This window comes from Melitaea cinxia, chromosome 9, assembly GCF_905220565.1.
Source record: "Melitaea cinxia chromosome 9, ilMelCinx1.1, whole genome shotgun sequence".
Lineage (NCBI taxonomy): Eukaryota > Metazoa > Arthropoda > Insecta > Lepidoptera > Nymphalidae > Melitaea > Melitaea cinxia.
In genome coordinates, this window is record NC_059402.1 from 4732260 (window position 1) to 4804348 (window position 72089).

At 34.3% G+C, this 72089-nt stretch overlaps 2 protein-coding genes across 2 annotated transcripts in view; one reads left to right on the top strand and one right to left on the bottom strand.

Moving 5' to 3' along the window:
• The first annotated feature begins 9970 nt into the window (after window positions 1-9970).
• LOC123656567 (sialidase) lies at window positions 9971-59176 on the top strand. The gene is made up of 6 exons (XM_045592238.1): window positions 9971-10203; window positions 11234-11392; window positions 17344-17506; window positions 20082-20271; window positions 20756-20874; window positions 58910-59176. Exons 1-6 carry the CDS (start codon window positions 9971-9973, stop codon window positions 59174-59176), a joined length of 1131 nt encoding a protein of 376 aa, XP_045448194.1.
• A 4415-nt stretch (window positions 59177-63591) lies between these two features.
• LOC123656253 (UNC93-like protein) overlaps window positions 63592-72089 on the bottom strand; it is a 14248-nt gene continuing 5750 nt past the window's right edge. Inside the window, exons 3-10 of the mRNA XM_045591958.1 lie at window positions 72068-72089; window positions 71496-71647; window positions 70598-70716; window positions 70084-70243; window positions 67962-68102; window positions 66917-67043; window positions 66181-66301; window positions 63592-64535 (exon numbers count right to left, since the gene is read on the bottom strand). The exon at window positions 72068-72089 is cut by the window's right edge and continues 102 nt beyond it. Of these exons, the coding sequence (XP_045447914.1) occupies window positions 64397-64535; window positions 66181-66301; window positions 66917-67043; window positions 67962-68102; window positions 70084-70243; window positions 70598-70716; window positions 71496-71647; window positions 72068-72089 (981 nt within the window). The 3' untranslated portion in view covers window positions 63592-64396. The remainder of the gene's footprint in view (window positions 64536-66180; window positions 66302-66916; window positions 67044-67961; window positions 68103-70083; window positions 70244-70597; window positions 70717-71495; window positions 71648-72067) is intronic.

Below are 72089 nucleotides of genomic sequence, written 5' to 3' on the forward strand. Positions count from 1 at the left end.
TTGTTTCATAAGACTCATTTCGCGCTCACCTGTCACTCCTTGATCGCGCGGGAGGTCAGGTCGCCTACGCAGACGCGTGGCGCTGAACAAACAACTCGATTTTGTTGATTTTTCTATTAAGCCCGAGTGACATCCCATGCACTGTGTTTACTGATAGATATGTCATGGCACGTCCTCTTGTGTACGCGCTAAACGGAAATTGAAGTGTACGATATTGTAAATAGAAAAATTGTTATGTTTATTTAAAATACACTTTTAATGTAATTATTACGAATATCATAAAATTGAGCCTGATAATAAAATTTATTTTATATATTTTTTTATATATCTGTATTCAGTTATTCAGATTTGCCAGCTAAAGTTAAGCGAGACAACATTATCTTAAAATAATGTTCATAAATTCAGTCATATTTTAATTTGAAACACATTCGTAAATTTACTCACAGTAGAATCGACCATGAAAATTATAAATGTTTACACAACAATGGCATCACGATATCAAATATTTAAGTCAACGTTACATAATAAATCAATTATTTCAATAAATACTCAAAGAGCAATAATTCACCGGCGGTCGTTTCTTTACCGCCGTCGGTCGGCTACGACCTATCAACTATCAACAAGCATTGACCGGACCTCGAAATTGTGTACACAGCGTAAAACAAATTTAACGACCCGCAAAGTACATAGATGTTACAATTATGGAGAAGGCATATTTTATAACAGAGTTTACCAACATGACAAATACATATTTAAAGGAATAATATACAAATAGGATAGTCCAATTCATTATAGTATATAAACAGGGGCTAAACGATGGAGTGACCCACAAGGACTGCACAAACACCCAGACCACGGCGACGAATATGCGGGGATCGAAACCGCAACCGCCAACGCAACAGCCACAAACCAGTGCTGCAACCGTTGCGCTGACGCGTCGTCATCATTTATCGCCGTACATTAACATAAAACCATTTATATATATATATAAAGCTTATTCGAAGTGGTCTCCATACAATGGGAAAATTGTTCACTGTCAATCGTATAGATTGTTTTAGGCACTCCAGAATTATCATGGCATTTAGAGCACGCTATACTCTCTACCGACCATGAATCATAATCCAGCGGATTAAGATCGGGACTAGATGTCGGCCAGTCTTTAGCTCTGATGAGTCCGGAACGTGGTTTCTAACCAAGATTAGGTGAATCGAGCTTTATGACCCGGCGCCGAGTCTTGCTGAAAGGACCGTTCTTGGTTATTGAACATGGTGTTTTTAAGGGGCTTAACAACTTCTCAAGAATGGTATCTTGATGATACAAGATATTTTAAATTTTTAATACCTTTTTCACAAAAATATGGCTCAGTCGTCAGTCACGTCTTCATATCTAGCACCCCACCAAACCATCACTGGAGTCGGATAATGCTCACGTTGTACTCTGTTGACTAATTGGGAAGCTTTATTAGAGCTTTGAGCATAAATATGGTCATTTTATTTGTTAAATTATTACTCAATTGTATAAAATTTCGCATCTGTGGATTTTTTTTCTGTGACCTCCCTTTGCGTACCACTTAAGCAGTTGTTTTGATTTTACCACCATATTCTCTTTTACATTATCAGTTAAGAATGACCAGGCGTCTCTTATAGGCTGCAAGTCCTAAGACATCTTTTAAAATACGCGACATAGTCCTAGGTGCTATCTTCATCTCCTGAGATAAAATCTTCTGCTTTCGAACAGGATTTCTTCGAATCTTTCCCTTTCGGCTTTGGTCGCCTTTTTCGTACTAATACTACGTGGAAGGCCAGATCTTTTTCTGTCACAATCAGAGAAGGTCTTATTGTACCTATCAATAGCCCGATGCAAACATTTGATTAATACCAAGCGTATGGAGAGTTTTAAAAATTTTATTTGGCTCCATACCTACTTTGTGTAATGCAATCACAGCTATTTTGTTCACTTTATCACCCCACTCCCTCTTAATATCACAAAATATTTGGCGAGACGAACATAGAGGACTGTGCTGCCAAACCTTTTCATAAGATAGGCATGTGTGCATGCAGTCACAATTCGAATTCAATATATTAAGTCACAATTCTTGCACTTTTTCATATCAAAATATTTGAAATAAATATTTAAAGTCTACTATGTTAGCACTCGACGTATACCGTACAATACACAGTATGTCCTGCAGTCCGTTGAATGGTAGCTGCAGGTCTCATAATAAATATCAAATAAACTGTCGTGTCCGGTGGTTCGCAAAGCTAAAGTCGCTATAGAATTCGTAATTTATATCCCTAATCGTCGGTATTGAATTGTTCAAAATATCAACACGCACATTTAGCCGGTACGATCATGTTACGGTACGTAATGAAATTTATGTGAGATTTCGAATGTTCTGTCATGACACTGAAGATTGTTTAGTTTATTTGACATGATATCAAATTGCGTTATAAATGGCTTAAAAGGTTAGGAACAAAGAACTGTATTATTTATTGATATATGAATACATTTAAAACGTGTTTTAAAATGTAAAATGTAACCAATTTCAATATTATCAGCTCAAAAAGATCAGTTATATAAATTTCATTCAGAATATAAGATTATTTACGTAGTTTGTCCATGTTAATATATATTATTCTAGTCCTTGTAAAGCCTTTTTTTGGTATCGCAGGGGAACCCATTTACGGGTGATATCCAGAACGCTGTGTGGCTACGGCACTAAAGAATTTAGCCACCCCCTCTCTTCCCGTGGGTGTCGTAAGAGGCGACTGGAGAGGATAACAAGGTTCCACAACCACATTTGAACTTAAGAAGCCGACCGATGGCGGGATAACCATCCAACTGCTGGCTTTGAAATACACAGGCCGAAGACGGGCAGCAGCGTCTTCGGTGCGACAAAGCCAGTACTGCGGTCACCAACCCGCCTGCCCAGCGTGGTGACTATGGGCAAAACACATGAGTTCACGTTATTTTTGGCGTAAACTTGTGGAGGCCTATGTCCAGCAGTGGACTGTATAGGCTGTAATGATCCAGAACGCCCGGGTAGGCATTCCTAGACCGTATATCGGCTTCAGCAAACAAGCAAACTCTTCAGCTATATAATACCAATATAAATTTAAAAACAATAGCTGCTTTTAACTACAAAACCATACATAAACATTAGCAGTTGCCATTTAGTAGAACAACGTTAAATTCATTTTAGAATAACACCGAATTGTATGATCCCGACAACATAACTTACACAGTTGACAATCTGACATCTGTATTAAGTTTATAATTTTGTATAAATGACTAGCTGTACCCTGCGCGTTGCTACGCTATTCTTATTTATTTTTTTGGTCCTACCAACTCAGAAACCTTTGTGGGCTCATGTACAACACTTTGTTGAAGATCATGACATGATTAAATGATTAAATAGTTTACGAGTCAGACAAACATTCGTTTTTATATATATAGATAAGGGTTGCGTCGGTTAAACAAATGAATTACCATATTACATGAATATTTCTACCTCATGTGTAAGTGAGCACATTATATATATACTATATACATGTCTTACTTATGTTTGTACAATGCTGATCACTTAGGCGTCGCTCGGCGCACGCCACCATCCGGGTCAGGTGCCTGCGTCTCTACGAACGGTACATTGTTTGATGATACTGACCCTATGCCGTAGGTACGGTGTTTTGTATCGGAAATGGCAATAGTTTAACATACCTATATTTACCTGTATTTAAAACAAACGGAAAACCTGCGGAATGACCTTCCCGGGGTTTTACTTGAGCGCTATAATTTGGGGGTTATCAAGCGTCAAGTGTACAGAAGTACAGATATATTTTTCCTAAGGGCCGGTGAAGTTAATGCAATTCCTCTAATATTGCAGATGTCCATGGCTAACGATAAACATTTATAATCAGATGGTACCGCCCGCTCGTTTGCCCTCGTTATAAAAATAGCTTGTTTTTAATTTATTTTAGAGCAAAAATGAAATTAAAAGTTAAAAACACATTCTATGTAGAAAAATCATTATACTAAAATCTTAAGTATTATTACATAATTGACGAGTTTTTTGGTTTATTTTAACTTAATGGTGCGATTTAAAAATTTATTGTCGCATTAGAGAGTCTTTATTGTCGTTATAGGCTAAACATCGCGTAACACGACACGTGAGGAGCTAAATAATTATGAAGGCAGGTAAAACCACGCAGAATATCTAGTTTTATGTAAAAAAGAAGAACAATATTCCAGTTCTTCCGTGACCATGGCGCATGCAACTGCGCCGAAATATCGGAGCCTCAAATATAAAAAGGTACATGGTGTAAATCCCGAAAAAACGAATTCAAATAATGTTAACAACCATGGAAATTTAAAACAATATAATATCATTTTAAAATTGTCAAGAAGGTACCATATATCTAGTTCCTCTTCAAGTATGTCGTACTGTTGTCAACTATATGCTACTTTTGTTCAGACATTTATAATTTATTGTCTGGCTGTTCAAGTTAACAATATTATAGATACACCGTATAGTTTTAACTGTTCTAAGTATATAGTAAACCATAAAGTTTTAAGACTTGCCCCGCATAAAGCTCTTTGGTGTCAAGTTAGGCGCATACGCAGCGAACAGTGTAAACAGGAGTAGGTAAGAAGCGCGAGTTAATAGGGTTCCTACGTTAGTAAAATATTTTGTAATATTGTATTTTATGTTATACGATAACCCAAGCAATATTTTAACATTAAGTTTCTTTTATCAATAAAATAAAAAGAAAACTTAAACTATTTTTTTATTAAACTATTTTGAAATGTAATTAGCTTTATTAATTAATGATCAAAGTTTTTTATTAATGTACAGGAAAAATCAACATATGGTGGAGATTTGCAAACAATTACAGAAATTAGTTTTTGTATACACAAACGGTGCTATATACAAAATTGCTTTTTCTAATAAGCAATAGACTAGGTACTAATAAACTTTGCTTAATGGATCACTGCGATTATTCAGTATTTACTAATAATAAAACGAAGAACTCGGCGAGCTATAAAATAAAATTACCAACACAATATAAACCTAGAAAGTTCAATTTAATTCCTATTAATAGTAACAATTTAAATAATAAAGGAAAGGCAATCCTACGAAGACAGACCTCAGTTACAAAACAATAAAACTTTTATAGTCAATAAATTAAATAAACAGTACGCCCTAATGGTTAATTTAACTGTGATGTTTGAACTCTCAGCTTAAGTAAATTGTTGTACTAAAGAGCTCGGGTCTGGCTTGATTGAGTTATTTTATAGTTAGTTAAATTGTTGGGTATACAATGCAGAATTAAGACGTCTCATATGTTTGAATAGCGTTTGATCGACAGCCGTCTATTGTCTAAAGTTTATTGTTTAACATCAAGAGGTAAATGGCTTAAGTAAGATATATCATGTATCAACTTGACAGTACAACTATGTCTTTGTTATACTAAAATCTGTAAATACTTACGTTATCATAGGATTAATTTTGGTTTACCATTGAAATCCGGTTTCTGGTTCTTATATTCAAATAACGATTAGTTTTGTTAACAGATCGTTAAATTTTTAGTATGTTGGCAATTATTATTATACCCAATATGTACAGTGGTGGGTAGAGAAAGTATAAGTATTACATTTTATTACTGTGTGTCCGAACATCATTAAATCCAATACGATTCAGCACTTCCCACTGCTCTAAATAGGTCTCTTCTCCGTATAAGACAAAGGTCGAAGCTTAAATCCAAAGATAAATATTGTTATTTATTGATTTATCCAATGCCCTTAACTACAAACGCCGTTTGCTACAAAATAGTTACAGACTGTAAGTTCAATGGGCGAACTTACGTCTAATTAGTAATTTCCCCCAGACAACGCAAACGAAACCATAACAGATGTAACCTAAAAATAATAATAAAAATAGTTTAAACGTCACGTTGTTCCAGTTCACCTCTAACATGTCACGTTACTGTTAAAGTCGAGGTAACTCGTTTTCATTGCAACATAACGGTGACCATTTCCTTGGCTATAATGTCAATTGACAGGTCATCTGACAGGTTGGGCGCCGGAAACATCGTTCATAGAACGTCGCGTCGTGACAGTTTTCAATCATTTCCTGAGTAACTCTCACAAGCGGAGGAAACGATGAGGAAACTACGATTCGTTTGTACGAAATATTTTTTATGAATAATTTAAAATCTTGTTTTGTTCGAAAATAAATGTAGGTATATGTTATAATATCTACATGTGTATATACAAAAATTATAACATAACTTCCGACAGCATTGCATTAAATAATTCTTTTTTTTTTTTGCTATTGTCAGGACAGAGTTTGTATAAAAGTAAATTAAAAATTCAATATATTCACAAAAATATACATACGAAGTTAATCGGGTCAGCAAGTAGGTATAAATGATGTTACTCGTAGTCGCGCGGGGTGTCAGGCACTTTTCATTCATTTGTAATTTGGCCGCCTCTTTACAACATTCTTCGTATATAATTATGCATAGCAAGGCTTTTTTTTTGTTGTACTGTGGTCTGTACCGTCGTGAAGTTTTGTTTCTTATAGTTAAAAGTACGTGACAACATATTACTTTTGTAGATATATTTCTAATATTTCATTACAAAAATAAATAAAAAAGTAAACTCTATAGATGATGTCACTTATTTATTGCATCCATTTTCTTTATTTTAATACTAGAAAATTATCATTTTGTATTCACATACCTAATAGTCACATAAATTAATAACAAAAAAAAAATATGGATTTTATTAAGAACTACCAGAACGAGGTGTCAAAAATATGCGAAACCATATTTTATACCTAATGTAAATTCGACGTCTGTGGCCCTCATTTTTTAACAATATACAAAGCTTTATGTTAAAATGACCCAACAAAGATATTATAATGTCCCTATGAGAAAAGATAAACTCATCTTAACGCCAACGTGAGATACTGGCACAATATACGCTCGTAACATTACCATTGTAATAAGATACATAAGATCTCCATAGATCGCGTCAATTTGAAATAATTTTCCCATAACATGGTAGATTATGGTATTGGCTCAGTGGACTCCATTGTGGGCCATATCGGTCGATATGAATAGGAATATTAATAAATGGACTCGTCCGGCGAATAAATGATACGAGTGCGCTTTGATAGCTCAAGTAGGTTTGTTTATAGACAGCTATAGGGAGCTTGTTTATTGTTTCGTTGAACAATACTCGGGTCAAGTTAGATTCATAACACATTGATACGTTCAATATTTCAATAAAAAAATAAAGATCACGTGATATCAATGACATCAAATCTTATTTTTGTATCAACTAACCAAACCCACAATATTCTAAACGTTACTAGATCTACCATGTTATAGTAGGTACATATAACCAATAGTCGCGGTAATGAGATTAACTTAAATGGTAATATTTTTGATTAAGTATCTTTTTTATATCTTTAATAGCTTTTCAACTTTCGATAAATAGAAATTACTCGTACATTCAATTAAAACGAGTGGCTTCTTCGTTTGAAAATCAAGAAACATCATTAAAATTTTAAAGAAACTTTGATCGATATATTTGCTAATGAAAGCGATAATTCAAACAACTTTTCATCAAACGAGTTGTACGATTACTTAATTAAACAGCAGAAGGTTCGCAACTAATAGCAACATTAGAGTCTTAAAGGCAGATATTAATCGGCCCGGTCAGGGCGACGAGAGGATGCCAGCGTTATCATCCATCACACGTGATTAATATGAGAACCTGTCTCTATAGTGACACTTGTGTAACTAACAGCCTCGTTTAATTACATATGAAAGCTAGACGATCCATAAAAATAGGCCTAATTAAGATCTTTAATTTGTATACAGTTATATAATTAAAACAAAACATACATATAATGTATAAATCAAAAACATGATAACAACACTTATCCATATATGACATTTTCTGTGACGTTGCAGTCAACTTGTGATAGGCATTGATCGTAGCTGTGAAAGCCTAAATACCGATATGATAGTATAAGTTGCGATCATAAGTAAAATAGTAAAAATGACATGCCTACTTACTGGCTAGGTAAGTCCGAAAAATTTTGCTGACTATGGATTAAAATAATTGTGGTAGCCCATTTAATACTGCTGCGAAAAACGTTTTTGCTTAAATTTCTGATAGACAGATAAGGAAACGGCGAATAAATATTTACATTAGTTAAAAAATCTCTCGTAACGGTGTAACCGGCTGTAATTGATCGAAGGTATTCGTTTCTCCGTCACCGAAAGTGCGAAGAATATAAATACCGTCCGAAGTATTCTGGTCAGATGTGGTGTTACCATCCTTCTACCTGACATCGGTACTCACACCTCGTATGCTCATTATTTTTGTGAGATCGCACGTTCTGATTTGGCTAACGTATATCGTTGGTGTTAAGCTTGTAGACGAGTGAAAGCGTTGCTAGTATCGTCGCTTCTAATATGTAAGTCGGTCTTCTGAATATAATAATATTGGGTATCGTATTTGAAAGATTTGAATAGAAAATATTTAAAATAATTAAATGTAATAAGTATACAAAATGATACAATAGCAATGCGCATGTTAAATAAAAATTATCAAATTATCAACACTTTTAATTACTTATTGCAACAAAGACACTGTTATTACTTTAATTTAAAAGTCTAAGAATTTTTTTAGTTCAACACGCTAATCTTGGGGACATCTGCTTCGATTCAAAATATTATTTTATTGTTAAATAACCCATTTTTCGTGGACGGTTGTATTCTATATAATAGGTATCATTCAAAAACCAATAGGAGCGGAGTATAAACAAAAAACGTTGCTAACCGAGGCATATCCATAATATTACAAACATACAAATGAAGTTTCTCCAGGTTAATAATTCTTATTAGTAGTATTCGTTACTTTCAAGACAAGGTTTGTATAAAATAAAATAAAAAACGAGTGTTCTTTAGACCAGACGACTGAAGTAAAACTTACGAAACGCAATTCTCTCTTTTTCTATCTTCACTAACTTATATCTCCTTTTCAACTTACGTTCGCCTCACGCGATCACACTTTTCAAGTTTTATTACTTCAAAAATAGATATATTCATGAATTAAAAAAGCTCATATTTTAGTTCGCTCAAATAAAGTTGCGCCTCGCCACTGTAAGCGGTGGTCGGTCGTCCTATATTTCGTCGACCCGTAACGTAACTTCAAACACGCCGCGCGATGCGTATCTTCGTTGGACGGGTAGATTCCGCGCGGGTCACCGAATGTTGCGACGTTTTTCTTTTTACCTCCATCCCGTCATGAGCGTAACTCGGCAACCGGATTCGCTACATCATTCAGAATTGTAGGGTCATGTTTGTGAGGCTGAAAATTGAGATTTTTGTGATAAGGATTACCCAGCTATATTACAGACCTTCTGGTATATAGAATATGTGAGTTTTGTAGTTCGTAATTTTAACTCACACTTAAGGTATTACAGTTATTTTAAACTGGTACTCTTTACTATTTCGTTAGTGGTAATAGTCTGGTCTGTAATGGTCTGAAAAGCTTCACGTTTATAAATTAGATAAATTTGTTTTTTTCTTCATCATATTAATAATAATAATTGATCTTGAATTGTTAGCTTGATGATTTTATTCTATGAGCAAAAAAAAATACGCATATTAGGTACCTACTTTACATTCCATACGGGTTCGAGCTTGTTTAATTTCAATGTTTATGGAATCAGTTAACATCTGGTGGTACCGCTCCGCAAAAGTATTTGTAAAAAACTGACCTATTACTTAGATTAACGACTTCAAACTTAGATGTAACTACTAACTTTTAAATTAAAAAATGTATTGTATTTATGATTATTTCTACAATTTATTATTATAAGTATTATCTTCCAGTCCGAAGTGGTGCAGCGTGGTGGATTAAGCTTCTACCACTCTCCTATATGAAAACGATGCTCATGATTAAAGAGATGATTTTTTCGTGTATCTCAGGTGAAGGTGGTGGGCGTTCGGCACGGAGGCGCGCCCGCGATGCGGCGTCTACCGCGCACGCGACCCCCGCGTCGCCCGTGCCCTCTGCGCCCTCCGTGCCCTCTGCGCCCTCCATGCCCTCCGCGCCTCCTGTATCCAACGCACACGCTGTTAAGGCTGAGAGACTCAGTCCGCATGATTCCACAGCTTCAAGGTATCATTGAATCGTTACATGACAGACATTTTACAATTAAAAAAATAAATCAATAATTGTGTTTGCTCGCAAACGAAAAAAAAACCGACTTCAATTACATCGACAAGTAATACAACGTAGATCGACGAAAAAATAGTCAAGCAACTACGCGTTATCAAAGATTACTCAAAAAGTAGTTATCAGATCTCGATAAAATTTATATGTGACCATATGATAAACATCAGGTTTCGATTAAATTAAAAATTATCAAAATCGGTACACCCAGTAAAAAGTTATTGCGGATTTTCGAGAGTTTCCCTCGATTTCTCTGGGATCCCATCATCAGATCCTGGTTTCCTTATCATGGTACTACTAGGGATATCCCCTTTCCAACAAAAAAAGAATTATCAAAATCGGTATATCCAGTAGAAAGTTATGCGGTATAATACAACGTAGGTCGACGAAAAAAGCATCAAGTAAAAGCGCATTATTAGATATAACTCGACAAGTAGTTGTTACACACCACCTTTCGATTAAAACAAAATTTGTCGAAATCGGTCTACCCGGTCAAAAGTTCTGATGTAACATAAATAAAAAATATAAAAAAAAATAGTCGAATAGAGAACCTCCTCCTTTTTTGGAAGTCGGTTAAAAATAAAAATCACTTATTTCTATTCTGTTACAATTTCTTATCAAGTTTTACCGGTAAGTGAAATTACGTTTAAAATTGAAATAGATGTTTGTTTGTATGTACGTCAGAATAAAATTAATAAAAATACATATTTATGTTAATGTCTATCCTCTTTTTATCGCAGGCGCGTTTCTGAACCTCCCCAGACCTAGGACCTCTGGTGACCTCTCACCACAGGAACACAACACATCTTGAGAGCAGTATAATGTAGCTGTGATCTTCTTTAAGGTTAAAATACTACCTCAGTCGGGCTGCTCCAGATTTTGCGCGGGATATATCCTGCTTTCCATGAATCATTACCCTATCGAAAAACATCGTATAGTCGTGTTAATTCGCGACATATTGTTGGTCACGACTCAGGTCCCGCAGCGTGACCCCGTCAACGTCGTCATACCCGAGCACGCCGCCGGAGCGCGGCAGCCCGCACGCGCCTGCGCCTGCGCTTGCGCACCCTCCGCGCAGTTGCTCGGACATCATGCGCACTCTGGCGGCGCGCTACAATTCGCACCCGGTCAACGAGTCAGTATAAATTACTATAGATTTATAAATCAGGATGAGTGTTTTTCACAATTCCATCTGTGACAAAATTTGAAAGGAAATTAGTTGTAATAGGCTATTTTTTGAATATAGTGACATATCAATAAATATGTTTAAGGAATTTTCTTCATATCTGACTTCTTTTGTAAGCAATCGAATTGGTTCAAATTATCAATAGATAAATCTAATTAAAGTGTTTATAAATGTACTAGCTATGCCCGCGTTGAAATTAGTGTGTCACAAAGTTTTGCCGGCAAACTTCCAGTGAAACTCTCATCAAAGTCGGCTTAGCCGTTCCGTAAACCTTCCTCTTGCCAATGGTGGAGCCCTCTCTACAATGGTAAAACCGCATTAAAATCCGTTCAGTAAATTTTGAGCGAATCGATCACATACACTTTTAGGGACTTTGTTTATAATACACTAACTGTTGCCTGCGATTACGTCCTCGTGGTTATGAAGATATGTATTACTATTAAGATGTTTAACGCAAATTATTTTTTTATTTCAGTCACTTGAAATGCTTATCAAACTGAGTAACTTTTTAAAAGGCACAATTAAGTATAACTTAATAGTTATTTTTATAAAACCTCTCTATACACCACATTTTTGGTTTTATTTTCAGGCTGTATATGTTTCATACAAACTATCAACCCCAATTAAACCCCCTTAGCGATGGAATATCGTAAAATCCGTTCTTAGCGGACGTCTCCTAACTATAATCTACATCCCTGCCAAACTTTATCTTTGTCCAACCTGGATGGATAGACCATCCAGCGGTTCTTGAGTTCTCGTGATGAGTGAGTCAGTGACCTTTCTCTTTTATATATATAGATTACGATGCATTATTTGGAAACCTCCTCACCATCTATAGAGCATATATTTTAAATTTCAAGTCTCTTACTTCAAAAACATAAGACTTTCATACAAACTTCCGACCCCCGTTCTATTCCCTTAGGGGTCGATTTTCGTAAAATCAGTTCTTAGCGGATGTTTACGCCCCTTAAGGAACCTACCTGCCAAATTTCAAGTTTGTGGCTGTTATAGTTTCGGAGGTTTCGTGATGAGTGTGTCAACCTACCATCCCCCGTTTTAACTCCAAAAGAGAGTTAATTTCTAAAGATACATTATTTGGTCACCTTTCTAGTATCTATAGAGCATACATTTTAAATTTCAAGTCTCTTACTTCAAAAACATGGGACTTTCACACAAACTTTCAACCCCCGTTTTACCCTTTTAAGGGTCGAATTTTGTAAAATTCGTTGTTAGCGGATGTCTACGCTCTATAAGGAGCCTTCCTGCCAAATTTCAAGTTTGTAGCTATTATAGTTTCGGAGATTTCGCGATGAGTGAGTCAGCGTACCATCCCCCGTTTTAACCCCAAAAGGAAGTTGATTTCTAAAGGTACATTATTTGGACACCTTCTCACTATCTATAGAGCATACATTTTAAATTTCAAGTAGCTTACTTCAAAAATATAGGACTTTCATACAAAATTCCAACCCCCGTTTTACCCCCTTAGGGGTCGAGTTTCGTAAAATCCGTTCTTAGCGGATGCCTACATCTTATAAGGAACCTACCTGCCAAATTTCAAGTTTGTAGGTGTTATAGTTTCGGAGGTTTCGTGATGAGTGAGTGACCTTTCGCTTTTATATATATTACTAGCTGTGCCCGCGGCTTCGCCCGCGTAAAAATCAATGTGTCACAAAGTTTTCCCGGCAAACTACCAGTGAAACTATTATAAAAATCGGCTTAGCCGTTCCGTAAACCTTTCTCTCGAAGCCCTCTCTCCATTGGTAAAATCGCATGAAAATCCGTTCAGTAGATTTTGAAGGAATCTATCACATATACTTTTGGGGACTTTGTTTTATAATACACTAACTGTCGCCCGCGACTACGTCCGCGTGGTTATGAAGATATGCATTACTATTAAGATGTTTAACGCAAATTATTTTTTTATTTCAGTCACTTGAAATGCTTATCAAACTGAGTAACTTTTTAAAAGGCACAATTTAGTATAATTTAATAGTTATTTTTATAAAACCTCTCTATACACCACATTTTTAGTTTTATTTTCAGGCTGTATATGTTTCATACAAACTATCAACCCTAATTAAACCCTCTTAGCGGTAGAATATCGCAAAATCCGTTCTTAGCGGACGTCAACTAACTATAATCTACCTCCCTGCCTCATCTTTGTCCATCCTGGATGGATGGACCATCCAGCGGTTATTAAGTTTTCGTGATGAGTGAGTCAGTGACCTTTCTCTTTTATATATATAGATTACGATGCATTATTTGGACACCTTCTCGCTATCTATAGAGCATACATTTTAAATTTCAAGTCTTTTACTTCTAAAACATAGGACTTTCATACAAACTTCCAACCCCCCGCTTTGCCCCCTTAGGGGTCGAGTTTCGTAAAATCCGTTCTTAGCAGATCTCTACGCCCTATAAGGAGCCTTCCTGCCAAATTTCAAGCTTGTAGGTGTTATAGTTTCGGAGATTTCGTGATCAGTGGGTCAACCTACCATCCCCCGTTTTAACCCCAAAAAGGGGTTGATTTCTAAAGATACATTATTTGGATGCCTTCTCATCATCTATAGAGCATACATTTAAAATTTCAGGTCTCTTACTTCAAAAACATAGGACTTTCATACAAACTTCCAACCCCCGTTTTACCCCTTAGGGGTCGAGTTTCGTAAAATCCATTCTTAGTGGATGTCTACGCCCTATAAGGAGCCTTCCTGCCAAATTTCAAGTTTGTAGGTGTTATAGTTTCGGAGATTTCGTGATCAGTGAGTCAACCTACCGTCCCCCGTTTGAACCCCAAAAAGGGGTTGATTTCTAAAGATGCATTATTTGGACGTCTTTTCATCATCTATAGAGCATACATTTAAAATTTCAGGTTTCTTACTTCAAAAACATAGGACTTTCATACAAACTTGCAACCCCCGTTTTACCCCCTTAGGGGTCGAGTTTCATAAAATTCGTTCTTAGCGGATGTCTACGCTCTATAAAGAGCATTCCTGCCAAATTTCAAGTTTGTAGGTGTTATAGTTTCGGAGATTTCGTGATCAGTGAGTCAACCTACCATCCCCCGCTTTAACCCCAAAAAGGGGTTGATTTCTAAAGATGCATTATTTGGACGTCTTCTCATCATCTATAGAGCATGCATTTAAAATTTCAGGTCTCTTACTTCAAAAACATAGGACTTTCATACAAACTTGCAACCCCCGTTTTACCCCCTTAGGGGTCGAGTTTCATTAAATCCGTTCTTAGCGGATGTCTACGCTCTATAAGGAGCCTACCTGCCAAATTTCAAGTTTGTAGGTGTTATAGTTTCGGAGATTTCGTGATGAGTGAGTGACCTTTCGCTTTTATATATATTATAGATTATAGATTATTATAGATTATAGATATAGATACGTGAAAGACAGTAGAAGTGGACGCGCCAAAAATGGCACGAACTCATGTGTTTTGCCTATAGTCAAGAAGTACAAGTATCTGAACAAATTAGAGATACCTACACTTATATTTGAAAAAGTTGACAACAAAAATATTTAGATTTTTTGAAAAATATCTCCTGAAATTAGATTACGTTTGAAGATTAATCGTTATAGAATTTAACTAACCGTAAGAGATAAAACGAAAAATAGATAGATGTGCCAACACCATTGATCTATAGCGTATTTTTTATAGATCAATGGCCAACACATTAAAAAATGCGGACACAAGATAACTAACACAAAAAAAAATATTATTTATATATTCTTTTAACTTATTTAATTACAGTAATTTACTTTTTTAGAACATTCCAAATATTTATTGATGACAACATATAAATACCATTGATACGAAAGCCATGTTTTATTCAATTCAAAAATAACCTTCAATGTATCAAAACACAATTAGTACGCATGAACGAAGCGTGTACGTACGTTGTTTCACTACAATAAAGAACAAACTATGTGAGTTAAGGACTTAAACGGAATAATATATACGGAGCATTTCCTTAAAGATCCGCATTAAAGCCACGGCGCGGACCGACATTATGTACGTTGCCATTAGCACCACGCCTGACAGCCTATCTCGGAATTAAATGTAATTGTAAATTCTGTAGCGAAAATACGTTCTTTTTTTATTCGTGATAAATTGCTCATATTAAAAATCATTCGATTGGATCTTAAATAAAGCACATCTCTCGGTGAGAACTGTAACTGTCAACACGGTTAATATTATCGCTACTATATCAAAAGTATTCGTTTCCTGTCAACAATTTAATAATCGATATTAAAATTTCGAATCACAACAGACATTTTTCACACGACCGCGACCGGTGTCAACGCATTCACAGTAACGTGCGAGGCGCAGTTCAGCGACCGCCTATTGATGCCCAAATTGATTTGCATATTAATCGATTCGATAACTTACGTTAAGTCGACAAATTTACATGATTCGTGAGAACCAAAGCTGTCCGCGTGAACTTATGTTATATTAATGAATTGCTCATCTCACGGCGTCCGGTCGCCGACCTCTGGTAATATTTGTATTAATTACCGATTCTTCAATTGCCGTCGAAGTAGATATGCTATAGATGTACTCGCACACCTCGTTTATATTATATGTACACTCAAAAAAATAATTATGCGCATTTTGGCTTCTTATTTGCCTTAATATATTCAAAAGAATCGTAGTCTATTGATATTTTTAATGATCCGATGCACCTCACTGAGTGATATCTAACCTATTAACATTTCGAAGAAGTATTCGTCTACAGTTCTAATCAAATCCATTATCAATGGTGTAATTATATCAAAAGAGAGATTACGCAATTGGTAACATGTTGCAAAGAAGTCGGTCGATCCATTAATCTTCTGTTGCAAATCATTGGTTTAACGAATCCGAGGCATTTACGACCTATAAATTAAGTGTTTCGATTATTTCACATTCTCAATTTGTGATTGAGAGGATTTTAAGCTTTTGACGAAAATTTATTTTAATACTTAAATATTCATATTTTGAAGAAATAACATACATAAATTCCTTGTAATCATTTCTTACATACGGTACTTATTGCCTACCATAGGTGATATTTTCCTACTTTATTTGTTATTTAGTCAGTAGCTAGTACCTAATATAGTATACGCAATCCATGCAAAACAATTGAATTGCGTCTAGGCAGCTATAACATGACTTTTCACCCGTGCAACAATAGTGTCATTACAGTAAAGGACAATAATAGTCCTCAATCATTGTTTTCTCCGTCGTTGGTATAACATTAGAAAGTCGATACATAAAAATAATTGTTTAAATATAAGATTACTCTTTTTTACGGGGCACAGTCTTCCTCAATACAGTCGACATGAAGAGGCCATACACAGAATTATTTCAATATCATTTGTTAATAGAAAATATAGTGTTTTAACTGAGGTAGGGCACAGCAGGAAATTTCCTGCTCAAAATATGGAGCAGCCCGACTGGGGAAGTACCTCGACTTTACAGAAGATCACAGCTAAATAATAATACTTTCAAGAAGTGTTGTCTTTCTGTCGGTGAGTAAGGTGACCAGAGCTCCTGGGGTGAATTGGGGATAGGGTCGGCAACGCGCTTGCTATGCTTCTGGTTTTGCAGACATTTGTAGACTTCGGTATTCGCTATACATAAGGTGAGCCGTACGCTTGTTGGGTGACCTGGTTGTATAAAAAAGTTTTATATTCCTATATAAAAATAATGTAATTTAAAATATGCACTAGTCTATATAATACTGTGCTTATAAGTGATCAAGTTCTTTAAAGCTATTTCACTTCACTCTATCGCAGTTCACTGTTGGACATAGAGCTCACCAAGTTCTTTAAACCTTTATGTAACAATAGCTTCAAAAATTTGAACCAAAATGTAAATGTGTTAACAATAATAATTTCCGTTTGTTTTAGCTACTTCCACCGACTAAACGGCTATGGGTTCGAGAGGTCTACGACAGTTGATAATAACGATATTGCAAGCTATGCGGGTTTGATATCGTACTTGACAAGGCAGCTGGGCGGAACACCGCGAACTCCTGCCATCACCAACGCGCTAGACATGGGAATGACAAGGGTCGGTATAATAAATATGTGTCTGTACATTTTCACACTTAACGGTCCATAACAACACTTAGATATACGCGACTTTCTACTACTAACTAAAGACCCGATGTTTCGGCGACGTTGCGGACGCATTGCACAGGCGAGTCATCAATCACGGTGAATCCCGATGAAGTATAACCGTGTTTCAGCATCTACAAAAGTCCCTGAAAACTGGGAAAAGGTTTTATTTATTTATTTAAACATTTTATTGACCAAAAAGTAAAACAAAACAAAAATTTCTGAGTTTCAAGTTCATCCATGGATATAGAGTGCAAAAAAAACTTAACTGGGACTATCGATATTTATTAATTAGTAAATAGTATTGTATTTTTAAATGGAATTAGTAAGGTGTATTCATCTAAGTGTAAACACGTAACACCAAATGTTTTTATCCTTGTCAAAATACGACATCTTGTTACAAAGAACAGGAAACATAACTTGAATAAGTATTCAAATCACGTGAACAAATTGTTCCTGTTGATATCAGGTAACATCGCTTATTGAATCATAAGTGTAATCAGTCTGACCTTTGGCTACTGTACCACATTTTACCGCATGAATTAATAACTAAAAGAATGTTAAGTCATTGTATATTAATTATCAGGCACTGTATTAACAGCAACACATATATTTTATTTTAAAACGTTTTCTTATTTTGTATAACTTGTTTCTTATTTGTAACAAATTAATTTTTAAAGTAAATGTGTAACATGTCTCACTCACTCAAGTAATGGCAATTACATTAGCTTACGAAAGCATCGTCTCGTCAAACGAATTAAGAAAACTTAAACATTGTTTTACAATATCCGTTCATTACGGCGTAATGCACATCACTTAAAGCAATGCCACTGCCCCTATGAAATAATTTACGCTCAGCTGACTACTCGTTTCATAAGCGCGTCTTTAAAATTCATTAATTATTATTTATTCCGTGCTCACTGACCTTCCCGCTTTAATTACCCGTCCGTACCCCGTTTCATAGTTCACGGCTGTGATTAAAATGTCTCGGTTATCGTAAAATTCATGATGCGCTATCTCAGTAGAGGATCTACCTCGAGCTCGCCTCGATTATGTTAATTCGTGCCTGTTTAAAATCATAACGTGCGATGAGCACCTCGCTTCCTTTTCTAGAAATAATGGAAGCAATTAATCTGATAAAGCACGCGACCTTTACACTTCCTTCGGTATAATACCGATAAGACGGAGAGAGTGTTAATTGCGAGGCGGTCGTTACCGTCGGCACGCGCGCACAATCGGCAGGGTAATACTGGTGCTCCGCCCCCGGCGAGCGGCGGCCAGCGAACCGTCTCGACTCGACTCTCCACAGTTAAACGAACTGGAGCTGCACTAATTGGCAGAGGCACGCGCCGCGCATGCGCGCCCCGCGACACGCTAGTGATGGGATGTGAAATCGAACTGTGCTCAACTTTTTAATCCGACTTCTGTGAAGAGCAAAACTTAGTTATCGCTGCTCGAAAAACTTTCTAACGATGAAGATATCTTTAACGAATTAAGCTACATTATTTTATGTACATATTATACAAGTTATTATGGGCTTAAGTATGTCATAAAAATGAGTATACCAGTTTAAGCTTATTGTCATGACAATGTTTTTATTATACAGACGAAAAGTTGAAACGTAATTTAACAATACTAATAGTAATTCAGAACGTGATCTATCAATGTTGTACAATAGTGTTTGCTTTCTAAAATCGGTATCGCTTTAACAACATCTGACACTTGCCCGCGATATTAACATGATTTGTTACATTTCTCTTTGTACCTTTACACTATAAATAGTCGGTTTAAATTTATTTTCACCTGTGAAGAGAAACGGGAGCGAGCTCGGAAATAAATCGTGAGATTAATGGTCTCGGCGTCTGCCGCGCACGCATGTTGCCGGGCAGCGTTCGCGCTCGGCTCATTCTCAATGTTAGTCCACGTTCAACTCAGTTTATCGCGAACGGCAATTAAAAGATAGATTGCAAAATGACCCGCGAGCGGCGAGCGTGACGGCTCGGAACGTTATTATGATCAATGTCCGCCACTTAGGAGTTCTCTCGCGATAACGTTGATAATATGCCATCGTGTTTGTTCAACGCTGCCACGATTTGACGTGCTACCAAGTAAATGAGCCAACCAAAATAACTAACAGATGGGTATAACTGAGATATACTGAATAACGTCGTCAAATCTTACTTATTAACTGTTATAATTATATGTATTATGTGTTTTTGTTCAATAACAGTTACTGAGCTAAATGAAAGAACTGATTGATTTTATCTTTTATATCATTTAATAAAAAGTACTCTGGTTAATTGGAATGTAAAATATGGCATTTCTTTGGAGTGACATTAGACTCTTCTATTATCTTTTTTACATATTGTTTCATGAAACTTTAAATAACTACTCCAGTGGAACATTTATTATAATTCTAATTGTATTAAAGTAACTCTTTATCTCACATTCAAAATATTATGTATCGTGTTTATAATTTTTATTTTTTTCAATTATTTATTAGATATATTGTTATATTGTCTCTATAGTACATGTGGGCGATCTTACGTACTCACGGCGGTAGTCGGCGACGCCGTAGGGCGAAGGCTTTTCCGGCCGCTGAACACTCTCCACTGGATCTCTCCGCGGGGGGAGAAACCGCGGCGAAACGAGCCAGACACTCTCCCAGTCCTAGCACGAGGAGTGACAGTGACGATAGAGAGAGATCTTCCAATGAAGGTATGTCATTCCATTCTATAGGATGTTCAGTAATCTCATCTTTAAAATATTATTCGATCCAAGATTATATTAATGATAAAGATGTGTAGGTTTAGTGGCGCTATATTTCTTGCAATGAATTGCAAAATTTATAATTATTCACAGTATTTTTAAAGAGTAGCTGTGGTGGTAATGAAATTATCAGAATCAAGCACAATTGTAGGTGTACGCGTGTATGTCCGTGTAAGTGTGTGTTCCTTATGAAAACCAAAATGTATGTGCTATTTCACGAACTTAATAATCAGCGATTATGTGTACTTATAAAAAAGCTAATAAAAATTAATTATTTCGGTATCGTAATTGAAATCAGGGTAATGGTGAATGCCTTAAATTTATCAAGTACAAATTTATACGCATTCAATTTTAAGTTAAATACCGGAGTGAACGAGATGATGCGATAACTGTAGTTTCTACCGCGTAACTTGATGTTTTTTTTTTCCTGTAGATCGTAGCGAGGCACGCGAGTGCCTGTGCGCGGAGGCTCGCGCGCGGCTCTCCGCCTGGTCGGTGGACGAAGTCTGCGATTTCGTGAGCTCCATTGATATCTGCGCAGAATACGCGCCGGTAAGTACAAAACTACATACACGTAACTTTATTACATAAATATCTCGTGTCACGGGTGTTTGTAGTCGTAGTTATCTAATCCTACGAAACAGCTCTACAAATGTTAACGATGTCAAATGCTAATGATGGTTTGTTTGGTATTTTTGGGTGGTTTGGTACTACTGTTTCTGTACTTACTTGATGAGTAACCCGATCCAAAAAAAATTTTTCGATTTTAATCTTCACGTATTTGGCTGTTCGCAATTCAGGACAGTAACTGAGGTAGGGCACAGCAGGAATTTCCTGCTCAAAATATGGAGCAGCCCGACTGGGATAGCACCTCGACCTTACAGAAGATCACACCAAAATAATACTGTTTTCAAGCAGTATTGTGTTCCTGTTGGTGAGTAAGGTGACCAGAGCTCCTGGGGGGATTGGGGATTGGGTCGGCAACGCGCTTGCAATGCTTCTGGTGTTGCAGGTGTCTATAAGCTACGGTAATCGCTTACCATCAGGTGAGCCGTACGCTTGTTTGCCGACCTAGTGACATAAAAAAAGGACAACGTATTTCGGTTACATACCTACTTTTCAGGATAGATACTTAAGTCATTTTTAATCGCAAACAGTTTTTTTTTTTTTTTATGTAAATTTTATGTAATTAGTTTACTAAAATTGATTACATTTTACTGTGTTTATTACATTTTTATTTATATTTATAATTTTAGTTCATAAAATAGGCTACTAACGTGAAAAAACACACTAACGCGAGTTAAAAAAGAAATATTTTCTTTGATTTTATAGTTCAATGGATAAAATTATCGTGGAAACATTCGAGTTGGTCCGTTATACAAAGTGTGTAAGGTATAAGTAATGGTACGGTGTCATTACGAGGATCTATTATAATTACCATCAGTAATTGAACTATTAAGATTCTTCACATAAATCACGTTGATATAGTGGCGTGTGGTCGCCGTTGATATTTTCAACTGCATTACTGGGAAGGTATTAATAGTTAAGCTATCGTGAATTGATCGCGCACCTGTTGCCTGCGATCGCAAATTATCATTGTAACTTTATATTCCTCTCGACAATCCGCTGTGAATGACAATTGAAACTATGGGCTTACGGAAGATTTGAATTATAAAATAAAGGATTTTTTATTTAATAATGATACTGATATAAAGAACTATTAGAAAGAAAGAGAGTAAAAATACACCAATAATAATAATAATAATAATACACATAATTATAGACATTTTTAATTATTTTAATTTGTCGAACTTGAGCAAATCTAAATTACGAAAACTATATAATTCTATATTTTCTATTATATCTCTCATAAAAAATATAAATATGAGAAATATAATATGCATATATTAATTGTATAGTCAGAACACATACAATCGCAATATATCGTATAATCTCGAATACCCAAAATAATGTTTATTGTTATTTATTTTGCACGTAACTACTCGGATGCTCATTGGAAAAAATACAAAAAAGTTATAAACTTCTCTTTAGTCATGAGATCAACAAAAAATAATATTAATTCACTGGAAGTAACAGTAAGTGAGCTAATTAAAAATTAATCACTCTGGCACAGAGGTATCTTTTTCAATTATCAGTAGTGGATCTTTCTTTTTAAAACAAAAATAACGCACAGCAATTATATATAACAAGTATGTAATTATGTATTAACACATAGCGTACAATTAATTTGATTTTGAGTGAAAGGTACAAAAACGTACAACAAACACGTAGGTATTGCATCCATTAACTTAATTAATCCGACGCAATGTTACGCATAAAAACGTGATAATTTACGAAATATTAGGAATAATATCTACCACTGTAGAGGATATGCGAGATTATGTCTCCGCTAGATATTAGACATGTCTTCCGACTTTATTCGTTCGACCTCAGTCGGTGTATTAATATAACGTCGGAGTCATTATAATACCCCGCGGTAGTAAAGTCGGATGTGTATTGGGTATTAACGGTTGTATTTTACGAGTATTCAGTTATATCAATGAATATTTAGAAGAAGGATGCTACCGGGTGGCTTTCGTAGCGTTAGCATAAATAGGTCTTACTACCTACTTTATAATACTAAAGATGTTTAGTGGCACTATTGTGACAATTTGTATATTATTATTTTAGATTTTTTTTTTTCTATACCTTGTCATAGCCCCATTCATAATTTTTTTAATTGAACTTTGAATTAGCATTTTCGTGATAAAATTATAATAAACATGTAACAAGGTTCCTACTTCTTATTGTAACCCAATACATAATATTAGTTTTAGGTACACAAATAAATTAAATAAATAATTTAAAAACCGCTTCGATAATTAATAGGTTCAAGACAATTAAAACCTAAAATATTTTCCTTTTCAAAATTGTAATAGTCTCAACCATAACTTACATAATATATATCTTTGTATATAAAGCTTTGATGGACGTCATAAATTTATCCGAACATAGGCCGACTTTGCTCACAGAGTTGAGCAACGCAGCGCTTTTGGCATAAACAAAGCGCGCCGTGATGCGAACCACCATAATAGCGCTCTCAGCTTACAGAAGAGTGCATGGCATCGTATATTATATCTGTGGCAACTAGACGTGGGAATCGAGGCGAGGATTTAAAATTTCCATAATATTTGTATATCAAAATTGCATAATGAAAGTAGAGCGGGATCATGCAACGACGGGAGCTCGGGTGACGCGATACATACGGCCGGGGAAGAACAACAGCGCTATCTCGCCTGCGTAAAAAAAAGAGAAATATAATTTTATTATTTTATTAATAATTTTGAGTTTTACTCCTTAAAAACTACAAAGTTTAATGACAAATTTTATTTAAAGCATATATATCCACTCATCAACAGACAAATGCCCCTTTTCTTATATTTTAACAAAACGTTTTTATGAATCCGTTATCTCTTCATTGTTCAGTAATTCCTAAAAGTAGCACGTTACGTGCTCGTCTCTTTAGGTTTAAAATACAATTAAAATTAAGTATAAATTTTAGTTATATTTGCTCGCAAATTAATCTCGAAGTGTGTCTCGTTCGTGTAACAGTAGCAAAGCGCTCGTGTTATCAGACGCTTAGGTCGATGGTGTCATACTGGATTATGCCACATAATTAATTACTTTGCTATTAATTAATTTTACTTTACCCTGGTAATCAATACATCGATATTTATATATATACCTAACAACTTTACCGTAAGCACTGTTCTCAACTCAAAATTAATGATAATCGCGATAATAATAAATTTGTATATCCTTGGATATACTCGTACATATTTCATTTAATCCAGAAAGTAAAACCGGTCTTCATTTATTTATACAATTTCTAAAATAAATCAAAAAGGTTTCTTTTTAGAAACAATAAATTAATCGTCTCGACGACATAAATCGATATCTTGCCCACTCGATTTGACTCATACATATCCGATTTCCGAAAATCGTGAATGGCGAACTCGAGTCAAATAGCGCAAGGTTTGGGTTCATTTTTCACCAAAACTCGTGAATTCGTCCGAACCTATCATAAATCGAACGAACGCCATCCATCGCAGAGCATGCGTCAAATCCTGCACCACTTGCGCAAGACATCGTGCTCAGCGCCGCGGTAAATTTTTGTTGAGTGAGATTTAATTCATACAACGTCGATATATGAATCAATTTCGATTACTTTTACTCCCACCGATAGCTTGTGACGATATGTGCGACTCATTTTTTAAGCCTTTATAATTTTGGTATTTGCAAAATTGTTGCTTGCTTATCATTTGAGACTCTTAAAATGTCATTCTATTAAAATACATGTATTCCTACAGAAATCAATGTAGTTTTAGTCTTTGGACACATCATAATAGGCATATACAATAAATATAGTTCTTGTTCAAAATGGAAAAATGTTTTTACAAGAAATGATGAATAATCTTCGATGAGATATTCTAGTATTTCCATAAAATATTCATGTTAAACTATCCTTTATTAAAACCGAGAAGATTTCATAAAAGCACAATGTCATATCAGATCGTGTCACCGACGTCCTAGATCGAGATACACTTAATCCTAATTGCGTATTGTCACCATAGCGAAAGATGCTGTATAATGCTCGTGCGCTCGTGACCCAAGTTTGCGCAACACGTGATTTATATAAATTACACCCGATATATGACCGATATACGGCGTATAAATTTTAGTGCAATCTTCATACCGATTGACACAGTTGATATATTCCATTTTATTGACTTGAAATGATTCGCTTGACAATATTTTTATATTCATCTAACATAACCTTTATATACACCTGTACTATTTTTGTGTAAGTAATAACGATGGAAAACGGTGGATCATCAAGTTTCGAATGTACGTCAATTAGCGGCGTTAAAGCAGGAATTTTAACGCGCACGACTCACGACCGCGCACTAATAATCTACATGTCCGCAGTAATCGCTGTATAGGTAAATAATCATATTATAATCACGATTCTGAATGCAGTCAAATAAAACACCACTAAATGTATGAGCAAATTTATTAACTCCTTTAACACCGTTTATATTATCTTGACAAATTGCGAAATTTATAATATCTATGAAATAACAGTCAGCGTCTATTATGTGTTTAAATAAGTTATTAACAATATTCCTTCAAAGATAAGATGCATAATTGCCTATCGCCTTCTCGATATCTACGAGATTGGATATCTGTGTAATCCAATTTATTTTATTAGTATGAGATTTAACAATATATTCAATTATAGTGTCTTAATACTCCATTACGTAATTGTCAAAGCACCTGTGTCCTGAACACTAGGCGACGATTTCGGAAACACGTCGGCTTCGTGCGTTTAGTCAAATTGTTCATAACGAGCGTTATGAAATAATCATTACTCGTACAAATATAATTAAAAATAAAATAAAATCAAAACTAAACCACCGCCTATTTTTGTACAACTGAAAGTCATTAATTCAAAATAATAAATGAATATTACTGCTACAATAACAATATGCTAATGAAAATGTTGCTTAGTTCTAGTCAAATACATGATGAATAAAGAAGGGTTCAGTAGAAATATATACCTACCGATGTTAAAGTCAAAGATTCTATGACACAAGCTCCCTAAAACATGTATTTTTAAGCATTAATCTTTCACAGGTCAAAACATTTTGTATAAGTACAAAAACATCAATAAACACATCACAAACCCATCAATGATGAAAAGACTAATGGTAACCAATTGAATACCACGCATGCCAAAGACTCGGCCACTATAATTTAATATTGTACCAACAACATCCGAAGAAACAGCGTCTTAACAAATAAACGTCATCACCTCAAGCCATACACGACTAAATAGCAAAAGTTCAACTATTGTTAAATTATCATACAAAGATGTTATTTCACTTAACGGATTTAACTACAAGGGAATATATCCTCTACCCCAATAAACACAAGATGCGTGTCTATATTAAATGTACGCAAATTTTATTTTGTTTCCGGATAAAATAATTACTGTAATGGCCGCTCATCGTGATGGACATTGTTATGATTTCGAGTCATGAAATCGAAAAACGGTCACGGGTCATATTGGAGCATGTTAGCTCGCTGCTTAGCGTAAAGAGATCGCTCTCCATTCGATTTCACTTTCCCCTCTTTTTGGTTTTATTGTTTTCACCGGCTCCTCGGTTTTTGTCACGGTATACAGAAAAAAACACCTTTCTTCGCTAAAAATATGTTAATTAACTTTATTATTTTATTAACTTTCTTTAAATGTATTCTTATTACATTCTCCGAGTTTAAGACTGCATGTTATTAAAATGGCGTGATAAATATTGCTCTTTCTAAATTTGAGCACGGTCGAAAACTATTTGATTAAGTTTACAAACGAGCTGTGTTTCGAAGATTTATTAATAACGGTAATAATTTGGACATATTTAGATCGTACCAAATGTGTAACAGTTTCGAAATATTCTCTATAACTGAGGTAACGATCATCATTTCTGGACCCTAATGAGCTGTAGGCAGTAAGTACATTGTAACACTTATGGCCAACACGCTTGTTTATCATTAGCTACTTCAAGAGCAACAGAAACTTTCGTTTTAACGCTCGAGTCGTGAGCGGTAAATAGAATCAATTTATTACATTAAGCGTTATTCTCTAAGTATTTATTTACTATCACAGCGGCTGAAGATAATTCGGTAGTATTAATGAGTTTCACACGTTTCATTACGTGTTATTAGTTTAGCATTGCGTCGTTTACGTGTTGTGTTTGGTTTAAATTATTACTGTCACTTTATTTTTGACACTACTTAATGCATTAAAATAATTTCAACCTAAGCATAATTTTAATCGATTTTTAATTAAAATAATTGTTTTGTAATTAAAATAAAGGATCGTGATATAAACTTTAATGACTCTACTCTCGTGCAAACTTCCATGGTATATATAATTACTGGCCTACTACTGAATTTTAAAAAGTTCAGCCCTCGAAGAAACTAACTCGTCAAGAATGGAACTTAACAAGGTTTAAAAGACTGATTATATATTTTTTTTTTGTGTAATCGTCAGAGGTATTAAAAAAGGCTCGTTTTGCCTCTTAAGCGCCAATTCAAAATATTTTTACTAGAAAAGTAAAAAATTATTTTCGCCATTTAGACATTTGAATTTTAATAAGGTGATTATAAAATGTTGAATATTAAACTAAATAAACACATCAAATTTCGTATGTGTATTCAAATATTAAAATAATAAACATTTTTTTATGATGTGCAAAGAAAGTTGAATAATAAAAACAAAAAATGTATTAAATAAAGATATATTTACGAATTTGCCTGGATAGGTGACGATGTTGTTTCTCGATCGTCTCATCGTCTTCGATGTTGTTTTTCGACATTACTTTATTTAATATATTATATTCTCTATCCGTCTAATAGTCAAGCAATATCATTGTTTTTTACTACAAGAGTGAGAGATCATATGTGAGAGAGACATGAATAAATTCTTCTACTACCTCATCATCATCATTTCAGCCTATTGCAGTCCACTGCTGGACATAGGCCTCCTCAAGTTCGATCCAAACATCCCGGTTTCTCGCAATCCTATTATATTTATATTCTACTACTTATATACCTTAAAAGTAATTCGCACAATTATCAATAAGGACATAACTACATATATTATTTATTCACTAAAGAATTAGTTGCTTTTCCTGATTTTATTAGTATCCAAATAGAAAGGATTATTTAAGCTATGTTCCATTATATGGATCTCCTGTCTCTTGTGAATAAAAATTAAAGTACACATTCGACAGCACCTTCCATTTTGATCATTAAAATTATTGAACGTAACAATTTACTGAGGTAGCGTGCAGTAGGAAATATTCTGCTCAAAATCTGAAGCAGCCCGACTGGAGAAATACCTCCGACCTTACAGCAGATAACAGTTAAATAAATAATACTGCTTTCAAGCAGTGTTGAGTTCCTACGATGAGGGAAGCGACCAAAGCTGGGAGGGATTTGGTGGTAGGATAAGCAACGCGCTTGCGATGCTTCTGATGTTACAGTTACGTACGCTTGTCGACGTAGTTGTATAAAAATACACTTGACTCGTAAGTAGTTAGTTTAACAGAATAACTTAGACATGTACTTTGTATTAAATCTCAATTTAGTTACGCCTAATTTGGCCACGACACCTCTGCCTCGTGCGGCTTAATGACAAGATGGAGATTTATCACATCTAGTGTTGATAAGGGGCTAGGGACGAGGCAACGTTTCCTTCCGCATTCGATTCGATCTAGCAATTTTATGAAATAAATCACATATATAATAAGTTTTGCTGACATATTGAAATTTTCAACTAGCTTTAACAAATTGAAACTGTTAGACAAGTCTGTAATTATAACGGGGTAGTATTTATTTGCTTGAAATCGATAAGCCGTGAACATTATTTCACCGTTAGAAAGCTTAGTTATATTGAATGTCATGCTAAGATTTTAAGAAATGGATTACCATCCACTATTATCAACTAACCATAATATACCTAAACCAACTATGTCATAACACGAAAAGCTACGATTGATATATCTTTTGTTTTGCCACAAAATAAAATATCATTCACTAAAAAGTATTTGAACATTTTCAACGACGTTTATTGCTTTATTTACATAACGTTATAAAATTTAATGAATTTGAATCAGTATTGTGTATTCTACATATAGACCGCAGAATTATATATGAACTGACATTTTAAATAAGTTAGTACAAATAAAATTATCTGTACTAAACTAACGGTAAACGCAACAGCTGTGTCGCACCTCTACGCATCGCATCGCAACGGATTGCCATGCTCTGCTCTTAGTGCGGTTTTCTCCTTAACTCTAATTGGCAATAACGTAACGAGATACAAAGTCATAATACCGGTCCAGCGGACGACATTTATTGATCCACAAGACACCGGCCGCCCATCGCAATTGTGAAACTGGACCGCTAAGCTGATTAGTTCGGAGCACCTGAACCGATCGCCGAGCATTATGCTAATGTTTATTATTGATTAATTATCGTGTTCTTTTAACACATGAGATATAATAGACGGCTAGTTTTGTATGTTGCGTCAAGTTTATTAGTAAAAATAATAATTACATATTTTGTTCTTCTTGTCGTCTTTTGATTGTTAATTGTTTGGTTTATAACAAAAAGTAGGAGTATATCTAGTAATGTTCATATAATAGAGAGTATCATAGATTTTCACTTCTTGTACATTATACCGTTGATAGGATTATATTATATCGTCAGTTGAAAGCCAAATTTAATTCGTCATATCTCAAAAACTAGACCCATTCTGTATTAAAAAAAATATCTTTAAAATGTCTTCACAAAATTTTAAAATACTTTTATGTTTTTAATAACAATTGTGATTTTATTTATTTTTTAAATCGGTTAATATGTATGTATGTCTATTTGTGTGTACATGTAACTGTAACGCAACATTAAACTACTGGTAGTAACAAATGACTTTTTTGGACGTGATATTATTCTTTGCAATATGCCGAAGTTACAATACATCAAGATTTATTTTGCATATGACACCTGTCACCAATAGATAAGAGATTATAGTTTTTATGTGTCGCAGACGACTTGTGAAATCGTATTAGCAGAGCAACTTAACAATAGGCCATCGCGAGATTATTGCTCAATAAATAAACACAAGTATAAGAGGTAATAATATAAAATATTTAAACAATATAAAATGGTTATCTGTAAAATCACTGTTATTATTTATTTTTTTACGTATGACACCTTACTGATAAAATATAAAAACATTTAAAAACGTTAAACACATTTCTAAAATATACTTCGTTTAAAGAACTCTATTCAATTTTCTTCAAACAACATGGAATGCACATAAAAAAGGTTTACTGTGTAATTAATTGAAAAATGCCATCATTACAATTACTCATTACCCAGAATCGTAGTTTAAGTTTATTAGAGTTAAAACAAAATTAAGTTAATCGGAATCGTGTTTTATTTTAAACGATTGCTTATCGCGAACTCGTTTGATAGCGTAGATATAAACACAATGTCATGCAACAGGAATGGTACATATCTTTTTCTTTTTACTTATGAATAAATCCTTCAGTGTGGTTAATTTTCTCCTCCTTTTTATTACATATATTGGGAATTTCAATGGTGCCAAAGGAGAACAGATTAGTGAAATCATCTGTTCTCTTAGAATTGAGAATACGCTACACTGGAGTGATAGTGGAGATAACGATGACGGGCTTGGCATATCTGACATAGTGTACATAACAAACGTTGTACAACTCGAACAGCATGTATTGTCTGTGCTTTCTGTACCCCCAACACAGGGTTGTAATGGTACCTACTAAGAGCCGTTAGGTGTGATGCGCTTGTAACTCTTAAGTTAAAGACTTTCATTTACCGTGATTGTCATTTTGAAACTCCCGATATTTCGGGGACATTGCATACTCCTTGCTCACGGGCTACTTTTCCAGTCTGTAACGTTGTAAAGTTTTCGCAAGTTTCGGAACGACACTCGTTCTATGTTTCATAGAAAAGTATTAGTAGTGATCGTAAAAGTTATAAAATTTATATCAAATTTAAATTTAAATTACCTAAATAATTCGATTTAACAATTTACTTTTAAGCCCACTATTTTGTGAACCCATAAATTTTCACCATTTTAATTGAAACGGCCGACAGCCCTGGACCGGCGATGTCTTAAATCAATGGCGGTTTATTGCAAGCATCATTCCTAACAAGACTGCTATCGTACTAACTACTAACTAAGTCCGTCGTCTGTCTGTCGTTAAACGAAATGCTATATAGACGTATACTGTGACCGTATCAAGCGACCTACGCCCTCAAGCTATCTATACACTTTTAGCTGTATTTGTTTCCAACTCTGAGTGACTTTTTTAAAATAAAATCGCTCATCTAATGTCAATTCCTCTAGGATATAAATATTACACAAATATAGTACTTATTTAGGCAAACTTCTGAACAAAAAGTTGACAGCAACACTACATCTACAATTCTACATAATCTTTGGTACTAATAAAACAAGCGTCTAATTACGTACAGAAGATTATACAATATTCGTGTAATAAGATAATTATACATTATACGGAATTAAAAAAAATAGTTAATTATTTTTTTTTAAATTTAATTTTTAAATTTGACGTTAATGGGTAAATAAATAAAACATTAAGTCTAAAAAATGGGTTACAAATCCGATGTATAATTCTAATAGTCATAGACAAAGTTAATTTTTTTAGTTATGTAATACTATATGTATTATCTGGCACGATTCTATTTACGGTATTTATAATCTATGGTTAGTCAGTGTGGAGCAGTTGGTATGTGTCCGTGGCGATGATAGATAAATGCTCTACTAATAGGTGGGTCAGGCTTGGGACCCGGACCACCAATACGACGCTTTAAATATAACTCTCTATTAGGAAGTTCACTAACATGACGAATGTGTGGCTATGGCATTTTATAATTTTTTTTGTTAAATTACTATTTCGGTATTTTAGTTTTTGAAACGTTAGAGACGTTAGTGCAAATGTTTTTACTTTTAAATAGTAGGTTAGACTTAATAACTTCCATGATCTGTAAAGCACAGTGAATAATATTTTATAAATATGAAAAACGTTGAACATAATATATATTTGTAGACTCTATTTATACTAATCATTATAATAACAACGACAACATAGATTGTAGTCAAATGAAATTTATACATTTCTTCATGTAAATATAAACAAAAACAGACAATGACCGTTTCCGTCAAGATCTCGCGTCACGAAACGTTAAAATATTCATGAGGATTTGTTAGCGTTATATTACTTCAGTTTCTGTAAGTATTGGTTTTGTAGTTTATAAGCGTTTGTTAGCGGTTTACGGGCACTAGATATTTACGAGGTAGATTAATATAGCGGATAGACTGCAGATTAAATTTTATCGTTAGTTTCTACTTGGATATATTGAGGGATATGACAATTATTTCTTTATTATTATAGTTTCTAATAATGCAATAATATTTTAAATGATTTGAAACTCTCTCAAAAAATGTTTTAATAGGAACATTTGTGAAATCTATATTGGTAACAGTTTATGCTATTGTGTTATAGTAACATGGACTTAAACTATCAAACCTGTAATGACAAGTGCGTGGAACAAAATATTAAAAAAATTAAAGTCATGTTCTAAATATTTAATAATTTATTTATAATTGTTAAAACTTGTACCTTATTAAATTCTAATATTTTGTTTAATAAACAAGTCATTTATTATAACCGCCATACGTTCTTTGTAAAATATATTGCAAAACAGATTTCCATACAAACAATTCCATACACAAGCAATATCGGCAGTATAATTGAGTAGCCAGCCCTATCCATATAAAGAGACCGCGTTATAACCGGCCATTGGCTGCCAATTTATATCCCAAACAGGAGGAGTTTAATTTCGCATCGGAGCATTTAATTTAGTTCACTGTTCGACTAGAAGTGGATATTTAAATAGAGATGTCTAGATGAGGAGATATCTGGAGCGGATTCAGATGCTATCTCGGTCCCGGCCTCGTTTGCTACGGTCAATAGACGATTCATTGGCATGTCTGCTTTTCGTTTTGACAGTTTTTAACTAAAATCTTAATACGAAATTTTCTAAATATTTTTTTATTAGTTTTTTAACTTTCACGGTTAATATCAATTTTATTAATACGGTACTTACCGCGGTTGTTACTCTGAAACTTTCGATATTTCAGCGACGTTGCAGACGAAATGCTCTTGGTCGATAGTTTTTTTTTTTTTTTTTTATTTATTTATCGTAGTAAGTTCTTAAGTTACCTTCATCTCTATCAAAACTAAGACGAGTCTAACAAAATTTTATGTAGCGAATTTTGACTCCTTTAAGTATCATACTCCTTTTAGTTATTTTAGAAAAAATGTTTAAGTACTAAAAGTATGTTAGAAGACATATCTTTAGTATGTGACATCCGACATGTACAGGACAGTGATCCTTCATCTATTCCTTCTCGTGTGACGATTGGAACACGTAGGATGCGTATTATATGAAGACAATATCATAAATCGAGATCGAGACGATCGATTGCATTGATCGAAAATATTATTTCCTAAAATCAATCCTCTTATCCTACATCGGTCACGTAGGAAGTCCTTGGCTTGGAAATCAATTTAGATTTCCTATTACGTAAAACGATACCCTCTGCCTCTGTGTGTGCACATACTTACGCGTATAGTTATTATGCAAGTCTGGCAAAATTTTTGTGTGTTTATTACGATATCTGCTTTATTTGCAAATATACTACTCCAATCAAATATGTCCAAAAATTTATTTTAAAAGCGTTAAAAATATACTCCTTTATTTTTACTTAAGACAATAAATTATTGCCATACAGATTAAGCCTGTTAGGCAAAATCGTAATAAAACTCATTAAGCAATGCATAGCACTTTCATTTTCGCCAAGAGAAAATCAATAATCTGTCACCTCCATCAAATCGCCTACTAATGCGAAGTCGATCGTAACCAACATTAGCAATCGCCACACCAGATGATAGTGTCATTTCACGCTCCTCACATTCAACGGAAAGAAAATTACTCGCGTCTCTGAGGAAACTGTAGGACGCGTGCCATAATGGATGCCAATCACCAGTAGATGGCCGACTAATCCAGCAACGCCATCTAGTATAATGACAGTAATGCTGAACCAGTTTGCGACCTTTCAATCTAGGAATGTCAACGTGGAAAGTACAGCTAGCTCAAGAATCACTGCCGTGACCCCTTATCGCAAAGCCATAAAGAACATATTCCATCGAAATCGCAATGGATTGGTACCATAATGATCGCAGTCTTTGTCGAACATTTCCTGGTGCGGTTTTTTATTATACAGTTTATCGACTGCGAGGTCCACTCGATTGTTGTTGTTGCAATGATTGCTGTTTTAAACCTGCTTAATGCCAACCCGCGTGATCGAGCTTGAATTGTACTTCCAAAGCTGCAGCAAAAATTTAAAATGAATTTTGATTTTAGGCAACAAAAGAATTACCTATTTTTAGTTCATAACTATTATAAATTATTATTTATTTTACAAGAAATATGAAAAACAACCATTTTTTTTAATGGTTCAACATTCTTTACAATAATATAACGCGTGTGTTACATGTATTTTACACTAAAATCAGATAAATTTAGACGAAATATTTTTAAGGTGAAAAGTTACACAATAAAACATCTCTAGGCGTTTTATTCTGCGAACACTAAGTATGTACTGTAATTTAAATGTGCTATAAGCATCCTCGTCCCATCCTGAAATACTGACCCGTCCAACATTTCTTTGAACACATAACACTTAACATTGGCTGAAGAAACCCGTTGAAAGTCCAAGTTTTTCGACACTAACCGTTGTTCGCAGAAGTCTAATGTGCATAGCGTCCGTTAATTTTCGTCGTTTTGACAGCCTTCTTCGTGAAATTAAACGAATGCATTTATTTTTATTACGACCCCTTAACTTGGTGAAGATTGTGCTCGGTAATGACACTGTAAAATACATGACACGACTCACACAACGCACGCTGTATGGCAACAACGTTCTTGTAAACTTGAAATACAAATTTCTGGACCATTCAATCTAACCCGATTTAGATCGCCGCTTTTAGATTTCATATTAGCTTAGGAGATACATATAGCGTAAACACGTTTGACTGAGCGTATGATAATCCTAATACGAGAACAAGTATTCCCGTACCACTATCATTTGTCCGCCTCGCGGTGACGTCTGTCGCCGCCGGGACGGGTTTATCTCGAACGCGCTCATTATTCAGACCGTGTATCGCTTCTACGACTAGTTGGAACAAATATATATTCGTATGCGTATTTTAATTATAATTATATGTAGCTCTTATCTACAAGATCAGATCTAATTATATTGACATTTTGTCGATATAATTTAAGGATTACAAATCGTTATCACAGTTTTTTTATTTATCTAATTATTATTTTTAATTACAGACTATTTCTTTTGTTAATGCTGAGTGAGATAATGTCGGAAAAAAATCGTTCCCTTAGGTAATAACTTACACTGTAGGTCGTCACGCTCACTTGTTCAGACAGCTTCCTATCTATTTATCTGAGTTAGAGCTTTAGCCACCGATTGCGCAATTAAAGGTAACAGTTTCCAATATTTAATTAAGTCGACTTGATAACAGATATCCTTAATGTTAATTGAAAGCGAGGACAGTTTATTTACTTGTTTATTAAAGTTAATGATGCTATTTTAAGAATGTGATAATATTCTTAAGAATAAAAGAAGTTTTACCGCACAAGTTCGCGAATAGACTGATTTCAACAATATATTTTTGAGCCTGTTTTTTAAAAATAGAATTTTAGCATAATAATATTATAGCATTAAAAATCTCTAGCTAGTTTATCAAAATCAAATTAAGATTAATAGTTGATATTAGGCGTATGTCAAACTAATTTAACCGTTCATACTCTAGAATAATTGTCACTTTCATAAGTGGCACCCGCAATCGTCTCGTATCGAAAGTGAAATTCGCGCGTGAAATGCAACCGAGATACCGTAGTAGCGGCGATATTTGCATGTCGTTGCAAAAGCACTCAGGTCTTCGCTTCATTTGGATTCAGCTCTGGTTCGTAACAAGTGAGCCGCGTGTAGTCGCCGGTACTCAATTATTTCAGATTGCTGCCTGTCACGGCGAATGCAACGCAATTGATATAATAATCTCCCGATTTTATACGCGAATATAAATTATAAAACGTATCACGATGTGAACGCCGCTTGCTTTCATGCAAATTGTGTTATAGTTAATTTCTGAAAATTAGTATTTAATCGTCATCGAAAGCATCATGTAAAGAAGTCTAATGTAATATTCATAGATAAGCCTATATAATATGTTAATGTGTCTTAAATGCGACTGAATAACATTTAGTCAAATTGAGAACGATTTAAACTCCACAGAAGAACAAATAAAATACTTCCGAAAACAAATAGTGTCAGTTCATCGCTCTGTTGTTGTTGCTAAAAGTTTTAATTGCTAGAGATTTTAATTTCATTGTATTGTGTGTTGGTAAATCTAGATATAGTATTGGAATCATTTCAAATCCAATTTTCCAGTCGACCGCGCACGCATCGCCGTGGGTGGTGGTTGTCTACCTGACTTATAATATTCCATGGTAATCGATATTCCACTTCAATAAAACTTTTCTGCATTTGTCTTTTGATTCAAAAGAAAGAATAAAAAGATATTCTAACACAAATATTTGTGGAAAATATAGAGAGACAATATAGTATTTGTTTTACAATCAAAACAATTTTTAATAAAAGAAACGTTAATATGAAACTAATTAATATGTCTAAATACATTATTTAAACACAAAAAACACACCAACAAGACAGTTTCTTTTAATACCTAAATAACTTACGAAACATAATTAAATATTAACCTATTATTTACGTCATAAACTTATTAATTTAAGCAATTATACAGTCGGCACAAGATATCTATGTCATGATCTGCTTTTAATGAAATTACAACACGATGCTCGAGTCATCATTAGCTCTGCCCAGTCGAGCCACCCACAAAGTGTAATGATAGCAATGTCGGCAATCCAAATAGTTTATAATAGCAACTAGTGTAATATCGTTCACGAGAGTGTCTCTGATTGCCGAGTGTCAGCGGATGACTGTCATTTCGCGGTCTCGCTAGATTTGTTGTGATGTTGCTGGTATTTTATTGTTCCGCCCTAAGTGAAAGGGAATTTATTTTTTATTATAGGTTTTATAAAATAGTTTTACAATTTATTTATTTATTCGGTGATAATACCTTTATTAGATACTCTTATTTTTGATGCAATAAAATTTTAAAATATTTACGATTTTATAAAAAAAAAAACATCAATTTTTTTTTATTAATACTAAATTGCACAACCAATAATATTTATTTTTAGCGAATGTAGATTTCTGTCGTGTGCACGATACCTATTTGTAAAGTTGTTTTGATAAGCGAAATAAGCTTTTAAATTGCAGTAGCTATTAATGTATTAATATTTAAAAATAGAATAAAAAGATAGTCCAATTATATAAAGGCTTCGTCACAAGTTTACGATATTGCAATATTATAATTTATTATATCGGAGCAAAAATTAGAATATCGAATAACATTAATATGTGTTTATTATTTTTATTACTTAGCTAGTTTTTTTTTTATTTTGTAAAGATTTGTAATTGATAAAATCTAATAAAGTCGTTATCAGTTGACTAAATTTCTATCACGTATATTAATACATTTTTTATATGATTTATATTAAATATTTTCACTCACCTGTATTTGTATTCATGGATTTATTTTAAATTACACGGGGGTGGGCTGATTATCCTAAGCACAGGTTATTGTAATAACCCAAATAGGATAAGAAGTGCAATAACCTTTCAGCCAATTAAAAAAAAGAATAATAATACATGTAAATCCAATAACAAAGATTCTTCCTTTGCCCCGTTAAAATATTTTAGTGAAATCAAGATTTATTTTTTAAATAAATTAATGACAAAAGAAAAAATATTGATATTTGATTGACTATTTTTTACAGCCTACCTTCGTTGATGTACTCCATGTTGATTGGATATTTCTCACATTAATCAACACTTTCACAGATTAAATAAAAGATTTTAAATGTAAACAAATTTTAGAGTTCTTTTTTTGTAATATTTTTTAAAGTATATTTTTTTAATAAATTAAACTAGTTATGTAAGAGAGTGTTGTGTATCAGATACATCTAACTGATTAGTAATGATTTACACAAAATAGAAACTTTTTTTATATACCCTTAAGAAAGAAAAGAAAAAGTATACTAAAAAAAAGTATCATCAAAATCGGTATAGTAACAGTTATGAGGTAACACACGTAAAAAACCAATACAGTCCAATTAAATACTTACTCCTTTTTCGGTCGTTAAAAGTCACCATAAAAAATGTAAAGCAAATAGACATAAAATGTAGCAGGTTAGCAGTGAATGTGTAAGACTGTAAGATGAGCCGCTGCGACCTTACCAGGCAATGAAACGTGCCGTTATAGGTTACAGCCAGCCACGTTTATTGGGGTCTAATCTAACATCGGCGCGTGCGGCCGCCGCCGGCGAGCGCCGCGTCCTTCCAGCGCCGTGCCTCAACTAACAGACACGATCGCTTAAATAAACTCATTTACCTTAAAAACATTATAAATTTTTATTATTTATAGTAAGATTATGTATACACGTATATGATAAATATATAATATATTTAAATTGTGTATAAGATATGAGACTTTTTTTAATAAACTATTATAAATACACATCAATAAAAATATGATTATTGATTATCGATATCATTAATGAGGTGTAGATAATTAATACGTCGAATGTAGAAATGTCTTCTAAAGTTATTGTGTATTTTTTATATATGATTTATTTGAAATACACAAATATTTCATTGTTTATAATTTTTTACCGTCAATTTTAAAGTAACGGGTATATAATGAGTCGCCAGCTCCGGCTAATGGATAGCTTTCTAACCCCCTGGCAACGCCACTTGATAATTTATCACCTAGACTTCCGATGATAATAAATAATCCAGTGTCTCCGACATAAATTTTTTAATTTTCTAACTTAATTTACACTTGAAGGAAATTAAGTGTAAAGCAGTCGGTTATTACATGCAAAAACTTTCATTGGCTAGGTTTTTGCTTATTTAGCATATCTATTCGGCCTCACAACATCCTACACACGACGAAATATTTATCAATCAACTCGCAATCTATTAATAGAAATACCGCGTAATTATTTCGTGCATAAAAATAACGACGGTCAAAATACTTTGATTTAAATATTTTTTGTTGAACTATATCATGTACACATACATACACATGTACATTCATTTACTGAAAAGTATTTTTGTTTCATATTTTAAAACAATGAAATAAATTCTTTGAAAATTTCCTATTTCATTTGTTTAAAAACATTACTTACAGGTGAATAATTCAAGTAATGATATTATTAAAAATATATGTAAAAAATAATATATCGTATAAATATTAGAGCGGTCGAACCACAATCATAAAAATAATATTTGAACCAGAACCGGACTGTAGCCACACCGACATGACACACGTAATACGACCTTAGCAATTGTATATACATATATGCAATATATATATATATATTTACTATTAATAAGTACTTATATAGTTTGTTATGGTTTACCGTCAGTAGAATTCGTCATATCAGAACTGACACGAAGCCTCGAAACATAAATTTTTATATGGAAATGTCTTATGGACTTCAAAATATGACCGTATTTACTATATTGTTTTCTAATGTTTACGCGAATTTCACTCATTCACTCATCATCAGAAAAAAACACACACAGCCGTCCCGTAACCATAGTTGCTGTAAAGTATCCGAAACGTCGGGCATCTAAAAAATATAATAAATCGCGATAAAACCCGAAAAAGTTGTTTCATTATAACGTATTTATTATTTTGTATGTACAAAAAAGTCGATATTACGAGTAATATGTGTAGCTTCTCACAGGCACGTGTCACTTTCATATATACCCCACTCACATTCGTCACATTGTGTCAAATAAAAACAAATAGTTCTCATCTTATTAGTTGTAACGACAACATAAAAGCCCTACACAATTACCGATCTAGAGAAAGTAAAACAGGCGTTCCATTCACGTACGACAGATGTAATTTAACGGGTAGATTGTAGGTAGATTTGTGGCTCGAATAAAGTCATTACACCATCAAACGTGAAACCTCATAGTGTCATTAAATAATCATTTTCCTCGATTATATACTCATTGACTTATTTATTAGCGTAAGAGCTTTCTTTGAACGACACTACTCGAAACCACTTGACTCGATTAGGTGTGATAATTGATTTGTTAAAGGAACATTGAATTACCGTTTAATAAACATTTACAAACACAAAAACAATATTAAAAATAAACGTAGATTAGATTTATTAGAACTATTCTTTGTTATTTGACAAAAAAAAATATTACCCTTATTAAGTACATTATTTATAATTATATCGATACAAATATATTAACATAAATATATTAGCAAATTCAAACACCTACTCCTCTAAAGAATTTAAATGTATTGCAATAAATTTGGACACTATCAAGTATAAAGAGCAATGTGAGATATCACGACTTTATGGGCGACATAGTGAGTCCCATACAAATAAATCGATTACTCTAAAAACTCGATATACAAGCACAAAAAAAAGCTCGGAACAATAAACTAAGGAATAAATAAGAGGAGATCTAGTTCGTCTGGTACGTACGCGTAGGCGAAACGTGGGTCGGACTCGAACCCGAGATAATGCCATGAATAATAATTCATCGTAGGAGTCGAACGGACCCGAAAACAGACGAAAGGTCAATCGGGTATAAATGTCAAATGGAAGTATGCGAGGTCGCTCTAGTCCTGCCCTCCGGCGGCTAATTGTAGATCAATGCGTACCGTAGATAAACAATCGACAAATTACAGTGTGTTACGGTTTTAGCGCGCCGTGGGCCGCCATGTGCCCGCACACGGTGACCAAGTTTATTTTATTGTACATAATTGGTCGATATTACTTTATAAAGAACGTGAAATAATAGTAGTATTTTACTAACATTAAATTTGTACCACAATTTTATTTCGCAAAGGACCATTATAATTGTCTTAAAGTTTTAATCGTCCATAATAGTTTAAGCAGTAGTCAAAATTGTCATAAGCTTTAACCGGCATTAAACTTCCATATTATCAAGTCTATACTTTTATCTTTGCACTACGTAGGCAATTACTATATCTCAATGGACTCCAAGAAAATTTTATGGATATGCCATTTTTTCTACCAGAACCAGGAAGCATAGGTTTATCTTTAAAAGCGTTATCACTGACCATTACACAGATAGCATTACTATTTTTGCGCTTCGTTGGCTGTATATAATTTTCATAAAAAAATAAATATGCTAAATATGTTTATTTACATAAATTAAAATACTTTTTGGTCATATTGATATAACGATACTAAAATTACTCCGAAAAATATAAATTGTAATGTGACCAATAATATTACACTAATAGAGGACATTTGACAAATGATATTATTGATTTAGTTGGTTTTAATAAATTTACATTAAAATTAATTATAGACGATTGAAATAAAGATAATTTTCCTTGCTTTCTGACTCCTTTACACGAAATTTATTTAAAAGAAATAGGTCGAAATGCAAGTTAAATAAGTAACACAATAAATAATCGTGTCTCGAGCTACATTCAGACACATGCCAATAATACAATTACGTCGTCACAAAGAGTCGAAAGTGAGATAATGGCATCATCACGCAGACTTCGCACAGAACAAATGGTTGACGACATCAGTCGCTTATTAGCTTCATTTCGTAATCTCTAAAACACTTTAATATCATCGTATTAAATATATTATAAAATTAACGAGAAATATTTGATGAGCATCCGTTACGAAAATGTGACATTCTAATTTGTTTCTATGAAAAAGAAACATTAATATACTTTTTGAGTTCTACATACAGTAGAAATGCAGGTGGAAACATACAACAATGAATGGTAACACTTGCAAGGTAGATACATAATACGATGAGGTATGGCGAAATAGAACTGTTTCTGCTTTCATAGTGATCTTGAAGAAACAAAACTTGTTTTTCTTTCTAACCGACTTCAAAAAAAGGAGGAGGTTACTCAATTCGACCGTATATATATATTTTTTATTTTTTTTATGTATGTTCGGAGATAACTTCTTCGTTTATCAACCGGTTTTGATAATTCTTTTTTTGTTGGAAAGGAGATATCCATAGTTTGGTACCATGATAAGGAAACCAGGATCTGATGATGGGATCCTAGAGGAATCGAGGGAAACTTTCAAAAATCGTAAGGGTGACTAGTAAATTTAATCCTGTTTTCATTAAGTACTATAAAGCACTACTATTTAATAAAGGTCTGGAGTCGATCTGATGATGGAGAAGAAAGATAGTCGAGGGAACTCTTCAACAATTTATAGCAATTACCTGGTTTTTGAACTTAATTCGTTTCTATTGATGAGAACTTTGCATTTGTATGAGTTATAAGTGCCATTACAGTCTGATGATGGAGACAAAAGATAGTCGAGGGAACTCTTTAACGATTTATAGCAATTACCTGCTGTTTGAACTTAATTCGTTTCTATTGATGAGAACTTTGCATATATATGAGTTATAAGTGCCATTTCAGTCTGATGATGGAGACGAAAGATAGTCGAGTGTACTCTTCAACGATTTATAGCAATTACCCGCTGTGTGATCATCTGTGTCGCAGGACCAGGTTTGATGATGGAGCCCATAAACACTCGAGGGAAGTTCTCAACAATTTACAGCAGTTACCTTTTGCTGTTTGACGACCGCTTTGATATAATGGTGCATGTGCCGTGTCGGCGGCGCCTAAACACCGACGGTCGCGGGTTCTATTCCCGCTCGGAGTGGATATTTATGTTTATACAAATATTTATTTTCGGTCTAGTTGTTAATCCTTTTGGTTCTCACAACCTAGCCTCAGAGAACACGCTAGGCTGTCAGTCCCGGTTGTTATTACGTACACCTGATAGCGAACTTTACTCGTAGTATGTCGACGCGTTAGCGCAGCGGTCACAGCACCGGCTGTTGCGCTGGCGTTAGTGGGTTCAATCTCCGCGCACGACAGACATTTGTATTGGCCATATAGATGTTTGTCATTGTCTGGGTGTTTGTTCTTGTGTATTGTGTATGTTTCCGGACCCCCGACACAAGAGAAAAAGCATCCTTGTTAGGTCTACCCATCACTAAAAATTGTAAAATAAAATAATTTTTAACAAAAAAAAACCGACTTCAAACAGGAAACTAAAAAGTGAAAAATAAATTTACTTAATACAAAGTAATTCGTATTTTGATTTAGTCAATCAGAAATGATTAAATAAATATTTTATAATTTTGAAGTTGGTGCCAAGTAAATACTACAACAACCTGGCTACAATAACAAATACAAACAACACACACAACAAACAGGTACAAAAAATATTATTAGATATGTCTAAACAATAACAGAATAATAACAGTATTCAACCTAATAGTCAATGAAACAAATGATGAAAGAAAACTGAATACAACTTACGAGTAGATACTAGAGTAGTTATTGTTTTACTTGGCACCGACTTCAAAATTATAAAAAATTTATTTAATCATTTCTGATTAACTAAATCAAAATACGAATTACTTTGTACTAAGTAAATTTATTTTTCACTATTTAGTTTCCTGTTTGAAGTCGTTTTTTTTTTTTGTTATTCATTACAAAGACTCTATAGCTTACTTAATTCGAAAAATAGTCATCGCATAATGCAAGGCTAAGAAAGATTAAAATCACGAATGTAAACTAAATATGAAAAAATAAATGATGACCTGCATGTCTCTAGAAGAAATAAACAAGTGAAGTAGTTACTATCACCGATGAACTAGAAGATTTATATAAAGGCTATGGAACGACAATCTCAAATGTAACAAGCTGAAATGTCCAAAAAATTACAAAAAAGCAATCAGCCGCGTTCCAGCGATAATGACCGCGGGCGGTTCTGTTCCGAAAAAGAATTCGATAGAGCAGATATGAAAGGGGCTATTCACAAAGCGGCAGCTTGTATCTTATAAAGATAATCTATTTTGTGTAACCTCACGACCTCGGTCGATCGACATAACAATATAATTAAAGTGTGATCTTGGCTGCGATGCTTAGTTGGCCTATTCGATTCCGTTTACTGGCCGGATGTCGAATGGCCGCTTTAAAAGGAAACCCTCATGATTGCTGCTCCACGTGTAATAGGTTTCATTATTTGCCCGCCGCGGCGCTTGTGTGTTTTGTCTGTTGATTTGAAAACGTTCAACGCCGCGCCGCGGTCAGATTCAATCTCATTATGATTGACTAAAACTATTATATTCTTCGATTGTGACCGCAATAGCTTGAGTTCGATTAATAACTGTGATTACGTTTCCTATGTAAACATTTCGTACGTGATATTGTCGTCTTTTTATTGACAGACGTACGTGCGTTCGTTTCTCTCATATTTTTAAATCACAAGTTTCACATAATACAAAAACCGCGTAGTGAAAATATAAAATACCCATTTACATTTTATCATCAGAATGTTTTATTTTCACCGCACTTACTTTCGTTCCTAGCTCAAGGATTGACCTAACATCAGAGCCAATCTACCTTCACCGTAATTTGAAATTGTAAAACGATACAATTATCAGCGTTCTACAATCAAACCAGGCGGCTACACCTCATTTACCGTCTGCGACACCACAAAGAGTCCAATGTGGCGATAGCATCAGTGCACCAACCCAATGATACTTATCCTTAACCGCCTTATATTTAAGACAATAGGGTTCAAATTAATATAATCAAAATTGCCCTAGTGGGTGGATCGACCAGATTTACTGACTGTTTCACCCCTAAAAGGTGATTCGTAATATTTCCTCGCTGTCACGTCGGCGAACTCGGAAATTAACGAGTAAAGTGAGATCATATAGTACTTGATTGGGACAGATAAGAAATATGGACGATAATAGTTAAACTTTCACGAGTGTAGCCACCGTTTGATCGACTCCACTTAACGATTTCGCAACACGAAACATTGTCTCTTTATATAAACTAGTCTCGTATATAAAAATAATGTTTCTCTCTAGCCTTGCTGGTCTGAACGTATGAAAGTATTTTAGAGCTGAGTGAAATTGTTCTAAATATAAATACTTTAACTACTACTGTATCAAAAACAACGTTACGTTTGTTTTAATAAATAAGTATGTTAATAATTAAATGAAGGCCTGAAAATTGTAAATTGATAATAATTTCTAAAATACTAAACAGTGAACCCTTAATTACTAGGAGATCAGACAATTACAACTAGTGAAGAGTCTTGTCATAACACAACATAACCGTTATACAACGAGGAGACTCACTCAGAAACATTGTATGCATATTCAGTATGTGTAAACAAATGTAAGACCAAACGAACGTACAAGATATCCCTTTAGAGCTGCTATGAGATACAATATATGGCTATAAGGGTGACCAAAAGTGTTCTAGCGACATGGATAAAATATATGAAGTTGTGTGTCTATTTTTATTTACTGTCTCAACTTAATGTTTCTAATATCGTGTTTGCTAGGTCATATCTCGAGACAAGTGCTACTTACAATTAGATAAATGAATTGACGTATACTATTTGTATAATAAATACATACGTAATAAAATTTGCAATATATAAAAGTAAACAGATGATTTATTGTTGATTTTAGTCTCCCAAAATACTAAGATCAAAATAAGCCGTCAAATGTTTTTCTGGTCAAAATCAAATGATCGAGTTTTCATTCATAAGATAATCGACGATGAGACCTTAAAACTAGCGTTATCGTCATGGTCACCTTAGAAGCGTATCCGCGTACCGCCTTATACGACCCATGAATTCTGCCACCGCACTACTTATCGGACGAAAGCGGTCCCTAATAACCCCAGTTATAATGCAATCTATACCCGCGGCTAATTTATTGTCTTACTTAACTTATGCTCTTAATAAAGATAAACACTTTATCTAAATCTGCGAATAAATTCTCCGATAGTGTTCCTGCTCACTGTTCGGTGTACGACGGTGCCATTGTTCGAGGTAGCCCAATCAGATAGCTTAGGAATAATTTCGATAAGGCCCGCACTGACAAATGCCCTTGTGCACCGTTAACGATATTTTCTGTTTGCCATTATATGAATAGGTCTAGTGTGTGCTATGATGGAATGAGTTTACAGTAAAACTTTTAGGTATGTACGACTCTACATTCACAAAAATATATAGGTACTAATATTATAATTTTAACACACGTTTATTAAAATACTTTTTATAACAGTGTTCATACATTTTCATATACATGTATACAATTTTCGACCATTGTTTAGCAAATATGAGCTTTTTATAGTATTTTAATCTTGATTCATCACTTCAGCCTATGGCAGTCCACTGCTGGACATAGGCCTCCCCAAGTTCGCGCCAGACATCCCGGTTTTCCGCAATCCTCATCCAGCCTACACCGACAATCTTACGTAGATCGTCGGTCTAACTTACCTATAATATTAAAATTAGGTAATCTTGATTAATGGTGTTTTATTATTAAAGATAAATGAGGTATATAAATCTAAATAGATAAACGATAAATAAGCAAACATATAAATTTATAGTAATAGTAAACGTACGGTAGATGGATACATTTTTAAGAAATACTTGACAGATCAATAAGTGTCCTATATATCTATATCCGTGCAAGTTCTTAGTTAAAATTGAATGTACAACGGATACTATTTAACCTACTAATTCTTTGTATTAAACTTTACGAGGTTTTTTAAAGTTAATATTGTTAAGATTACGTATGGCAATGTTTATTTAATATAGTGCCTAGATAATATTAAAAATTATGCGACCCGCTGCGTGTAGTGGCTATCTCCTTTATTGGAATAACGGATTCGGTGCTCAGAGCACAGCTGTGTCTCCCTGCAGGATGTCGGTTTTATGGTTTTAGTATTATTTACTAACGTTCGTAAAACTACATTAAAAACAACACATTTAATACTAAATAAATTACATTACCGTTAATTACAGACGTAAGCTTCTATCTTATGCCGATATAACTTTCTATTAACACCTATCGAGGACCAGTAATATTAAAATATAAATATTTTTAACACATTTACACTAACATTTACATTAACACTTTTATCTTCTATATACGTGAAGCAAAAACTTTGTAGCCCCTTTTTGAAAATTGCGCGGACGGAGGAGTATGAAATTTCGTACACTTTTAGTTTATATAGAGAAAGAGTGCAGAATACTAATATTTTTTTGAAATTATGCATAAAAATATATTAAATCAATAAAAAAAACATTACGCACACTACTATGTATTTGACACACACACGCATATTATATGTACTATTTTGTTGATTGTCAAAGTCTGTAGTCAAATTGAAAAATTTAAAAGAAGTCCTTTATTTTCATTATTTTGGGGTTTTATTTTAATTTAAATTTTTATTTATGGTCGTATGATTAAATGAAAATTAATGTATGTAATGTAACTTTATATGAAATAAGTGACATTAATTTGATGTTTATTAACATTTTTACTTTTTAAAATCGAAATTATACTAATGGCTTACAAATGACAGTCTATCACATATTTCCCACTAATCGTAACTTTAATACGTATTCAGCGAAAACTGTTAACTAAACCGCTATCAGTGTAAGCCTACCCTCTCGATGTAGTACATTCGCTCACTAATGGGAATATCGGATCTCGGCGGTCGAACACTGTCTTACAAGTTTCCTAGACAGCACCTATAAACTATTAAGCGGTTGCGCGGTACGTATGTGCGTAAATGGTAAATTACTCATTCGACTTAGCCAATCTCAATGATATAAGTTTACTACGCAGTTTAACATGGCTTTGTTCCAATTCGCGTAAGAATGTGGCAATGAACGGCGATCATAAAATAGTATTATTTAAAGTAAAAGGTTATAATTGTATGATTCGTAAGACAGATAGTGATTGTTGTGTTAACATCTGCCTGTACATTAGCAACGCCGGGGGCGCAGTCGAACACTAACACCTTGTGACCCCAAAATACTAATGTGCGCTAAATTATACAGCCGTGCAATGTAATGAAAGCTTGACATTTTTCGTCGTCGTTTTATTTTTCACTAATGTTGTTAATTGTTTTTATACTTGACGTTAAACAAATCAAGTGCCGAGAGATGAAACGTTTTGAAATTGCTAAACTCAGTAGATAAAGATGCAGGTGAGCCTCCCTTCTGAAATTCGCTCATTTTTGAATCGAAAACTTCAGAAAGATTAGCAATTGACTCCTTCATAGATTCCATAGTTGAGCTGATGTTTGTCTTGTGTGTCAAATTTGTGTAAATTGCTAGGATAACACTTGCTGGTGGGTGATGCTTTGTAAACTTAAATCTCATTATTGTTTTTACTAGAGGTTTTTTTTTTTAAATTCTGTAATAAACACTTACTATCATTTACCGAATTGTTGCAATGTTAACTACCGAATAACATTATTTTGTGAATTTCTTCTAACATTAACGTTCTATCTCGTGTATGTATATACTCGCTGTGCCCGTGACTTCGTCTGTTTAGAATTTTACAAAAAAGTTATTGTTCAGTTCGCAAAGTTATAAAATAAATTTCTAAAAATACAAGTAGCCTAAATTACTCCTTACTGTACCATTTTGGTCTATGTATCGTGTATACATCCATATGCATTTAGTAAAAGGCGGTTATTTTAATATTACAAACAGACACTCCAATTTTATTTATTTGTATATATTATACACCTTGGTCAAATTTTGACTGAAATACTTTAGCCGATGACAATCTTCAATTCAATTAAAATTAAAAAAATTCTTTCTCAACCTTACTAGGAATTAACTGAGTTATTTAGTTTTACATAAGTTTCGTAGTTAAATGAAGTACTCGTGCTGAAAATTCATTGTATAAGGCAGAAGTAACGAAATGTGATTAGAGCGTGGAGAGATAGAGGAAATATGGCAAAGTTGAGGCACGATAATAATAATCGTTCGTGCGGCTTGGTATCAAGTGTCTGCGCGGAACTTTCCTCGAGCTGCGGGCCACGGCACGCGACCGCTACTCTATCACTGCTAGTGTGAAGATGTTTATCGATAAAACTTATCTTTCGTTTTTAATAATAATATTTAATTGAAGAACTTTTTGACTGTTGACTTTTAAAATGTGACGATTTAAATATTCAAAAGTACCTATGAGAAAAAATTACCATCAATTTTTTTTTAATCATTTTTTTTATCACGAAATAAGAAGAAATATTGTTTCATTACATAAACGTTTTAACCGTCGTTGTTTTTTTTTCCATTACAACTGAAATAAATGAATTATACACAAAATACGAATATCGATATTGCACGACCGGGCACATCATTACGGCAAGTTACAAGCGACACGGCACGAGCCGCGATATTATCGAGTGATGATACGTAGATTGTTTCCCGATTTCGACTCGAGCCGTTACAACTTCACTTGTTTATTTTATATCGATAGATCGAATGTCGATAATTCGATTTAACTCGCTTAAACAATCGTTGTATTTTAGTCTAATGTTCCGCGAAGCACATCACTACATTGAAATAAGCGACGTGGCACGAGCCGAGATAGTATCAGAGGATGATATACGTGTAGATTATTTTGTACGCCGTTGAGCTTCTGCAATTTATTTGGTATAAAATATCGAATAATTTTATCGATAGCTTTGCAACACTAAAGGTTGATAGGGTGAGTTTTAAAAATTTTGAAGTCCATTTATCCTGGATATGGTAATGATTATTTAGTAGTGGCGTATAATTTGTAAACGCAATAATTACTTCTTTAATATAATGAAATTTTACTGTAATCGGGTAATTATCGATTTGCACTTAATTAACAATTTGTCGAACGGAACTGAACTAAAAACATGACACTTAAATTGTATCTCCTATACAGGAGAAAAGTTGATCCACCACGGGAAGATTAATTATTTTCCCTCTTAATCAAAAAGACAAAAAAATTGGTAACAAGATCCGCCTCCCTTTTCGTCACCACCGCACCAAACAAACGTTAGTAAAATATACGTATTTCTCGTGAAACAATATTTTATTACTCAACCGCAGTTAGTTCGTTATCAGATAATTAAAAAAGGTCTATTTCAAGAGGTTCGCTAAGAACTAACATTTAAACTGATCAAAACTACCAAGAAACGTTCACCTCTCCGCATAGCGTTAACTATAACTGTGAGGTGTCAGCAGTAAAGTATAGCAATTGTACTGCCTACGGGCAGAAAAGCGTTATTTATTTAACTAACGGTGTTTATACTGTGCGTTGTGTGTGAGGCGAGGCTGAATACAACGGACGACACACACATATTGCGAAACTGCTTTAATTTTTTTACTGTTTAATTTTTTAGCACTAGTTCTCAATGTTGTTACCATCATAGCCTTCTTCTCTTCAGGAAACGTTATTATTCACATCTCTTGGATATCCAGTGTGCATATTTAGTTAGCTTTTGTGTGAATTCCGTAATCTATATATTAATACGTGAAGCAAAAACTTTGTACCTCTTTTTACGAAATTTGCACGAACGGATCAGTGTGAAATTTCGCACACTTACAGTTTATATCGAAAAAGAGTGCAGAATCCTAATAATTTTCAAATTATGCATAAAAATACATTAAAACATTAAAAAAACATTACACAGATTATCGTGTATCTGGCACACACAACGCATATATACTATTTTGTTTATTATTACAGAAGTATAGTCTTTGACAAAAGAGCCTTAATAATGTTCAAACTAATAATATAAATTATTATTATGTTCAAATTTCAACCACTGGTGACCATTAGTTAAAATAAAACTCCCTAAAGTACCCGAAAAGAAATTTGATTTCCCGGTTCCATTTGACTGACCAAAGAATCGGGAAATCCCGGTACCGAAAGACCGGATTATGAACCCTAATTATTATAGTCTACCTTTCCAGCGCTGTGATCAATTAAAGATACTTGGATAGGTACTTACAAAGAGTTTAATTATTAATACAAATATTCCGATGGTATATATGAGATGCTAGAAAAATATGGGCTTTAATTATTTTCCTAATGATTCTTACTTTTGCTGGGAAAGTAGAAAATACTTCACATCAACATGTCAGAAAATACTTAATTAAAAATAATAAATGTTCCGCTATTTAACTTTCTATAAACTGAGCTGTTAAATTGTTGAAGTACAAAATTTTTAACCTTACGTTTGTGCAGTTAAAGCGCAATTTTATTTATAAAACACCGTTTACAAAAAATATTATCTAATTGTTGTAACTAACTGAACCTACGTTACAAAATCCTCGATTCTTTAATTCCAGTATGTCTGCAGTCATTAATGTATAAACATCTCTTTATGAGCAGAAACCTCTTAAGCTCAGCAATCAATTAACTGCAAATATTAAACAATCTGAAATGTAGTTAAATTTGAACCGGAATCTAGATTTACTCTTAAAGTGCCAAAAAAGCTTTATAATAATAATAATAATAATCTTTATTTCGGGACTAGCCCATATAGTATTAGTAACAATGATGCTTATAATGTAATGTTAGTACAATTACATTTAAATAATTAAATAATTACATTATAATAAATTTTGAATTAACAATAACTATAATAATATTTCTTAATAATAACAACAATTTTAAAACAACTAAAATGTGCATTCCTTTTTTTAAATATTATATGAATGTGAATTATAATTTAATTATTAATTTTTTTACCATTTCATTATCACTATTAACAATTTATAATTAAGGAGTTTAATACAATGAATTAAAACACACAGAACACAAAATAGACATGAAAAAATATATATATCAAGTTAATCAGTATCATTCAATCCTCCTTTCACTCTTCGTGGCTTTCATCCATATCATATGTACCTATCATGCTAATGTTATTAATTTATTTAGCGGCTCGGTCCGACGGCATAACATGCATGGTGATCCAATGCCTTATTATGGATCCGTCAAACCGGTCCGCAACTGTACGCAGGATGCTGTTTGTGCTCGCGCGTATCCGCCTCCACAGAGATGCCACACGCTTACGCATAATTGCATAAAAGCCATCTGTATGCTTCTCTGCAAACATCCCCGAGGCACTGCAGTGTCGCGGGAGCCCCAACAGCGCCCTAAACGCATTATTATACTGGACACGCAGGACGCTGTAGGCCTTCTTAGTATATTTAATCCACAGGCTGCAAGTGTAAAAAGATTGACAGTATGCTCTGAATAGAGTTATTTTAACTTCATTTGTGCACTTTGCAAACCTGCGGATAAGCATGTTACTTCTGACCGCCAGCGCCCTACGTTCCCGTTCCATGTCCATATCATCGCTCTGGTCAGCATTTACCCAATGCCCCAAGTACTTGAACTTTGTTACTATTTTAAGCGAAGTACCACTTATTGTTACCGACGGTACTGTGGGATAACATTTATTACCTGCTTTAAATATAAGCATTTCGCTCTTTTCGGGATTATACCTAAGGCCATGAGCCACTGCATACCTCTCACAGATCCCTAATAATTTTCTAAGGGCTTTGATTGAAGGGCTCAGCAGCACCATGTCGTCAGCGTAACTTATATTGTTAACAAATGTACCATCTATAGAGCATCCGACTTTGGTGCTGCTCAGCTCCTCAATCAGACGGTTCACATACAAGCTAAAAAGCTTCGGCGAGGTCACTCCTCCCTACCTCACCCCACATTCCAGCCTGTATGGCTCCGACAGCGAGCCCGCCCAACTAATAATGTTATTCTGGTTACCGTACCAGTACTTTAATAGACGTATAAGGCCTTCAGGTAGTGTGGTCTCTGTCTTTAATTTATGCCACAGCTTATTGTAAGACACCAAATCAAACGCCTTTGAAAGGTCCAGGAAACACGCATAACCTGGTGTGTTCCTGTTCGTATAGTATTGGACAGTATGCTTAAGACACAGCACTGCACTTTCAGTGGACAGTCCGGGTCTAAATCCGAACTGTGCGTCATGCAGATTTAGATGCGTGTCCAATCGGCTACTGAGCATACTGTCCAGTATTTTTGCAATGATGGTGGCTAATGATATGGGTCTATAGTTACGTCTATCAAAGACATCCCCTGTACGGTTTTTCACAATAGGTACCACCAGGGTCCTCATCGTTTCTTCAGGTAGGTATAAGTGACACACGCAAGCAGTATAAAACAACGCCAGTACCTTAGACATATGCTCACCCGCATACTGTACATGTTCATTGCTTAGGGAGTCATGTCCAGGTGATTTTCCGCGCTTTATGCTCTTTATAGCTGCTTTAACACTAAGTCAATGTCACATTCCTGACCAATAAAAGATTTAATATAAGAAAAGAGATTTTATATAAGAAATTATAAAAACACTTTTTGTTAATGCGGTATTTTTCATTATTGCTGTGCATTAAGGCATCTATTTATTTGTATATTGTTCACTCGTTCAGAAATAAATAATGATAGATGAAGGATAAATAATTTCTTTGCTTCATTTTCAGAGTACCTAAGTTAGTAAGTTAACTCTAAAACATCAGAATATAATAAAAGACAACACTATACAAGTAGGTACAGCTTAAGCTCAGCAAGGAATTAACTACAGTTATTAAACAATGTGGCCTCTAGTTTAATTTGAACCCGAATCTAGATTTACACTTGAATCAGGGCTGCCACCATCTAGACGACTATAACCGGATATAAACTTATAAACAGCACTTCGCTAACAAAAAACCTTACAAGAAAAACATTATTTATTTAAACATTTTTTTTTTTAATATCATATCAAAAATTGACCGCTCCACCGGGATTCGAACCCTCTATTTCTATTTTTCGGTTTAAGCGAACCGAACCGAGCGGTTAAACCGAAAAATAGAAATCATCATATCAAGAATTTCGCTCTGGCGGGCTCCTCCATAGCTTAATTGGCTAGAGCGCCGACACGGTCAGTCGGAGACGCGGGTTCGAATCCCGCTGGAGCGGTCAATTTTTGATATGATATTCAAAAATGTTTAGAATTCCTAATGTGTGGGTACACAAAAATAAAATCGTGCATATTATTTATTTATACTTACTTTATCGTACAGCACAACTACATTTTACACATTTAAACATATCTAAAACAGTGAAGTATAACGGGCGGGCTTATAGCTATTTAGCTATTTCTTCCTGACAATCCAAAATCACTTTAATCAATTAGAAGAACAATTCATAATTTATATAAAGAATATAATTTAGATATGACTACATTATACAGTACCAATGAGGTCTTCAAACCATCCTCCTAATTAGAACAAATCTTGGGAAACACAGGCGAATGATAACCCTGAGTTGTATTAATTAGTCATCAGCGACGTGGATAACGGAGAGAGAATTGGTTATTGCTATAATAAGCGGGACGATGAGTCTCGACTTCGCTGATTATTAGCTTTGCTATAATATCGACATTAAATCCATTCGACGCATATATTGATAATAATTTATGCTTACTCTCCAACTCTTTTTCAAAAATATGTTATAAATTTTATAAGCTTAAAATACTATTATTTATTACACGTGACTAAGTGACATGGAAGTGTATGACTTTTGTTTATGTTTTTTTCAATAAAAGTAAAAAATAACAAATATAATTCTTATATTTTTTTTAATACAAGTAGTTTATTTGTTCTTTTTGTGAATCATTTGACACTACCTTACTACTCGTTAATATTTTATAACTTAAAGAATAAAAAAAAGTTTTTATACAGTTAACCTATGTATATCACATTCCAACTTTGCTATCACAAAAATAAATCCGAATCTACATAAAAATCCACGTAATATTTTATCGCTCAATCGTTATTACAAATCGCCAGCCGTTATAAAATAACCCATCGAAACATTGTTATTAAAACCGCTCGTAAGATAACTTGGAGGTCAAAGTAAACTACTTCAATGCGCACATCCACAGCTGGGCGGTTTCGGAATGGACTTTCGGGCACATTCGTCGCCTCTCGGGTGTGTAAGTCCCGCCCACCTGCGCAAGCGCACACCACCGTCTCTATCGAACGCACGGCTTTCCCTCAGTATGTCTCGGGTAGCCGCGTGGAGCGCACGCCACACCCACTGACCGGCGTCGCGCTATTTTCCAATTATATGGGAGCTTTTTGCGACCACTCTATGCCCAAGATAAGCTTTCTATTTTAATAGATGACGGTACACGGGTCACGGTAACGATGTCCAGTCTGATTTATATATATATATATATATATATATATATATATATATATATATATATATTATACGAGCCGACTCGGCAAACGTTGTCTTGCCGCTAAACGCTATTTAAAAATAGGGGTTGATCGTAGAGGGTTGAAAATTTAGGGTTGTATGTATTTTTTAATGTTGTATCATAAAAAAATAAATAATTTATCTAAAAATTAAAAAAGAATAGGGATGGACTACCCTTAACATTTAGGGGGATGAAAAATAGATGTTCGATTCTCAGACCTACCCAATAGGCCCACAACATTTCATGAGAATCGGTCAAACCGTTTAACTACAAACACCGCGACACGAGAATTTTATATATCAGATATATATAGTTGATACAAATTTATAGGTTCATTATTTACATGACCTATAGGTATTTATTAGATATATAATTAACAATTTGAACCGTTAAAAAGTTTAATTTCAGGGTATTTTTGTATGGTTTTACATTAAGTATAAAAAACGCATAGAGTTAAGAATTAAAATTAAATTATATTTATATTAATAATAACTACTTCATTTAATATTGCACTGCCAAAAACTTGGCTATCTCTTACTATTTAAGCTTCTAATTTTCATATATGGTATTCTATTTATGTTTTACATTTTGATATTATGAATGACTTTAATCATTTTTTCAATAATCAGAAACAAAAAATAGGTGTTAATAAAAAACCTTCTCAGATAGATAGGAATACTTTTTCTCGTCTATTTCTAAGATCCTTGACAATGAGTTTCTGCGACTAGTTACACCGACTTACGACATTAAACAAAGTAACAGCGTGAATCAGCACATTCTAAAATAAGAACTTCGTAGGTAATTATATTTAATAGCTTATCAACATCAATCGGTAGCAGCATGCCGAGAGATACCGAAAACCTTTTAATGGAACCGCGAGTAAAAGTTAGAAAGCGCCGACAAAATGAAAAAAAAAACGACAGTTGTTACAAAAAATAGGTTCCACGTCCCATGACCTCTTGCCATTCGAAAAAAAGATAAAGAGATGAGGAATAGCGACCATCTCGGATATAATTATCGAAAGAGCGTACAGCCTCCGACCGTCAGCTTAAATATAACCCAGTGCGTTCATGCTTTAAACTTAATAGCAATCTTTATAGTACTGCTTGAGATAGGGATGAACTCGCGAGCCGTTATTATCGATGTCGATAGTCGTTGTACTAATTGTTGCTCCGCTCTCTTTACGAACTATAATTATTCAACGTTCTCGGTAATATTGATTCTTAATAATTTTGAAATTATAATAGAATTGCATGCCATTGACGTATAATTTTATTATTGTAGGCGACTATTACATTGTACCTAAATGTTAAATAAATTTTATTGTAAATGTAACGTTGCAAATCGATAATTCCGAAGCTGAGTCGATTGCTTATTAAAGTTTATCATCAATCGCGCACCTACCGCCGCCCACCGTCCAGCTGCCCGCAAACGAGCCCATAGTTCCTAGAGTATCGTAAATTATCGCGTGGCGCATCACTAGCCGGGAGCAAAGGTTCTACAGAGGGCGCAGGCATCAATTTGCGCGGTAGCCCCGCGGGCGCCGCGCCGCCCCTGTCATTACCCCGCCCGCTCTCCGCTCCCGACCTCCAGGGAACATACTTTAACCTTTTTTGCTCCCTCACAACCTGTTTGCGGGATGCGGCTGCTGTGCCTTCACGGGCGCAATTTAAACATCGGTTCATGGCCACGGGCGATGCAGGCCTCCTATAGCCTGCTAACTACACGGCCTTCGTAAGTGTAGCGCTGCTTCCATGTGCTCTAACTTATGACTAGCCGTCGGGGATGGAAATTACTATGCGTGGCAATTATTTACTGTACTACTAGATAGTGACGTTTGAGTTTTTATTACCCACGATACCATGCATCATACAGCATATTACAGAGGTCCTTACTCGTAACCAATCTATAAAGTGTAGTAATTGGCATGGTCATCGTTATATTATTCCCCAGCAATATATCAATCCAAAATAAATATTACATTATACTTTTAAGTTAAATATAAATAAAAAATACGTTAGCCAAAATCGTTCCTGGAACCGGTAATTTGATATCCAATTAAACCTATTCTCTCCGATATCATTCCAGTTCATTTAGCCGAGCGCAGGTCACTTTTGACCCCGGGGCACTGGCATTAAAGACCCAAAACGATTTAAAACCTTCTAACCCCTATTAAATTTAAATATGCCCTTAAACCTAATTCGTATCGTTCCGACAAGGTTATATTCGACCTGACTTATTAACCATTTTAAATAATTTTAAATTATCGCCATTTCGTTAGATAGACACCATTTTACATAAAAATAAATCCACTGCACCGGCATTAAAGACTAACGCGAAAGGAGCAACATAACTTCTGCAAATTGACCTGTCCTTCATCGCGAGCGTCAGGCGCCGGAGCGCTGTCGCTGCGGCTAAATAATTCCGTTCCCATGAGCTAGCTACTAGCTGTCTCACTTTAATTATTCATAGGCTTTTTTGTACGCCATCGCTTTTTACCGCTCGACGGCTGCCCGCTTATATTCTCGAAGCTGTATAAAATAAAATAAAAAGTAAAAATAATCGAGCTTCGGCGCAATTTAAAAAAGGAATACGTCGGATGACACGGATCGAACTCCGGGCAAATGTCGCGCGGTAAAAAGTGGTCGGGCGTGAAGATGTTCGGAGGGCGACGGGTGTAGGAGGGGAGGGGCAGGACGTCACGTAGGCGGCTCGCTTTTTGTCAACGTTCCCGCGGAGATGACAGGTCGCTGGACCCTGCGCTCGCGACCCGAGAGATCGGTATCGAATCGTTTTGATACTTGCGATTCGCATCGCCTGCTTTGTCACACGAGTGTAACTACTAACACTTACCGTGAAAATGTTTCTCGTCTTTGGCAATATATAAACAAACGGCGATTTGTGCGAATGTTCATTAAACAGGAAAAGCAGGTATAATTTCTAAGAAATATGACAGTTACTTTTTATTTATATAAATCGTTTCAAAATGTCTTTAACTGTATACCATTTAAATTTGGTTTAATTTTTTTTTACTTGGTTCTTTAAAATAATTACGAAAACAAATTGTAATAAAAGAGTAATTAAGTGCTATAATCCAGTTTCAAGAGGTGTCGGTCGTACTATTGCCTGCGTGACACGGCGACAGGTGCGCCGGCTTCAACCGGTCACTAATAAACTCTTAACTCGTAGAACTTCCCACAACCTGCCGAACTTAGACTTTTTTATCGCCGTTCGTTTACTTTGCAAATTTTATATCACACAAAAACATTTGTCAAGTTGGACGCTGTTTTTTGGTCGCATAAAGCCTCTTTAGTTTTTAAATATTGTGATCTTTACAGACCTAATTGCAAAAAGTTGACGTAGGTGACATCGTAGGTAAATAATAGATAATTTTGGTTAGAATTGTAGTATAAAATAGATTTATATTCTGAAATGTATCAGTGATAGGACCTTCACTTACATCATTAATAGTTTATATTTCTTTTCAGAATTTCCGCGAGCAGAGGATTGACGGGTCGAGTCTCCCTCTTCTTACGGAAGAACACCTGACGGGTATGCTGAACATGAAGTTAGGCCCGGCGTTGAAGCTACGAGCAGTGGTTGCTCGGCGGCTAGAGCCATGTGCCCAGTGCGTGACTACCGCCGCGGCTACCCCTACACCTACCGCGACGCAGGTACAAGCGAACAATACCCCCAAAGTCAACGGCACCTCCCTCAAATCGGAGCCTAGAAGCAGTACCACGAGTCCCAGTTAAAACAACATTACGTTTCATTAATTAGACTGAGTTAACGGACAATTTAAGTTAAGTTCTTTAGTGACGAAAGTTGTATCTGTATATATTAGTTTTTATTTTAGGCTAAGTTATTGGCTTTATGGGTTGTGTGTTTTTTATTTTTATTTTACGTTGACGACTTTCGAAACGCTAGCAGTAATGCTGATTATATATAATAGTGAACGACGGTTGCACTAATCACACTTGTTAGGTTAATTTATGTATATATAGAGAATTGATAGGCGACGTGTTAAGTGTTAACTAAATTTACTTTAATAATTATCAATAATAAGTGATCTCTCATATAGTTGTTTCAAATATAAAACATATTCTGCAACTAATGCATGTCAATTTTAATAACATAATCACGAAGTACAGATACAAGGAGTCCGAACGTAATGTTGAACGAATGGTCTCAATTTAGGGGACAGAATTTTTTCTAGTAGAGCGCTTTACACGGTTCAAGTGTTGTAAACCCAACAATATAGAGAAGGTTAAGGGATAATCTGCGAAGGTAAAAACATGTGCTATTAATGAATACCATTTAATTCAATGAAAAAAAGATGAATACTGAGAAAAAAAGTTTTAAAACAAATAAAGTAAGTAACTACAAATCGTCTTAAACATACTAGTTAAAATATTTTTAAAAAATTGTCAAATGCTTATTAATTTCAGTATCTCGATATATATACTTTACGAACAAAATTAATTAACAAGTTATTATCAAACTTAACTTATAACTTAAGTTACAAAAAAACATGCTTCACAAAATATTTAAAAATCAAATAATTAATATATTTAAGTTCAACGTATGCTCAGAATATTTCTTTGTGATCTAAAATCCGTCATCCCTCATTTCTTTTTAATGCAACTAATTTTAAATAAATAAATTAATATTTTATATGAAAATTAATGAAATTCAACATTCGCAAGCCAACTCATGTTTACGTGTAATAATAATAATAGCATCTGTACGTCCTAAATTCTAGCGCAGCCAGTGGCAGAAAAGAGAACTAAGATCTGGGTTTATTTATTATGTACATGAATACTATGGAAAAGCCTATACCGTTCGAACTCCTTGTATCTATACTTCTTGACCATACTATTCGCAGTTGTTTCTTCTTTAGTCGGTTAAATGTTACAAAATATAAATTTAGTCTTCCTGTTTGTAGATATCGCATTTAATTACGAATTAAGACGCTTTAGAATATTTTAGGGGCTAATTATACGTGAAATATTCCCGTCCAAGTGTGTTGTGTCAAATTCATAGGTTATTGTATTGAGTATCGTGTAAGTTTTTGAAAATTATAGTGAGTTACTACTAGTGTCTTAGTATCGTCTCCTTTTTTTGTTGGATGAATATTTCAGAGCATTCGAAATCTATAATTTTGTAGTATTATACGTTTTGGTCCTTTTTTCTAAATATTTGAAAATATTGTAGAATTTAGTTGTAAATAATAGCCCACTGTAAAATATATATGTATGTGTATAAATTCGAGGCTAAGTTTTCACTTGTAATACAGGGTCACAAAGTTACGAGGTCTCTGTATATAATTATAAACATATATTTTTATAATTATCGTATATTAACGTTGTCTGTACGAATAGCATTTATTTACCACACCTGAATAAAGCTCATAACAATACAGTGTAATGTTATTTCTATAAGAAGTTACAAAAATATGTAATTACATTTAGCTAGTGACTGTTTGATATCACGGCCCGAGTCAAGGCCGTAAGATATTGTAAATATTTTTGTTCTTTTTAAGATGTAGATTATTGCAAGAATATTAAAATACAATAAAATCTGTGGTAATCTCCTTAATTGCCAAAATAGTATATTTATAACCATTTAACAACAATATAGAATTCTTCATTATAGACAATTTTGTAAACAACTTAGTTTTAATTGAGTGTTTGTTTGAAAAAATTATTAGACAATACAGATCAGTGCTTTTAGCCTTTGAAAATGGTGAAATAGCAATAAATAAGCATTTACGTATATAATTTAAAGAAGATTCTACAACTTTCTCAAAATATTGTAGATGTCTTAATATTTTTTTTCTGAGCATTTCTTCACAATCACTTCGCATGAATTTTGAGGTTATGTGAAAAAAAATGAATACTAAAGTTGTCGATCTTCTAAGTATTTACATACAACTTTGACATTGAACTTTTTTCCATAGGACTTGTAGTTTAGCCGGAAATCGTCCTTCCCGGACCGTACACCTCCCTACCTTTTTTTCCGTCATTTTCATTCTTCCTTTCATTTTCGTTGTATTCCCTTTCTTTCACAATGGGTTTCATCCTACTATATTTTTTTTTTGTTTCCAAAGCTAAAAGCACTGGTTTAATAATGTAAGAAAAATAATATAACAACGCATATTTATGTTAAATTTAAATGTTTTACAAGTTTCGAGTTTCAGCTGTAACTCCGTATAAATTCTTTGATATCATATTTTATAAGTTTCAGGTGCTAATTCGCCTATGTATACTAATTTTTCAAAACGGGCCATGTTTAAAGCAATTTGTAGCTGCAACATAGTGGTCGGTAACGCTGCAAGCAATACCAGCCAGACTTTGCATAGTTGCATAAATATCCTGACCATATCAGGCAATCAGTCAGTTCAGATTATTATAGTCTGGACATAGGCCTCCCCGAATTTGCGCCAAACATCCCAGTTTTCCGAAACCCTCACCCAGCCTACACCCCCAATCTTACGTAGATCGTCAGTCCAACGGGCCGGAGGACGTCGCATACTGCATTTCCCAAGACGCCGTCTCCACTCCAGGACACGCCTGCTCCAATGGTCATCGGTCCTACGATATAGGCGACCAGGCCACTGCCACTTCAAATTGCTATTTCTGTAGGCTATGTCGGTTACTTCCGTTCTATCGCGGATTGTTTCATTCTTAATCCTACCTTTGAGAGAAACCCCATGCATAGCTCTTTCCATTGCATGTTGAGTGACTTTAAGCTTGTGAACAGTGTCCAGTTGCATTGCGTGCGTTGCCCGAAAACTTTTGTCTTGAAGCATTGCGGAATATTCGAATTGAGACTCGGTCTGTTTATTGAAAAAGCCAGCTGTAGAATGATTATCCCGCCATCGGTCGTCTTCAGTAGTTCCAAGGTGGCAGTGGAACTTTGTTATCCCTAAGTCGCCTCTAAAGACACCCACGGGAAAAGGGGTTGACTAACTTCTAAACTACCGTAGCCACATAACAAGGCCATATATTCTATCATATATTTGTACAAATAGACACATCTGCCCCAAGCGAGAATTTAACCCCCTAACGCCGGTTTCAGTCCACTAGTAGCCATAGTGGCTTATTTCTTGGCTTTAATTATCTAAAGTCTTACTTTTATTAAAGTTTAAGTCCACGATACTTTCTTTTTTAATTTTTCTTTTAAAAGAGTAGAAGCCATTGTGACAAGTGTGTTTTCATCAGCTATTATTATCAGATTGTGCAGCCTATTTAAAAGTCTGCATCGTGGACCATACCATTGTAGACAGTGTATCTGCATTAGTATGGCCCACGATGCAGACTCCTAAGCAGGTTACATGGCCCAGCCATAAATTACTCAGCCATGGTGAATAGTGTCACGGGTGCATCCGTGTCACGTGGTGCGCCGCAATAACGATGAGGACACCGCTGGGTTTTAATGGGTTGTCCGTGGACGTTCTGTCCGCGCCGGGTGACACACACTCCCGTCGCCTCCGGGGGGCGGGGCTAGTGCGAAATCCATTTACCTTGGTTAAAAAAGGGTTAGTGTAAATAATGCAGCCACAAATAGTAGCAAACCATCGTCCGTTTAGAAGCGACCTTTGGTCGATAAAATTTGTGCCTTATCCGTGTCTTCCTTATATTATTATTATTATCAAAATATACCTTAATTTCTAAATGATATTTTTAAAAGTATTACGGTTGTATGCTTTAAATCGAACATTAAATAAACTAAAATAATAATAGTTTATAAGAATATAACGGCGTGTTTGTTATTATCTGATTGTTATTAAATTTTTCAATAATTTGACAAAGCAGCTTGTACTTTAATGTGGTGAGGTGACTTACAGTTGTTTTAATTTTATGTACGAGTATCTTCCCAATTTCTTCACATATACACAAAACGTATCGGATTCTGAATGTTGGAATCGGGTTTGTAACCGTGTGTCGAGCAACTCATCCTGTACTGTATCGATTATACATAGTCAAACATAAATTGTATCAGTTTGGGTGTTCGGCATTATATATAACAAGGTTTTAGTCACTTTTTAATTTCCTTGAGAATGTTAAGTACTTAGCTTAGGTTAGGTTTTAATTAAGTAAGTATGTTATGACTTCGGACACAGCCCGATACAATTTTAAGTATTTATGTGAAGAGAATAAAACAATGATTTCTTTTAAATGTTTTTATTATTTTCATCATCACCCTTATTACTTAAAATGTTGTAACAAAACAGGAGTAATTAGGTATTTCATACTATTTAGGTATGAGGACGTAAATGACGTTCTAGTAGTGGTGCAAGTCGTCCACCTGTAAACGGATACGATTTTCCTTCGGATATATCTTCGGATATATCATCTATCCTTTAAACTTTAACCGTTTTTCTATATAGGAAAAAAGTCTTTGCACCACTTCCGGACTATCTGCTTCTATATTTAATTACAATTAACACAAATACTCTTTTTGTTTTATAAACACATTGAAGCTGAATTCGTAGTTTTAATCTGTAAGGTGGTTAGTAAGAAATTCTTAATATAACACCTAGTTAAAATGTTGTTTGAATTTCTTTATATTTGACATTTATATTTAGCAAATGAATACAGCCCTTGTTTATTTTAGTTGAATTAAACTTATTAAATGTATATACAAATCTTTTCTAATCTTATAAAGCCTTATTAAATAACTATCAGGCGAAAATTAATTAACTGAGTACCACTAACGATTAGTTAGAACACCTAATAATATTATAAATACGAAAGTTTGTGAGGATAGACAATTGTTACTCTTTCACGCAAAAACTACTAATTGTAATAAAAGTTGGTACATCGATATCTAGAGTTTTGGAATACATATAGGCTACTTTTTATCCCGATATTCGCAAGGAGTCGAAAATTATGCAGGTGAAACCGCAAGACGCGGCTAGTCAACAATATGGATAGCATGTCTTATAAATTATTATCCCTAAGTTAATATTATCACTCCTGATCAGCTTTATTAGCGACTAATTCAAACTTCCGTTCGTCGTGATGACGTCGCTTCACGCGATACTCCATCATTTCGATGGTGGTGTATCCGCCGAATCCCAAGATCAATAGACCCAGTAGAATGTATAACCTGCAAAAAATATTTTTTATTTTTTTTTTAATTTAGTGAAATATAACAGTTACAATGAATGCTAGGAAGATAAGGAAAGATAGGGAACTAATAAGGGTTAGAGTTAATTAATTACTGCTTGGGCGTCGGGTTGATGGATGCACGTATTTTCCGAAACATGTAAGCCTTTCGATTTGAGGTTGGTTAACAAATGTTAGAGCTTTATTTAAAACTATGTACTATTTATGATACAAGCTTTACACACAACGTTAATTAAACTTTAATTCTGAATGCTTTGATGTCAGACCAGACATACAGGAAAATGCATTTTGGTGTTTTTTTTTTTGTTATTCCGTAAAGCGACGGCGACTTAATGATATGTGCTTTTTTAATATTATGCATTTATTCTACAAATGTTTATTTAGAGGTACGCCTACAGATTGATCGACAGGCCATCACAGATCTTTGGCCACCCTGTCGCATTTTAATCTTTAACAAGGTCAATCAATAAATTATTCTTATAATAAGTCGTTTTTGAAAACCTATTATACCTTTGTTACATGTTACCTATCAAAATTACCTTAACCATGTATTTATAATAGTCAATCACAGTTATATATAGTTCATTCAAACAATATTGAACACGCTATATTTTTAACTTCAGAAACTTCTACAAGGCGCCTTATGATTAAGTAAATGTTTCATATCAGATCGTTTTTTTGCGCGGTATTTTTCGTTAGGCACTAAACATACAGTATGTGAAGCATTTAAATACGACTCAGCCTGTAACATCGCACTGCTAGCCATAGATATATTTCAACAATTAAAACAATTTAGGAGAAGAGTCGAAGTTTAATCCACCACGCTGCCCTACTGCCGGTTGGCGAATATATTCCCTACTATGAGTAACGATCGCTATCAAGTGTATACGTTAACAACCGGGACCCATAGCTTAACGTGATCTCCGAGGCACGGTGGGGAGACTAACAAGGACAGACATCCAAATCGGAAATAAATATTTGTACACATAGAAATATTTAGTATGAATATAGTGAAAATCTCTCTTGTAAAGTCGCCTGCCTACAAGAAGCACGTACTTCTACATCAGAGCGGTTGTTAAATTTAAATATGTATACAAATAATTAAGTAACTGTGCCTGCGACTTCGTCCGCATTTTGGATATTTAAATGTTCAACGTGATTCATTTAATTGGGATAACTATTCTATTTATGTACCGATTCACATGAAACAAACACTAAATATGAAGTGAAGCTTACCACAATATATTACTGAAAAGCGCGTGCGGCGTGCATAAACGCACAAACAATATGGACAAACAGGCAAAAATTCTAAAAATTATTGTTTTGGGTGCTATATTTGTTGATAAAGGTCGCAATAATATTATTTCTCATATATCCGTTACATTTTTACTATATTTATTGTGTGTCTAATGTGAGTGTCACACACTCCCGTCGCCTCCGGGGGGCGGGGCTGTGTAAAAGGATTTACCCTTTTGCCTTAATTAAAAAAAAAGGTTTGTGTAAATAATGCAACCACAAATAGTAGCAAACCATCGTCCGTTTAGAAGGGACCTTTGGTCGATAAAATTTGTGTATACTTTGTATATGTAATGAAAAATAATAATAGGTCCAAAAATGTAATTTACCTGGTTCTTACGCAAAGATAAGGAGCTGATGCGTAAGAGAGGACGCTTCCAGTCGCTTCCCACAAACGGAAATTCGAGTATGCCGCTTCTTCATTACCAGGAAATAGGATACCGGAGAGAGCTAGACAATTATAAAGAATAATCATAACATAACATAACAACATAACAATACACTTTATTGTACACCAAAACAGAAATAATACATATTATGGACCTAAACACACAGTAATCATATTAAATTTTTCTTAATTTACTATTGCAATCGTACTTTTGTTAAGAAATATTTAAAGACGGGGGAAATTAAATAAACACCCATAAAAAGGTAAATATAGCTTAGCTAATAAAACATAATTTGTGGCTTTCTAGTTTTTTTTTTTTTTTTCATTAACTCACACTGGAAACGGGCTTAAGATTATATTCAGGATTAAAATTAAATTTTACTTAGATTTTTTGATCAAACGAGGGGTTACATTTCTATTTCAATGTTCCAACACATTAATCTCAGCCGAAATATAACGGATTCCAATTGCCAAGTCAATATCAGCATCTACAGGGTGACATTCAAAAAAGTTTTTATACCCACTAAACTACCAATTCTTTTCATCAAACAGAAAAAAGTATATTTACAGCCTTATCATTGGATAATTAAATAAATAAAAGCTATGTTTGCACTCTATATTTCCTTTAAAGTAACTTTTTATTATAGTAAGAAATAAAATAGAAGCTATTCATTTACCATTCACTTGAACTAGCCACACGGCATCTGCTATTCCCCAAATTGCAGCTAACACGAAGAATAAAAGCCATTGATCAGGATCGGGTCTCCATAATATTAGTGATGACAACAGACATAGGTTGAGGAGCTATAAAATAAATATATATATTTATTTTATATAGCTGTAATATATAATAGGTCGGCAAAGAAGCATACGGCTCACCCCCAATGCCTCCCAATTGCTTTGGTCACCTTACTCACCACAGGAACACAATTCTGCTTCAAAGCAATTTTATTTAGCTCCGATATTCTGTAAGATCGAGGTACTTCCCCGTCGGGCTTCTCCAGATTTTAAGTAGGATATGTCCTTCTGTGCCATACCTCAGTTAATGATATACTTATTTTTAATTATATAAACATGGATATTTTTTAAATAAGTTCGAAGTTCAAAATTATATTCTTATATATTATATTCTATATAACACACGCAAAAACCGTAAATGTACCAGTGTAATGTATATCTATACATATTTACATAGAGCATCAATTCGCTTCAGCCTGTAATATCCCACGGCTGGGCATAGGCCTCTTTCCCCACGTAGGAGAAGGATACAATACAATACAAATACAAATACTCTTTATTGTACACTATCAGAGAAAAAAATACACCGAAAAAGAAAAGAAAAAAGGATCAGAGCTTAATCCACCACGCTGCTCCACTTTGGGTTGGCATATATTCACTACTATGAGTAACGATCGCTATGAGTTGTACATGATAACAACCGGGACCGCCTAACGTGTTCTCCGAGGCACGTTGGGGGGACCAAGGATGGCACAAACACCCAGACCACAGCAAACATCTGTATGATTAATACAAATATTATTCATGTGCGGGGATCGAACCCCCAACCGCCATCGCAACAGCCACAGACCTGCTGTGACCGTTGCACCAACGCGTCGTCACCGATTTAAATCTTTACAATCCTTGTTAGATTATGAAGTCCTTAGTTTTTGTCACTGAGAATGTCTATGTTCTTCTAATGAACATAATAATCAATCAACTTACAAGAGCAGTCAACATAACTGGGTACCGGCCGGTTAATTTGACAACCGCGCCCGCAACCGGCGCAGCCAGCGCGTTGAACACGCCAAAGCAAATCATCACAAAACCTATATTGCTGATGCCGTACGCACAACCAACGAAAGCCTGAAAAAATTAGAACAGAGTTATTTCGTGTTATCGAAGAATTATAACTATAAATATAATATTTTAACTACAAATTTTAGGGAAGGTGGGTAGAATTTACACTTACGCTTTATTTTTACGCTTTTATCTTTTTCGGTAGGGCATAGACGGAAATGTTCTGCTCAAAATTTGGAGCATCATTACTGAGTAGGGACCTCAAATATAAAAACAATGATCTTCTAGTGTTGCAGACGACAATAGGCTACGGTAGCTGCTTACCATCAGGTAGGCCGTAAGCTTGTTTGCCATCCTAGTAGTATAAAAAAGTTCCTGTATGTCTATGTGTCTACCTCTTTACCATACTCTATATTCTGGAGCGATTTATATATATCGCGAGATTCGCTAACTAAACTAATTGTGAGAAAAATGTAGACCATATAATATTTCTTTAATTCTAGTATTTCAACCAACTTATAATAAAAGAAATCATTATCTAAACATGACACAAAGTCAAAATTTAATATAAAATAATACATTTGCTTGTCATTTTGCATAACAATGCCAAAATTAAACGGCAACAGTAAGGTGGTGAAAGGTTGTCACAGCGGATACTGGAGCAGCCTTCAACTCGCGCATAATACTAATCACCAACCTAGGCCAGGAAGCTAGTTACGTAAATGAGTTCGCGATTGTTTTAAAGATTTTGACAAGGACAATTGTTTTATAATATACTAGCTGTACCTTCTGGCTACACACGCGTTAATTTGAGGAAAAAATGGCCTATAGTCTTCTTCGCTAAATGATCTATCCATCACAAAAAGATTTTTTCAATTCGAACCAGTAGTTCTTGAGATTAGTGCGTTTAAACATACAAACAGATTTTCAGCTTTATAATATTAGTATAGATAGTCATTTACTTTTTCGTACATATGATTATTTTTTTAATTTGTCTTTATGCAAGTCTAACAAAAACAAACACAAAAAAATAATTATCAATTTTTAGTAAATTAAAAAAAAGGTTTTTGTATTCGTTTGACGAAAGTCGTTTCTAAAATACTCATTTCTTTAGAGGCCTTACTCCAGATAGTTATGTTTTCACCAAATTCGAATATAATTATGAAGTTCAGGAATAAAAGAAACTCCGCAAGAAATTCTCTATTCTTTTAAATTGATTTCTTATTATTTTAGACTAGTTATGACTGAGACTAAGGTTTCTGGATTGATGGAGTTTTTCCTAAAGTACAATAATGTATGTAAATTGTACATAAATCTACATAATATATTATTTTATATTTTCTTACACTGAAAGGCCTAGTATAGTACTTATAATACAATGAAATATTACATACTACACCTAACATCAACTATCTCATTATCTAATATCTCATAATACTTTATTTAGTTTTTTAAGTATCAATGTTAAGCATTTGTTTCTTAAACATTTTTATTTGTTCTTTCATGCTCTTTTACAAATAACATTTAGGTAAGTAGCGTGTAGTTCACATCGCTTACTGTTTAAATAATAAGTATTTTTATATTTATTACTTGCTGACCCCGAAAACTTTGTTTTTCTATATATGTTATTAACCCCCTTGATTCCCTTTCCCCCCCCCCCCCCTTATAAATTAAGGATATGAAGAAATTGATGTTGGCCGATTCTCAGACCTACCCGATATGCATACAAAATTTCATGAGAATCGGTCAAGCCGTTTCGGAGGAGTTTAAATACAAATACCGCGACACGAGAATTTTATATATTAGATTATTACCATCTATGTTGCTATTATCCTGAATAAAACAGTCTACTAAACAGTCTCTAAAATAATAAAATAAAATAAGCTTATACCAACTCTACAACTATAAAAAAAATTATAATGCATGTTTAACCAAAGGCATGGGTATTTTGAGCCCGTAGATGTTAATTTTAAATTAAAAAAAATCCGTACTTATGTTTTATATTTTAAATACTTAATCCTACTTAATCAAAAATAGAGTCAATTACCTGAGTGAAGTCTGCGGCCATAAAAGCTTGCTCGGCGCCGATGTAGCCGATAACAGGCAGTAATAACAATTGGTACTTATGTCTGAGCTGGCGGAGGGTGACCGCCAGCAACTGGAACCCTGACTTGCCCTGGGCCATCGGCTGGCGTCCCGTGTTATATCTTAAGCATGGTTAAAATAATCAAACTTAAATTTCTTATAAAATATTTTTATAAGCATTATTTCATGCTTCTCGATCTATTGATTTTAGGTCAAAAGTTTTCAATAGTAAGTTGTATTTGTATTGATTTTTTTTTGTATGTAGTGGAAAAAGTATTAAATATAAATAATTGAAATAAATTGATTGAAAATATATTTTAAATATACATATTATGATTATGACTAGTCTGTTGGCACAATTTGCAATGGACAGTACTTTCAGATCTATATAGTTGCCTATATTGGGTACAGTCGGCCATTTATATATATAAGATATTTACTAACATTAATTTCTATGTATTTATTTTCTTATGTACCTGCTAAGAGAGTCCACGCCTACAGCGACGAGGACGCTAGCTAGAGCCATACAAGCGAGATAAACACCTGCTATTACTTGGATCTTTAAAGGTGATGGCGGTTTTAAGTTCGTGTTTTCCTGTGGTAAAATAATTTATATAAATTATAATTAGTGCTTTTGAAAATATATCATTTTCTAATAGTCCTTAAATTTCAGAATTGCAAACTTTTGTACTGTAATTAGACAATGCATTAGACAGGATTTTGGCCTAAGCCAATAATCTGCGCTTACATAAATATTTATATGAGGGATAAATAGCGCGTAGTATGTTTATTGTAGGTAGGAGTCATTTATAAATTACGTCACACGCATAATTACAACACGGGGACCTCGGTCGACAGTGTGACAAGGGGTGGTAAGGGTTCTAAAATTTTGTTATATCACATTTCAAAATAAAATATATAAAATGGTTAGTCAAATCTAAGTAAAAACAACATTGAAACTGACGTTTTAATAATAATATTATTTTTATTACGTGGGGGTTCTCATAAGTGTGACCAACTGTGACAAGGACGGGGAAGGAGTCAAAAAATCGAGAAATTCCTGTGTCGTTATTTATGAATGGTCCCTAACCATACGAAGCCGTTACAATTCAATACAAATTATCAGAAAAATTCATATAACGATATAAAGCGTGAAATACTTTCAAGAATCTTTAAAATTAAATCAATGGTAATGAATTTTACTGGGTCTTACGGTAACAAATAACCTGCTTATATAACTAAGGAGTAAAAAATTATTAACATCTTTTTTTTGTAAAAAATAAGGAATATACTATTTAACTAAACATAAAAAAAAATATCTTAGTTATGATATAGGTACGAGGCTTTTTATATAAATCTAAATTGAATACTAACATGCAAACTACTACCGCTGCAAAAGTTAACCCCACAAGTTGAACCGTAGTCTGGCAGTGATTGAGTTAAGTTCACAAACGCCTCCACTTTAGGTGCCCCGATAACGGTTTCATTCATAAAGCGCGTCGCTTCACCGAGCGATGAAGATAAAACTGAAAATATATACATGGTGTTCATTATGTTCACAACTTGGCGTCAAGGAATATTGCGTCACATTTTATAGTTTTTTTTTTAAGATTTATTTCTTTTTAGTGAGGTCCCAAATACGCCTAATATCCCTATTATATAAGCCTTTGCCCTAGCCTATGGAAGCCTGCAACACCAGAAATTAAGTAATTGTAAATTATTTAGTCCAATAAAGAATTTCTTTCTAAAAAAAGCATCACAAACGCGGTGCCGATCCTACCTCCAACTCTCCACGGGACCTCTGGCCACCTTGCTCACCACAGGAACACAAACTGCTTGAGGGCAATATTATTTCGCTGTGTTCATCACATCAGTTTTAGGTTCTTCATGTCTCTGCTTATATTTTCAAGTTTACTAAAAATAAATTTCATCTGATAGTGACTTACTTGCCGAAGATACCAGATTGCC

Excerpts from the sequence above, each read along its gene's own strand:
- LOC123656567 (XM_045592238.1), top strand. The coding sequence starts at position 9,971 with ATGCTCATGATTAAAGAGATGATTTTTTCGTGTATCTCAGGTGAAGGT. Across the intron at positions 11,393-17,343 it reads AATTCGCACCCGGTCAACGA|CTACTTCCACCGACTAAACG; the intron begins GTCAGTATAAAT and ends CGTTTGTTTTAG. Across the intron at positions 20,875-58,909 it reads TCTGCGCAGAATACGCGCCG|AATTTCCGCGAGCAGAGGAT; the intron begins GTAAGTACAAAA and ends ATTTCTTTTCAG.